The sequence below is a fragment of the Lutra lutra genome, chromosome 7 (assembly GCF_902655055.1).
Source record: "Lutra lutra chromosome 7, mLutLut1.2, whole genome shotgun sequence".
Taxonomy (NCBI): domain Eukaryota; kingdom Metazoa; phylum Chordata; class Mammalia; order Carnivora; family Mustelidae; genus Lutra; species Lutra lutra.
The window spans coordinates 115,950,922-116,009,396 of NC_062284.1; the positions used below are offsets into that span (position 1 = coordinate 115,950,922).

Below are 58,475 nucleotides of genomic sequence, written 5' to 3' on the forward strand. Positions count from 1 at the left end.
TTTTCTTTGTGTTGGAAGTTTTGGATAGGAATTTTTAAGCATCTGGTGTTATTTAGTACATTTTCAGAAAAACAGAGTCACTGACTGGGATGAGAATTTTCCCCAGTCATGTGCTTCTGTCATGTTGAGTGGAAAAACAGACACGAATTTGAATATATACTTTTGTTCATAAACATATTAGAGAAACATGAGAAATGCCCGTGATTATGTTTTATGAATTAAAACCCCTCATGAAACCAAATTCTATATATGAGGATGATTCATATTTTGGAAATGCAACTGTGCTTTTGAGAGGAACACTACAGAGAAATTATTTAAAAGGCCAAATAGGTATCCTTCAGGGTTGGGAATAAGGATAGCATTTTAACATCTTTTAAAAATCTCTATGGGGGCTCCTGGATGGCTCAGTGGGTTAAAGCCTCTGCCTTCCGCTCAGGTCATGATCCCAAAGTTTTGGGATCGATCCCTGCATCGGGCTCTCTGTTCAGCAGGGAGCCTGGTTCTGCCTGCCTCTCTGCCTACTTGTAATCTCTGTCAAATGAATAAATAAAATCTTAAAAAAAATTAATTAAAAAAAAATAAAAAATCTCTATGTTTTTTGAAAATGATGATGCATTATTTTTGAATTAGAAAATAAAATATGTATTAAACACTCAGGAAAGAAAACATAAGAAAGAAAAACAGCGAACCATAATCTGAGGTTCACTGGGTGAGCTGGCTTCACAAGTGTTCTCTTCTTTCAGTTATCTCCCCTGTTGCACATTTTTGTGATAATGAGCATATAGATATTTTTATAATTGGAAAATTATGAACTCTATTTAAAAATAAAGATCGAATTCTCTGTCCTTGTTTACAGTTTTATCTGACAAAGGGAGTTGGCTGGAGCATTCACGAAACTGTTTAAAGTTTAGGAATCAGTTAGCTCAGGGGTTGGCAAATGTTTTCTGTAAAGAGCCAGATAGTCAATATTTTAGGTATTGTGGTCCATATGGCCTCTATCGCAACTATGCAGCCCTGCTTCTGTGGCAAGACAAACAGATATAGACAGTAAGTAAATGAACAGGAGTGGCTGTGTTCAAAAAAAGCTTTATGGATACTGACCTTTGAATTTCATCTCATTTTCATTTGTCACAAAATCTTCTTTTGATCACCTTCTCTCAACTCCAACCATTAAAAATGTAAAACCATCCTCAGGCCACACAAAAACAGGTGATAGGCTGGATTAGGTCCACAGGCCATAATTTGCTGATCCCTGTGTTGGATGAAATCAGGAAGGTGATGAATGAAACATCCCACGGTTGTGTTGAAAGACCCCAACAGAAATGGCCCATAAACTGTGTTAATATTTTAATTTTATTTTATTGTGTTTATTTTAATCTGTGATTTCCCTGCATCTTTTTCCCCCCCTTTTCTAAAATTTGCAACTCACTTGGATGTCTTGGGGAAAAGATACTATGCCATTCTGTTGAAACAATATAGGAGCAGGACGACTTGGGAAAAAAAAAGATGCTAATGTGAATCCAAGTTTATAAATACCGAACCTTTTCTGTGCTAGGCATTTCGGGGTAAAAAAACATAACACATACCCATATGCAGGAATTGTAGATTAAGTCACTAGGCACACTAATGAAAAATTACCTTTGTGGAAATCAAACCTTTTTAACAGTAAACAAATCAAGGAAAACGCTTTGTGAAAACTAATGAAGAGAAAACTTACTAGAGTCTGGAGGCTCTAGTGAGAGCTCAACCACACATCTGCAGTTACAGGAATAAGTGTTAGTTAACAGACCCCAAAAGAAGAAACCTCAAGAAGAAAGAATCATCACAGTCTCCAACATCGAAAAGGTATACACTGCATTTCCTATGAGAGAATGACTACCCCTGGGGCCTCTCAGTGCATCTGACTTGGTTTTGGCTCAAGCAAGATCTCATGGGTTGTGAGACTGAATCCCTTAATGGGTGCTGGCTTCAGCAGGGAGTCTGCATGGGATTCTCCCCCACTGCCTTTGTCCCTCCCCACTAGCATGCTCTATTTCTTTCTCTTAGATAAATAAATAAATCTTTAAAGAAGAAAAAAGAAAGAAAATGACCACTCTTGTACTGAACAAATGAGAAAACATGCTTTTCTCCAACAACCTTTGGACTTTCCTTCAAAACAATCCCTCTAATTTCCTCCTTCTCCCTAACATGTTCCTTTCCTTGTTGGACTTGCCTATGGTTTTTCTGCAGCTTATATGTCTTGAATTATAGTTCTCTACTTTTCCTGAATAAACTCATTTTGCTGGTGAAATAACGGTTTTCTTTTTAAGATTAATAGGCTTTAGAAAAAAAAAAAATTAGTCCTGAAGAAAATCACAACACTGTGTGCTGAAGACAGCAACATTCTTCTTGATATACAACACGATCAGTCTTGTCTTTCACTGCCAGAAAACCTTCTTTAGATTACTTTGTTATTGCAGCAAAAATAACATTTAGAGAGTAAAATTACAAGTGATTGCTTCTATCATAGTCAATAGAAAAATGTAGAAAATAATTGGAAGGCCAATTTTTTAAAATTATGCAGAAAGCGAACAAATGTAGCTAAAAAAGTACTGGTTTGGGACAATTTGTACATTACGAGAGGCCAGTATTTATTGGGCTAGTAGCTAAAGGTATTTTCTTATAACTAACTCTTATTTTCTTTTAAATCCATCCTTCAATTTCCCACACCATAGAAGGCCTAAATTCACAATTTTCCTACATACCTACTGAGGCTCTTCTTAAAATAAACAAATGTTTAGGGGCACTTGGGTGACTTAGTCCATTCTGTCTCTGCCTTTGGCTCAGGTCCTGATCCCAGAGTCCTAGGATGGAGCCCCATGAGGGGCTCCCTACTCCGACGGTGTGGGGTGATGGTGTTGGTGGTGTCTGCTTCTCCCTCTGCTCCTCCCCCCATGCTCTCTCTTGTTCTCTCTCAAATAAATAAAATCTTTTAAAATTAAAAAAAATAAACAAATGTATAAATGGATGAACTCATCCCATAAAAACTATCAAAATTCACACCTAGAGTTTCTATAAGCTAGGAGGTCAGAGCAAGGGTCTGTACCTCTGCGGCTTCTTGAATTACTCTAGCTCTGTGTAACTTTAGTTGCAAATAGCAACCCTAGATGCCCGGCACCTCTGAAAAATGGGGTGCCTTGGGTTCCACCTAAAAGCGTTAAAGGAAAGTAACCTTTTCACATTCTCTTTATGCCTGGATTGCTAAGCCTGACAACCTTGCTGGGAAAATGTGGAGCTAAGGATGTAGAAGGCTGTTTCACCCACATTTTGAAAACATAGTCTATTGTTTCTGAAGAATAGTATACTTTTATGTGTTACGTTACAGAAACTTAAATAGGGAAGGTTAACCAAATACCATTTGGGACTTTAAAAGTAGCTTGAAACCTCTTCCAACCAGCTCAGCCCTAGTGCAGAAATCTGCATTCTGGCTTCAATTCAAGATGGCCTGCGGGCTGCAGTCCCAATTTCAATATTTCATCGTGCAAGAACCTTCCGTTAAAAAAAAAAATACTGCAGTTCCTTAGTCTTCTTAGTATAAACCACACGTCCATGGTATGACAGTATGGCTAAAATATTCACTTGTGCATTAAGGAGCATCTGCCAAAGTACACCATAAACAGCAAGAAGCAAGGGGTCATAGATGGCCAAATATTTTTGCAAAGCCTGAGTTTCTTTCACCCAGTACTTTTGGGGGTATCTTTAAAAGACTTCAGATAAAAAAGAAATGTCATTGGCTTTAGCGTATCTTCACGAGGCAGACAACGGTGAACAGCACTTCGCCGCACAGTTGGCGCAAACACCTTCCACCGCGGCCCTTTGAGCGTGCGGCACCTGACGGCCTCACCCACGCCAGTTCCCGCCCCTCGGCCCCGCCCATCCCGGGTGCAGGTGTCTGGGGCGGTCACCGTTAGGAGGCTCCGGCCCTGCGTAAACTTCCGGCTCCGCGGAAATTTCCGCCCTTAGATCCAACGGGGAGGTCCCAGGGGCGGTAACGGAAGTGACGCCAAGGCGCGCCCTCCATTTTGTGGGACGCAGGAGCAGCTAAGTGCGTCAGTTGTGGAGAGGCGTAGACGAGACTAGTCCTGGTCTGCGGGGAGGTAGACGGCTCCGTCGCAGACTACGGACCTCTCTGGTCTCAGCTGCCAAAGACCCTGTCCGGTAGGTGAGTGGCTCACTTTGAGGGAAAGGCTTCTCGGATCGAAGCTTCTTCATGGCCGTTCAGATCGTGAGTGGCCAGGGCTGCTCTCTTTGCGGAGGACGGCGTCCAATGAGTGCAGTTTATTCGAGGTGGGCGCTGGGGCACGTCTCCCTTTGGGTATTGTTTGAGGGGAACTGACGGTGGAAGGGCGGTTGTGGTTATGGTCGTTTTTACATGGGGGTCGTGTGCCCCTCCCTGCCTCCTTACCTCTTCACTACCCGGACCCTCCCCGAGTATTGGGCTGATGCCTTTGCTCGGGGCGTGGTTAGGGTTTTCTGGGACGGGCATAGTGACTCCGGAACTGTGGAGTCCGGGGAGGGGGGAGGGAGAAGGGCGTTTGGCACGCGCGGCTCACCCCACCGCTGGCTCGGCCGCCGCCATTTTATGGCTGCCAGCGTCCGCCCGCCGCCGTCTGCGCAGGCGCGGCGGTGGCGTCGCGAGATTCCGGCTTCCACCCGCTGTGACGTTCCTGGGAGGCGGCGATGTGCGCGCGGCCCGTCGCCATTGGGCTGGCCTTGCGGAGGGCGGGGTCGGCTCCGCCCGCACTTCTCGGCCTTTCCTAACTGCGGCAGATGGGAGGGGGCCAGAAGAGCCGGGGAGAGAGTGCGGCTGCGCAGTTCCAGAGGCGGCAGTGGGCGTTGCGGTTGCTGCGGTCTGGGCCCAGGGAAGGATCGTGTTGGGAGCCGAGTTTTAATTTTGTCTGCAAGGGACCTGGCCTAATAAGAGGCACTCTTGGCAATCTTGTTTATAACATCACCGGGTAAACATTTTATTTTATGCCGTTTATGTTTTTGACCCCTTGACCAGGCATTCTTCGGACATTCACTGGTATTGTCTCAATTGAATTATTTTGTAACAGGAAATACTAGCCGGACACCATGAGTGGTTGTCGAGTATTTATCGGGAGGTTAAATCCAGCGGCCAGGGAGAAGGACGTGGAAAGATTCTTCAAGGGGTATGGACGAATAAGAGATATTGATCTGAAAAGAGGCTTTGGTTTTGTGGTAAGTATTTACAACTGGTTGTTTAGAACTGCTGTTAAGTCGGTAAAGATTTTGATAAGCCGTGTTTTTTGATTTTTACTGAGCGTAGGGTATTTTTAAGGGATAAAAACCTCGCTGTTAGTTGGAGGGAAACCACTCCTGATCGCATTTCCGTTGAGCTTATGTGTATGGGACTGTCCTTAAGATACTCATTCTTGACATGGTTTTGGTGCTTTTACTGTTGTAGAATACACTTTAAAATCATGTTAAGAGCTGTTTTTCACGTTCACATTTTAGGAATTTGAGGATCCCAGGGATGCGGATGATGCCGTATATGAACTCGATGGAAAAGAACTGTGCAGTGAAAGGTGAGAACCTTAGTTTTGTAACGGTTAGCCCTGTAAGGTAGAGCAGACTAGGTCAGTTGGGATATTTCAGATTAGCTGTCGGGTAGCTTGTGTGGATAACAGAGCCTTCTTTCCTTTCCTGTAGGGTTACTATTGAACATGCTAGAGCTCGGTCTCGAGGTGGACGAGGTAGAGGACGCTATTCTGACCGTTTTAGTAGTCGCAGACCTCGAAATGATAGACGGTATGTGATGGATCATGAATGGCTGCTTTGGACAATCATTACTGCAGGAGGAGATTTTAATGTTTAAGAACAATTAGCGATAAATGGTTTTTTGCTTACTGTATAATCATTTTTGTTATTCCTGTGGTAGTCTGCTGTTCTTGATTAGTGTGTGTAATAAGTCCTGTAAGATAATTCAGAAACTCGATGGAAGTCATTTGAATGACTTGTTCTGTCTTATTGCTTGAATCTGCCCACAGTCGAACACAGTAGGTACACACTGCTGCATTTCTTCCATTGTGAGTACTCATTTTCTTCCTCAGAAATGCTCCACCTGTAAGAACAGAAAATCGGCTTATAGTTGAGAATTTATCTTCAAGAGTCAGCTGGCAGGTTTGTTGAAACACAGTTTTGAGCTATTTTAATGTGGCTTTTTAAAAGTTAATGGGTAGTTAATGTTTTATTATGTTTTTATTAAAAGTAATTTTATCTTAAATTAAATTAATGGAATTAATTGTAATTTTAAAATTTTGATTAAAAGTAATTGGGGGAATATTTGAAACTTTAATTAATTTGATCAAATGTTTAATGTTTTGAGGATATTTTCTCTTGTTTTTTAAAATCAATTTTAACCAAATATTAAACCCTTTATTTGCCAGCCTATCTGTGTCGTTGGCCTTATGACGAGGAGTGCCTGTGGGTTATCCTAATCGTTGTCTTGGTCACTCTTGGTTGGGCCTGGTTGACTTTGCCAGTCAGCTCCTACAGTGATCAGTTGGCCACCTCTAGATCTGTGTTTGCCGGTCTAGACGTAATCGGGGCACTTACTTGAAGTGCCAGGTTGCAGCGATCCCAGAGCGTTGATAACGTGATCTGATCCCTAATTGAGAGCTGTCTTCCTGTAACGCTTCCGAATAAGAGGTCCTGGTCGAAAAGAGTTGAAAGATTCGAAATTAGGTGGTCGTTGGAATCCTGATCGCAGTAAAGTGGTCCTTGGTAACTGCACAAGAGTAGAAGGTGCCTGCATCCGCCAATAGTCTGCTAATAGGGAGGGCTGTGCGATTAAAGGCTTCCACCGATTGGGTAGTGTCCTTCAAGTGGGTGGCGAAGAGCCAGTCGGGCATATGTCATGAAGGTTTCTCCGACCGATTAATGGTTTGCTGCTTGACTAGCCTAGGGAAATAATAATAAAGGTAAAGTAAACTTTTTTAATGACATATGGGGCACAAAATAACTGGTGTCTTGTAAATGTTCTGTTTCTTTTTTTTTTTTTAATATAAAAATCTCTACTTTAGTCTTTAAAAATATGTACTGTTCCTTTTTGTTTTGTTTTTTTGTTTTGTTTTGTTTTCTTCCTTTTGTATTGAGCTCAGTATAGACTAATACTACTTTAATGTTAAAATCTGAATTTTCCTCTAGCATTTTGCTTAAAAGCAATATGCTTTTTGCTTATTTCGTGCCCTGGCATAGATAATTTTTGAATTCTGATAGAATACAAGTGTGGTAAATACCATGTTTGTACTTTATCTAACATCTTCTCTTCCAGTAGTCTTGTTTTTTATACCATGTGGTTGTTTGTGTGTCAAGTTTCCTTTTCTTCGCGTGACACAATTGTCTTGTGTTAAGGATCTCAAAGATTTCATGAGACAAGCTGGGGAAGTAACCTTTGCGGATGCACATCGACCTAAATTAAATGAAGGGTGAGTGTGTTTTGAAGGTCATAAAAGCCTTTTGAAAACTGAATGTTTTCAGAAATCTTAGAATTTGGGTATGCTGGAGTGTGGTGGTTCTCATTTGAGGATGAATTTGCTCTGTAGGGGGCATTGGACCACATTTTTGGTGGTTGTAATGGGTTTAGGGTGCCACGGGCATCTTGTAGGTAGAGGCTGGGATGCTGCTAAACATGGCTACCACGCATAGGCAAAGGCCTCCACCACAAAGAACTGTCTAGCTTAAAATGTCCGTGGTTTGGAGGTGGAGAAACCTTGTAATCCTGTTTTCAAGATCTAAGATTCTTAATAGAGCAGTAGCAGAAGGTATCTAGAAAAGGTAATCTTGATACTCTGGATTGCTATATGTAGTTTGAGACCAGACTACCAGATGTATATAATTGTACAAATGGCTTTTTTCCATTGTAGGGTGGTTGAGTTCGCCTCTTATGGTGATTTAAAGAATGCTATTGAAAAACTTTCTGGAAAGGAAATAAATGGGAGAAAAATCAAATTAATCGAAGGCAGCAAAAGGCACAGGTATCTAACATATTAAAGACAAAAGTTTTAGTTGGTGGATTTGTAGGTCCTGCCACTAATATTGTATTTTTGTTTGTTTGTTCATTTTCCTCCCTAGTAGGTCACGGAGCAGGTCTCGTTCCAGGACCAGGAGTTCCTCTAGGTCTCGTAGCCGGTCTCGGTCCCGGAGTCGCAAGTCTTACAGCCGGTCCAGGAGCAGGAGCCGGAGCCGGAGCAAGTCCCGTTCTGTTAGTAGGTCTCCTGTGCCTGAGAAGAGCCAGAAACGTGGTTCTTCAAGTAGATCTAAGTCTCCAGCATCTGTGGATCGCCAGAGGTCCAGGTCCCGATCCCGGTCAAGGTCCAGATCAGTTGACAGTGGCAATTAAACTGTAAATAACTTGCCCTGGGGGCCTTTTTTTAAAAAAACAAATTCCCAAACCATACTTGCTAAAAATTCTGGTAAGTATGTGCTTTTCTGTGGGGGGGGGGGGGTGGGATTTGGAGGGGGGGGGGGGTTGGGCTGGAAATCTTTGTAGATGTGGACCACCAGGGGTTGTTGAAAACTAATTGTATTAAATGTCTTTTGATAAGCCTTCCGCTCACATTTTTGTGAATGTCTGAAGTGTATAGTTTGTGTATATCGAGAGAGCTCTTTTATAACTAAAGCAAATTTAATTTTTTTGTACTAGAAAAGATTTGAACATTTTAGTTCTTGGTTATTCAAATATGTTAATTCAGAATTAGTTTAATGCATCAATTAAACTAATTAATAGCTTTGGACATTTAAAAGAGCTCTAAATTTGCTTGTACATAAAGGCTTGAGTTTTCCTTGTTAGGGTCAAGGGTGTCCTCCCACCCACCCTTTAACAGCTGCCTGACAAAGACACGGTAAAGCAGCTGTTATTGATAATAAAACATTATAAAAACTGCTTTTGTCTGTTTGTCTGAAGGATGTATGCTATTATTTTTCCCTATCCATCTATGTTCAGCACATTTAAAATACCTTGTGGAGAATCCTGGAATTTGGTTGGTGGATTTTTAAAGGTTTTTTTGAAAATTTAAGTCTTAAAAACCCTTGTCATTTCTGGTCTAGTCAAAACAAGGGCAGAGATGTCTGCAAACTGTTAAAATGGTGATGACAGTTAAGTTCCTGTGTGTGACTGTACCAAACCTCTTTCCCTTTATCACTTTATTGTATTGGTACAGGTTATTTAGGCTTCCATAGCCAAGAGAAGAGTAATTGGAGAACGGATTTTAAAAATGTTTTATGCTTATTTCAAAGGTAATAAAATTTTGGAGGTTAGATTATTATGTAAAGCTTAAAGTCGACGCACAAGAATGCGTTAAGGGGTTTCACATGTTTTATTTTCATTGATGAGCTGTGGATGTGACTGTGTATTAAAGGGAAAACTGCTTAAGGTTCTACATCCATCTTTGTTCTGAGCGTTCCATACCTGTAGATGATGATCTTTATTGTCTCCTAGTAATCTCAGAAACTACTTAGATTTTCTTAGTCTATAGGAGTGCTCGGTTGGATAAGTGTTTGGTAATGGTGAGTGGCATATAGTACTTAGATAATGTTACAAATATCTTCCCTTTATGCTCGCTGAATCTTCACAGCTACTAGGAACATAATCATTTTACAGGAGGAAACTCGGCCAGAGAAGAGCCAAGTAAATGGTGGACTGGTATTGGAATTGAGGAAGTCTAGTTCCCCAGAACCTGAAAAGCTCATTTTCTTTCGTCTGCCCCAGCCTTGCATGGGTTTTTTGAGGAAAGAAGTACCAGAAGGATTGCTTTTCGCTTTACAAAAGTATGGGGATTAGGTGGTAGGGCTCCTATTTGGGGGTAGGTTTGAGAAGTTGTTGGTATATATTTTTTGGTTACATCTGAGACAGTAGAAGCTCATGCAACAAAAATGGGGAAGCTGCTCCCTTCTATGAAGGGCCAATTCTAGGGGGAGTTTGAGTGTTACACTTGTTAATTTGCTCGGGGGGAGGCTGATGTAAAGGAGTGAACCTAAGTGTGTGTGTTTAGTTTGGAAGGCTGGAAGTGAGCCACAGTTGCTACCAAATGGAAAGGCAATTTCTTCCCTTAAGTTTTTATATGTTGGTGGTATGATGTACATACTTTATGATGTTTTACCAGTTGACTTTATTCTATTTTAGTTTTTCACGTTTCTTTACCCCTAGATAGGTAAATGTCAGTGGCTTGCCAGTTTGTCATTACAAATAGTTGTCATACAGTGAAGCAATAAAATGAGGCCCTTTGAGCAAATGGCAGAGATGACTGGGAGTTGGTTTGAACTAATCTTAATTGCCCCATCGAGGACCTGAGAAATAGGAGTCTGAGTATAATCCTAAGCAAAGTTTTAGAACCAGCTTTTGTGTGAAGTAACGTAACTTGTTTTCTTTTGTATTCTATCTAGTTCTCTTTTGAAGGATAATTTGAGATTACTAGATCTCAAGTCTAGCTCTACCTTCCTGAGAATACCAATGCTCTTGATTCTGCTTAACTAAGTTTCCTGGCAGGTGAAATTTGCTGAATGGTAAAACTATTTGAGTAGATAGGTAAATAAGGGTATAATATGTTAATACGGTAGGCAGGTAGATCTTTTCACAGGTCTTTAACAGTATTTGTGACCCACATTGGTAATTTTTTTAAGTAGGCTCCATACTCACAGTGGAGCCCTGTGCTGGCTGTGAACTGAACCCAGATCAAGACCTGATTTGAGATCAAAAGTTGGATGGATGCTTAACTGACTGAACCACCCAGGTGCTCCCTCCTCCCCCCAGTTGGTGATTCTTAAACTTGCTCTGGTATCAGGAGTACTGGTGGTCCTGGCCATTGGGCAACTGATGCCCTAAAATTGTCTTTTAGGGTTTCAGTTGAACTTAAACATACTAAATGGTATGAAATCACAAGTAATTGGGCAGAGTCTTATTTGCAGGTATTGTTTATTAATCTGCCTAATGCTTGTCTGCATATGAGCAGTACGTAAAACATTTGTTTCATTGGAAAAAATTTGCAATTTTAGAATCCTATTTTAGAGAAACACTCATTTTCCAGTAGCTTGCAGTACTTGAGTTTTGAGAGGGATAATACAGAAACCACTGTCAGCTAATGAATTGATGGGATAGATTAGTGAATAATTCTGTGTATGTTTGTGTTTTCTTGTTTTCCTGACTTTTCTTCTCTATTGATTATATTCTCCAGAAATGTCCATTCATTTCATTATGGCTGATTTTTTAGTTCATCTTGTTTATAATTGCTCTTGCATTTTTTTTTTTTTTTAAAGATTTTATTTATTTGACAGAGAGATCACAAGCAGATGGAGAGGCAGGCAGAGAGAGAGAGAGAGAGGGAAGCAGGATCTCTGCCGAGCAGAGAACCCGATGCGGGACTCGATCCCAGGACCCTGAGATCATGACCTGAGCCGAAGGCAGCGGCTTAACCCACTGAGCCACCCAGGCGCCCCCTGCTCTTGCATTTCGTGTCTGCCTTTGTACATTTAGTGTCCTGTTGGTGTTCTCAGGAGCTTTAATCCCAGAAATAACAGAAGGGAAATTTTAAGGTTAGAAAGGACTTTGGGCGTTTGAAATTTGGCAGCGCTCTGAGCATTTTTTCCCCCATTTTCTGTCAAAAAGGTTGGAATAGGATTTGGATATTTGATTTTACGGTAAAAGGCCCCTATTTATTGCCTAGTTCAGAAGTTGAGTGTGTCTTATGTGCCTGTGGAACACTTCTGGAAATGCAGGGACAAAAGGCACTTTTGGTTTCTGCTTTCATAGGGCTGTCTTAGAACAAGTCTTTATTTCTTAAACAAGTATCCGTCTCTGAGCTGGGGATAGGTGAGTCTCTTCACGTGGACCCTCCAGGCAAGACTTGTCAATGCTGGTAGTCCTGCTGGCGGTCTCGAAAGACTCCGTCTCTGGTGTTCCTTTCATCTTTTGCTCTCTGGTTGATCACACTAAATTGCCTTCTGACCAGAATCCAGGCCACTCGGGGAAGGCTGGGCTGTGCAAGGGGAGCACTCCTCCCCTTTGTGGGTGCCATTTCCTAGAGTTGCTGGAATGGCTTCTTCAGTTGCAGCAGTTGTGTAGGTCATTTTTATTTTATCTGGAAAGTTGAAAAGGGAGTGGAGAAGGAGAGCAACTATAGTTAATACAAAGCTTGTTCGGTCAAAGAACATCCTAGGTATTAAGTTGCATTCTGTGAGGTTTTGTGAGTCCCCCCCCCCCCCCCATCACTTTACCACCTGTCCTGCTATGACTTAAATTCTGGGGGAAGGATTTGTTTTCCCTTCAACATCCCTTATGGTAATACTACAAAGTAAGTCTAATATTGACTCTTTAACACTTCCTCTCCCAACTTCTCAGTATAGGAAATGTGTTCAGAGGGTTCGACTTGCATTTGGGGAGAAATGAGGGGCAGGGAGGAAAGAGTAACTTTAGGGGGTCTTCTGAGTGGAGTTTCCATGCCCCTTCAGTGTTTTGGTCATCCCTCTTTTTGTCTGTATAGAGTTGGTGAGTTGTGATCATAGGAGTCAGGGTCCACCTGTCTTGTCCCCATTTTTGTAGAAGGGTACAGGGCTCAGAAACAAAAATCTTCACCCTGAGCACAGCTGCTTCAACCCTTACAGTGTGTAAGCTCTTAAGGCCTTCTGAGCTGCATTGTAGCCCTGCAAACTTAGGAACCTGGTTGGTTGGTTGGTTTAGAAACTTCCACCTCACACTACTTTTGTAAGGTAGTGGAGACTAAAGACTTCATGGGCAGTTGCCTTCAGGTAAGCATCAGAACAGATTCTTCTCTACAACTCCACTGTGGTTTGGTTTTGTTTTTTAAGATTTATTTTAAAGATTTGATTTGTTGGCGGGGAGAAGGAGCACACAAGCAGGGGGAGTGGCAGGCAGAGGGAAAAGCAATTTCCCCCCACTGAGCAAGGAACCCATTGGAGGACTCTAGCCCAGGATGCTGGGATCATGACCTGAACTGAAGGGAGACGCTTAATTGACTGAGCCACCCAGGTGTCCTTTAAGGTTTATTTTAGAGCATGTGCTCCTGAACAGGGGGAGCGAGAATCTCAAGCACGCACTACTGAGGCTCAGAACCTGACCTGGGCTCGATCTCCTGACCCTGAGATCATGACATGAGCTGAAGTCAAGAGATGGGTATTTGACCCAACTGAGCTGCCCAGGACCCCTTCCACTGTAGGTTTTTTGTTTTGTTTGTTTATTTATTTATTTATTTATTTATATTTGACAGACAGACAGAGACCACAAGTAGGCAGAGAGAGAGGAAGGGAAGCAGGCTCCCTGCTGAGCAGAGAGCCCGATGCGGGACTCGATCCCAGGACCCTGAGATCATGACCTGAGCCGAAGGCAGCGGCCTAACCCACTGAGCCACCCAGGCGCCCTTTTTTTTTTTTTTTTAAATTTTTTTTATTTGACAGAGATCACATGTAGGCAGAGAGGCAAGCCGGAGGGGGTAGGTAGGGGAAGCCGGCTCCCTGCTGAGCAGAGAGCCTGATTTGGGCCTTGATCCCTGGACCCTGGGATCATGACCTGAGCTGAAGGCAGAAGCTTTAACCCACTGAGCCAGCTAGGCGCCCCTCTATTGTAATTTTAAACTAACACTTGAAGTTCTGAAATAAGGCCAGCTACTTAACTGGTTTCTTTTGGGCTGCTTGATAAGATTATATCTCTTTTTTTTTTTTTTAAGATTTTATTTATTTATTTGACAGAGATCACAAGTAGACGGAGAGGCAGGCAGAGCGAGAGAGAGAGAGAGAGAGAGAGAGAGAGAGAGGGAAGCAGGCTCCCTGCTGAGCAGAGAGCCCGATGCGGGACTTGATCCCAGGACCCTGAGATCATGACCCGAGCCGAAGGCAGCGGCTTAACCCACTGAGCCACCCAGGTGCCCCTGATAAGATTATATCTTAATTGTAAATCCACATTTACTATTACACAATAATTTCAAGAAGGAGATTGTCTCCTAGCGTCTGAGTCCATCCCCAGGGTCTAGAAACATCTTGAAGGAGCCCTTCAGGTTCATGAGAAATAAGTTGCAGTTGAAGAATTTGATTATATGGATGTATAGAATTACAAAATACTGAAATAGCTTACCAAGTAAGGTTTCCTAATTTGGAAAAATGACATTTGCAGTTAAGGTCCACCTAGAGAGGGCCTTAGTGGTTTCCTTGAGGTTGATGGTTTAGAGAGAATAAAAAAGGAACATCTTAGAGGTGCCGTGCTATTGTTTAGAAAGTGATTCAATAATGATCAGACTAAGCTGTCAGACTAGGTGAACGTGATACTGTTTAATAAGCTTATACTACTTTTGTTTACTCTGTAATCAGAGTTGGAGTCTTTTGGCTCTTGGTTTATTAGTCTGTATTGCTTTAATATATTTTTTTTCATAGAAGAGTGCTAGTGGTGCTGGGGTTTAACCTGGTTCTAGGACAGGAGAACCTAGCCTGAAGAAAACTTGAGTTTTTCAGATTGTGAATAGGAGCCCATCACACAACTACCACCTCACAGCTATCTAATATCTTAGAAAAATTTGCCTTGTTCATTCTGAGTCTTCGTGGTCCCCCTAAAGTCAAAATTGCCTTACTCCCATGAGGGCAAAGTCTATGCACAGATTCTTCCAGCTAGAAGACCACTGGAGTGCAGTTTTTGGAAATAGCCCTGGCTCTTTGAAGTCCTTTCCTACTTTTGGTGCTGCCTGGTTTCTCGTTGCTTGATAAGAGTTGAAGTCACATCCAAAAGGTCCCTGCCAGAGATCTCGTTGCTGGCAAGGATCAGATCCAATATGGGAGAACAGAGAGGAGAACGATTAAATACTCACCCTTGGAAGACTTCATTTTCTCATAGCACCGAAAGAGGAGGATAAGAAGAACCCCTTCTCCAAGCTGGAAAATCATGTAGAGGAGAGGGAAGAAGAAAAGTGGTCCAATGTCTTCAGGGGGAAATGTCACATTGAGAATGGTGGAACAAAGTTGAACATTTTGACATCCAGTTTCCATACTGACAGTGCGGCTGCACCTGCATAGGTTGAAAAAAAAAAAAAAAAAAACCTCTTTATTCCCTCAGAAGGGACGTGAGAGTGCGAATTCACTTGGCCATCTTCCTCCTTCCCAAATTACTTAAGATTTCTTTATTAATAAGACTACTTCGTTGAAAGTTGAAGTGTGTGGTGACTAGTAGGTTCACCGCAGGATTACCAAATTAGAATTTGGAGAGCTGTCTGGCTGAAGAGGGAGGAAGTGTGAGCCAGCATCATTCATCGGCTTGTTCTGTGGCTTACATTTGGGACAGTTGAAGGTGAACATAAAGTAGAAGATTGAGATGCCTGGGGGACCTTGTCCTATTACCTAGTTTCTGATTTGAACATCTTTAATTCCAAACCCATAATGACTTAAAAAACTTGATGGGGTGCCTGGGTGGTTCCATTGCTTGAGAGTCTGACGCTTGGTTATGGCTCAGGTCATGATCTCAGGGTTGAGAGATTGAGCCCCACGTGGGGTCCTTTGTTCAGTGGGGAGTCTGCTTGAGATACTCTCCCTCTGTCCCTACCCCCCATGCTTGCAGACTCCCAAATCTTAAAAAAAAAAAAAAAAAAATGCAGCCCCATTTTCTATCTATGGTACATAGAACATACTCTTGCTCTTGTTTTACGGACTATAAAGAATGGGATGTTTACATTTAGTAAATACACATTTAATTCGTTGAGTTGTAGCGTTTTAAAGTAGTGATTAAAAATTCTGAAAGCCGTCTCACCACATTTATTATGGGGAACTGACGACTCTGGCCCTTGATTGGCCATTTATCACTGAAAATTGACATCTAGTGGTCTTTGACAGTTTTAACTCTACTATGTAGCCACATGCTACATCCTATAATTTGTTCTTTATTAGTGTGATTCTTAAAATGGATAACTTTTTAAGCTGTATTTTTAAAGCAATTCAGTTTGGGTGGGGGGCAGAGGGAGGGCACTAGAGTGCTACTAATGATTAGACTGTGGCAGAAATAGTTGTCTATAGCTGAAAAGAGGCAAAGTTTCTGAAACATAATGCCGTGTGTAGACGGTGTGTCTGATTATCCTACACCAGACTGTCAGGCTGACTGTCCCTGAAAAGAGCCCCTGAGTCCGAATTGAATTAAACTACAGCAGAGGTCCACAGCCACTTTGGCTCTTCTGCCACTTAGCAGAGCTGTTACCCAGTGGTGTCCTTAGTCAAGACTAAAGCCTTGGCAGCCAAGGAGGAAGCGTGGAAAAGGAAGAGGATTGTCAACACTTAGCCATGATGACTTGGAGGCACTCCAGAGTTGTTTAGCTACCAGATTTCAGCTCAGGAGGGAGCACTTTGTCATGAGCTGTTGCTCTTTGGGTAATTAGATGCTTTTGTTCCCAAACCATTTAGTAACTTACTCCAGTGTTTCTCACAGTCCAAAGTTGCTTGTTCAGTTGATGCATTTGTACATACTGCCAGGAAAATGCCTCCCCCGGGTTTTGGATCTTAGCCTTATCCTGAGAGACGAGGACAAGAATGAAGCCCATGGGACATTGAGATCTAAAGTAATACCTACCGTCCATTGAGGCGCAAGAGGGTAGAGAGGACGTAGCCCAGCAGGAAGCCGACAAAAGGCATCAGGGAGGAGGTGGCCAGCAAGTGTGGTGTCATGACAAACATGATACTCTTGCCCACGTTGATGACAGAGAGTGCTATGATGGCCACACTTAACAAGAGCATGATGATCATCCCTCCCTGTAAATGAGGACAGGAAGAAAAGGGAATTAGAAGGGTGGTAGGGGATAGGGAGGAGCAGAGTCTGAGGAAGCAACGGGTGGGTATTGAAGGTGGAAAACATGTTAATGAAAAGTTGGTACTTGAAGGGAGTGCAAAAAACTTTATCTCCCATCTTTTTGGAATTCTTACAGGTAGCTAGGAAGCATCTTGAATGACAGATCTAAAATTTTTGTTACTATTGACTGTTAACAAGATAGCCAGATAATTGCCAGCAAAATGAGTTTATCTGGAAATAGAGGAAGTACAGCTTGGGACAAGTAAGCTGTGATGAACCATAGGCAAGCGCTCAGAATAGGCAACTATGCCTTTAGAGAGGACAAACTGGGAGGTGGTGTTTTACTAAGTCCTCACTGGCAGGGCTGTTGCTGGGCAAGGAGAAATCCTTCCTCCTGCTGTGGTATGTAAGGCAAGCTGCTTTTGGCTATTGGTAGTGCAGGAGAGCTCTCCCTTCAGGGCTTCTGGACTCCCATTTTTTTTTTTTTTTTTTTAAGATTTTATTATTTGACAGTACAAGTAGAGTAGCAGGCGGAGCGGGGGGTGGGGTGGGGAGAGCAGGCTCCCCACTGAGCAGAGCGCCTAACGCGGGGCTTGATCCCAGGACCTTAAGATCATGACCCGAGCTGAAGGCAGAGGCTTAACCCACTGAGCCACCCAGGTGCCCCCTGGACTCCATTTTAAATGAGGTTTTCTTTATTTTCACATTTCTCCCTTTTGATCAAGGTCTTTCTTCAAAAGCATTACTGATCCAGAGTCAGGTTTTTTATATTTAGTGGCTCCATCCACTAAAGTGGTTTCGTTCCTCAGTGCCAGGAAGGACTTTCCCTGGTGGTCGTGTCCCATATTGGAAAGTGCATAGATTGGAAACTGTTGAGGCTACATTAGAGTAACAAGGAAGGGTATGAGGGAGAACTCTCAGGCATTTCCCATCTGAGGTCTATATCTTGCCAAGATTGTAAGCATTGGAGATCATCTTGGAAGTCTTTGAACTAACATCTCTTATTAGTGTGTTATTTCTGTAGAGATTTGATAGTAAATAAGAAGTTTGTGAATATCTAACAGAATAATGATTTGTATGTGTAATAGTCCTAAACTAGGATTCCAAACCTTAAGGCATCCAGCTAAAGAGGTCAAAGAATTGGGATGCCTGGGTGGCACAGTCAGTTGGATGCCTGCCTTCGCCTCAGGTCACGATCCCAGAGTTCTGGGATCAAGTCCACATCGGGCGCCCTCCTCAGTGGGGAGCCTGTTTCTCCCTTGGTCCCTGTTCCCCTTGCTTGTATGCTCACTCTCTCTGACAAATAAATAAAATCTTTAAAAAAAAGACAAAGGATTGATGGTTATGGTTGGAGAAAGGTTGAAACAAGGTCTGAGAACACCTGGTCGTAAGAGCCTAACCTGACAGGTCTTGCAGTTATAATTTGGGATAAAAGAGAAATTGGTTACAGGTAAGGAATCTCTGACCTCATGAACAGATTGCAATTTCTGGTGACAGATCGAGCAGTTAGAAAGTTTCTCCCCTTTTACAATAGATTGAGCCAAGAAAGGGAGGAAATAAGGTGAAGAAGCAATATTGAAAAAAAGGAATACAGGCTTAATATCTTGGGAAAACTGTCTCCTTCAAGTGTCATCGGCTTCGATCCTAGAAATCATTATTTTTAGGTCATGAATTGGTGTGTGGGTCCAGTCAGGGTTTGATGCTTTCATTAGACGATCCAAAAGTCTGTTCCTTAGTTTGGCGGCACAAGAGTGAATAGTAGCCGTTAGGGGCATTTTCAGCAGGGTTGGGGGGAATTCTGAGCTGTCTCTTCCAGTAGGTTAACTCTCTGGACTACAAGGTGTGATGGTTAAAGTCTTCATCTCCTGGGAGCACACTATGGAAAGATTACTAAAGCAAGTTGAGCAATAGATGATAGATTTCGAAGGATTAGGGGCAATGCCTTTGGCCATGGTATTTGAAAGGTCTCTACAAATTTTGCTAGTTGGGTCATAATGTGTTCAGCCAGCCCTGAAGATTGAGGGTGGTGAGCACAGTGAAAGTGCCGTAAAAGTAGCTGAACTGCGCAGACTTGTCAAAGCCCTTGACTGGTGGAGTGAATTTCCTGGTCGCTATGAAGTTCCGGGGGGCATTGATGACCTTTAGTGGGATTTTAGCTGTAGAAGTAGCAGTAGCCTATCTACAAAGGAAAGTTTTAGTCCAGTGAAGAAGCATACAAACCATTACCAAAACACATTTATATACATGAGGTGGAGGAAGCTCTAGAAAATCCATTTATCAAACTTCAAATAGTCTAGTAGGTAGTTTGAGGTGTGGGGAGCAGTGTGGACAGGTTTTCTTGAATTGTGTTTTGGGCAGGTGGGGCAAGCAAAATAGGTACTCTCTGAGACCTTGTTAATATCTCTCCACTGGTATTGGTTCATGAAGGCTTTCCAGTCGTCAGTATTGGGAACCTTGTGTCTCGAGCAGGACTAGATTATTATTTTTTTAATTTTAATTGACTATGCCATTTTAAAAAAAGATTTTATGTATATCTTTGTCAGAGAGAGAGAACACAAGCAGGGGAGCTCCAGGCAGAGGGAGAAGTAGGTAGAGGGAGAAGCAGGCTTCCCACTGAATGGGGAACCCAATGTGGTACTTGATCCTAGGACCCTGGGATCATGACCTGAGCCAAACGCAGACACTTAACCCACTGAGCCACCCAGGCTTATTATTTGGCCCAAACCAAATAGATTTTTGGCCCAAGCCAGAGTTTTGTTTTGTTTCGTTTTGTTTTAAATTGACTAGCAGTTAATCGTTTTCTAATATTTTTCCTTTTCTGGGGCCAATTGTTAAGCATCTCTGATCAGTTCTTCTAGATTATCATTTGTGGGAACATTCTTTTGGACCATGACAGAGGTTTAGTTATTGGTTCCTTTGAAAGCAGCATTCTTTGCAGAAATATCAGTGAGGTGGTCTCCATTAAGTCCCAGGGAATCAGGTTTAGGATTCCCAGGGACCTTGATAATGGCCAAGTGGCTGGCAAGAGTATGGCATCTAATAATTTCTGGACAGAAAGGCCTTTTTTTTTTTTTTTTTTTTTTTAAAGATTTTACTTATTTATTTGACAGAGAGAGATCACAAGTAGATGGAGAGGCAGGCAGAGAGAGAGAGAGGGAAGCAGGATCTCTGCCGAGCAGAGAACCCGATGCGGGACTCGATCCCAGGACCCTGAGATCATGACCTGAGCCGAAGGCAGCGGCTTAACCCACTGAGCCACCCAGGCGCCCAGAAAGGCCATTTTTAATTCTGTCCCCGCTAGAAGTGAGGAAGCCTTACTGGTTCCATACCATTCCAAAGCCACAAGCTACACAAAAGGCATACCGATTCTTAGGAGAGTGGTAGTCCCTTCAGGGCTTCCCAACTGCATTTTGAGTGAGATTTCCTTTATTTTCACATTACTAAGCCAGTACGGCTTCTAACTGACCTCTCTGGACTGCAGGTATTTCAGTGACCGCTGTGACTCGAAGGCATGAGACTATTCAGTCCTCCCACAAGTGTTTAGTTTTCTTACAAAGTCATTATCTCTGGAGCCTGTATACACATATCTACCATATTACCATCGCTTGCTCCGCATATTTAGGAACTTGGAACCTGTCCTACTTGTCTCAAATACTTCCATTACGTGTAGGGATTGCCTCTGTTTTAGGATGAATCTGATTTCTGGAAGTTGCTGAGAATCCTCTGAAGTGAAGCTGGTAAAGGTTGGTGATTGAGCCAGGTAATGTGATTTTAGACTCCCAAACTGATTTATAACCATAAAGGGGCAAGCCTACTTTCTTGAGTGACCTGCAGATTGGATATGAAGGAAGTTACCAAAAGAAGTTTCAGGAATGTTCTGGGTAATAAGGGAACATCAGAAACACTGCAGGTCTACCCTGCCCCAGGTGAGTGCCTACGAAAGCAATATTTGTTGGGAACAGTAGTATGTTTTCATTTATTTTAGAATTTGCTTTATTTTAAAATTTGTTGATTTTATAGTTGCATCTTACATACCATTTTATTTTTTATTTTTTGAAAGATTTTATTTATTTGAGAGAGACCAGAGCACAAGCTGGAGTGGGGTGGGGTTGGGGGGCAGAGGGAGAGGAAGGAGCAAACTTCCCACTGAGCAGGGAGTCTGACACAGGGCTCAATCCCCAGACCCTGAGATCATGACCCAAGCTGGAGGCAGATGCTTAATCAACTGAGCTCCCCAGGCACCCCCATCTTACTTACCATTTTAACTTTTCAATAGGTGAATTTATGATGAAATTACAATAAGACTTTTTAGCATGTAACATAAGAATGAAAGCTTTCAAACTGCACTCACATGTCTGTTCATTTTGGAGAATGACACATCAACCTGATAAAGTATATGCATAAATTTAAGGCTCTGTATCCCTTTAATCTTCTGAGTAAAGGAATGTATAATACACTTTTATTGAACTTACCATGTTATTTTCTAATATTTAGGTGTATTGCTTCCAGTTTCCAGTTCATTCATGTGACATATTTCCTAGTAATATTTAGAAAATTATGGTAAGGGGCGCCTAGGTGGTTCAGTCGATTAAGCATCTACCTTCGACTCAAGTCATGATCTTGGCGGGGTTGCGGGGGGCTTCTCAGCAGGAGGTCTGCTTCTCCCTCTCCCTTTGCCTCTCCCTCTGTGCTCTCACATACTCTCTCCTCTCTCAAATAAATAAAATCTTAAAAAAAAAAAATAGAAATTGTGGTAAAATGTATATAACACAAAAGTTGCCATTTTAACCATTTTTAAGTGTACAATCCAATGGCATTAATTACATTCACAGAGTTGTCTTGGTAACATTTTAATATTTATTTATATTGCTCAGATTTCAGCTGCACTGTTTTTGCATTTCTGTGTTTGAATCCACATTGCAACGGATGTGGCCATTTAAAGATTTTTATTTTTTATTAGAGTGAGTGCACGGGCAAGGGGGAGGGGCAGAGGGAGCGAGAGAAGCAGACTCCCTGCTGAGCAGGGAGCCTGATGCAGGGCTGGGTCTCAGGATCCTAAGATCATGACCAGAGCCGAAGTCAGATGCTTAACCCACTGAGCCACCCAAGTCCCCTTTGATGTGAAAATTTAAATGTCAACCTGTAACGACTAGTGGTCCTACCCCAAGATAGGAAGGACTTTCACAGATTTCAATGATAACCACATTTCAGGTTGTATTGGAAGATTTCACTGATGAGCTGTTAGTTTGCATTTGGATTGACTTCTCCTTTTGGACTTTTTCCTCTATTCAATGACCAAATAGATTTTGTCCCCATCAAAAGAGTGTAATGGGTAATATAGGGGTTACTGGGCTACTGAATTTGTCCATGAATGAACCCAGATATCCTGTTCTCTGTGGGCATCTGCTCTCATTCTCTCACTCTGGTTCTCCTGGGGTTGTAGAGTGGTTTGGAGCATGGACGTTGGTGCAACCCTGGTGTGAAGGCTGACTGCCAGTCTCCAGGAGCGTAAACATTGCTCAGCCACTCCACCTTTCTGAGTCCGTGGACAGCGCAGCACTAGGCAAGTAAGAACTGACTCACTGAATTGTAGCCCCTCTTCTTATTCACGGGTTAAGGAGAGGAATTGAACATCCCAGAGCTTCCTGTCATCTTGGTCCTGCCACTTGTCCACAACCTCCTGCTGAGACAGGCCAGAGGTGGGTGCTGCTCCATGTTTTCTGTACCACCTGACTTCACTGTTCTGTTCGAGCTGACGGAAGCTGTGAGCAGCCTCCATTCAAGTGATGCAGGAGATAATTTGGCTCCCTCTTCCCACAAAGGTGCCATACACGGGTTGCTGAATGACCAAACTAAGAAGATCCTCTCGTTTAGAGGATTTGCAGAACTACAGAGACGGAAGCAGGAGCAGAGACAGGCCTTGAAAGACAGCAGTGTAAGCTACACGTTGGCAAACACTATCACACAGAGGTGGGGCCCATCTCCCGTAGCAGCGGGTGGGGGAAAGCTTGGGGGAGTGGCCGAGGCACTGTAACAGCAGGACCCTTATTTAAGGGTGGTGGGTGGCTTGTGGTACAAGCGGACCAGGTCATGCTGGGGTTCATCAAACTGACCACATAGACTTGCATGGGTAAGTTAGAGTGTTTTACTTGAATTGCCATTCTAAATAGAGCATCCTTGAACTTGTATCTTGGCCTGTCTAGATGTGACCTTCCACGAGATAATGCAGGTGATGGAACAGAATTTGAGCGGATACCTTCTGCCAGAGCTAGTTATCAGAAGTTGGGTAATTGTGATTTGAAAGTCTCTAGAAGGGTTACATGTGGAAAAGGGCAGGGACGGGTATTTGCTCAATTTTCAGCTTACCACTCACTCACTCTTACGCAAGAGGGAGATCTCACTGGACTCCGTTTCTGCTGTTGAATTGAGTGGTGGGTATGCGTCAACCAGCAACAGGAGACAGGTTAATAATCCTGGCTCTGCCAAGTGGGTTCTGGGGCCTAAGTTATTCCATCGGAATAAGGCAGGAGACTGAACTTTATCTTGAAAGCCTTGCCAGCTCTAAGATCTGAGATCGTTTCTGCATCTTCAGGTGAATATTTTTAATTAAAGTTATTCTGAGTTAAAAAGACCTACATTCTTGTATTAGTTGTGACTGGCACTATAGTCCTTGGCTTTGTCACTTACAAAATGGGGAAGAACAGAGTTGCATTAAATGATATCAGGGTCACTTCCCTTTTTTTTTTTTTTGGGGGTCACTTCCCATTTTAAATTTATTATTTTTTGCATTCCTATACTTCTACAAACTATCTGGAATAACATTAAATGATAGATGCAAACATGTCTGGGGTTTTTGCCTCTGCACATGTGGGAAGTGTCCCAAGTGGAGGGGAGGACCTTTGCAAAGAGAAAAGAGCTGGGACTGGGGAGGTTGGGGATAGCAAGTCGAGAAGGGCCTAGAAAGCCCCATTAGGGAGTTCAAAGTTTATCCTCGAGAATGTACAGAACCGACGAGGTGTGTTTTAAGCAGTGGAGAGACACGGGAAGTGTTCGTACTGTCCATCTCCACCCTCGGGTTAAAACCGATCAGGAAGCCAGGGTAGAAGGCTGTTTCAGTTGTCTTGTGAGAGAGGACAGTGGCCCGAGTAGATGATAGTGTTCTCAGAGATGGGGCAGAGTGGATGGATCCAAGCGACACAAGGCAGAATAGACAACAGGTGGGTGGGAGAGGAGATGGAGAGAGGACAATGAGAATGATTTGACGATTTTGTGGCTCTGGCAGCTAGGCACATGGAATGCCATGGCTTGAGATAATCACATGGGGGAAGAGCAGACTTGGGGAGGAGATAGTTTGAGTTTAATGCTTAATGAGTTTTAAATGCCTGACGTATATTCAGGTGAAAATATTTGGCAGTTAATAAATGAATCCTGGAGTCAGGAGATAGTTGAGGGCTGGAGGTGGTGGTCTGGAAGTCATCAGCTTGTGGATGGTCATTAAGATGGACCAGATCTCATGGTGGGGAGATCTGGTCCATCTCAATGACCAATGATTTGTTTAGGGAAATTTGGCAAGAAAAGCAGAAAGCCTGGGCTGAAGGCAGAGAAGTAACTTTTACCAGGGACACTCACTAGGGAGTCCAAAAAGAAGTGCCCGAGAGGTGAGAGGAAAGCAGGAGTGCCCGGTCACCACAGCTGAGGGGAAGGCTTCTGAGAGAGAAGCATGGTCAGTCATACCAAAGGTTGCTAAAAAGTTAAGGATGAACCAAGAAATGTCTGTTGGATTTGGCAAAGAAAGTAGATCATCATGCTGAATGGATGGGAGACCAAGGAGGAGAGAAGTGAGAGATCCAAGTAGCTGAGACTAATTAGCTGAGACTAATTGTTGAGGGCCTGTCACTTGTGAGAGCTGCCCTCGTGGGTGTGGTGGGAGTGGAAGGTGGTGGGGGACACAGGTGCAGGGAGGGGTGTTTCTTGAAGCATGGGTAGGGGAGGAAAGGCAGCTGCTGGAGCCCAGGAGGGATGGCTTTTGTTTTTGTGTGTGTGTTTTTTTGTTTTGTTTTGTTTTAAATTTTGTTTATTTATTTGACAGAGATCACAAGTAGGCAGAGAGGCAGGCAGAGAGCGAGAGGAGGAAGCAGGCTTCCCGCTGAGCAGGGAGCCCAATGCCGGGCTCGATCCCAGGACCCTGGGATCATGACCTGAGCTGAAGGCGGAGGCTTTAACCCACTGAGCCACCCAGGTGCCCCTGTTTTTGTGTTTTAAAGAGAGGAGAGAAGTGAACCTGTATTAGTACTGATTGTAAAGAACCAACCGGCACAGAGACTTGAGAAATGAGAGCAGAGCTGCGGGAGGCTAGGGAACTTGGGGCCATAATCACTAAAAGCAGATCTCTGAGAAGCAAGAGTGGAGAGAATGGGTGAAGCCACCCAGAGCTGAGGTGGGGAAACTGAACATGGACTGAGGAGAAACGACTTTTCCAGGTCTGTCAACGGAGTGGGAAGGACAGCTGAAGCCACTGCGTTAGGACTGGGCCAGGACAAGGGCAAACCTACCCCGGGCGATGGTAGTGCGAAAACTGAAAAGTCCTGACGACTTGCAACTCCTTTGTCTTAGGCCAAAGCTGCCGCCAAGGCTTGAGCTTCTAAGCAGCAGGCCCCGCAGGCTGGTCTGAGGCAGAGTCCTTCCTGAGGACGAGCACGGAGTCCCAGCGTTGGGGGGTGAGCAGTGAGCTGGAGGGGGAGACTTACAGGGACTGAGCTCCAGGGTTACGAAGTTGGTAGGGGTCCATCGTAGCACTCCCAAGAGTCTATGTTTCTTCTGAGGGCAGGGCAGTGGCATGATGGCCTGTGTGTGACCACAGTGCTCCTCCAAGCCCCCTGGGGCTAGTCATCTCTCCTTCCCATCCCACACCTGAAATGCTGGGAGTGCGCACGCTACCTCTTCCCCTGTTCTCTTCTCCTCTGGCTTCTTGTAAGGTCAGCCAAGTTTGCTGTCATTCCCCCTGAGTTCCTCTATTCAGGCTCCCCACGACCCAGGCTGACCCAAATCCTACCCTTCATGGTCTACCCCCTCCCGATCTTGCATTCAGCCAATACCTAGTTGTGCACTGAATTTGGTCTTATTTCTCATGTGTTCCTTCACTGTCTGCTAATATCAGACTCACGACAACGAAGCCTCCAAGTATTAGCATAAAACTTAGCATCTAGTAGGTATATAAGACAAATTTTTATTATGAAAATAATGAAAATAAAAATTATGAGAAATAATCATCATATGATTGTGCATGTGTTCTACTTTTTTCTCCTTTTCAAAAGTATTCTCACATACATTACAACCCCATGAGGTAGGTGTACCAATAGTCGATCCTTTTACTTCTTCCAATAAGGAAAGAAACAGACACAGAGAAAGCCATGACTCTCCTCAAGCAATACACTGAGATGATCTTGGCATTCTTGCTCCCTGTACAGGTCCCCAGGTTCTTACCTTGGTGACATAACGTACATATTGTGGCCGTTTGGCATTGAGGAAGATCCCAATGGTGCAAGGAATGAGAACCAAGATTAGTGATATCACGATGCCTTTGTAGGGTACCTTGTCCTTCAGATCCCCATCATAGATCCCCCTGGAGTAGACAAACAGGAGGAGGGGCATCATTCCCAGAGCAAAGAAGGTGGAGCAGGTGGTCATCACGATGCTGGGAGGGAGAAGCAGAGAGAGTACAGAGTGAGCCCATTAACATAGACTGTTCTGTTGATTTCCTGCTATGAGCCAGGCATTGTGCTAAGCATTTTACATTAATTTCTTTTTTTCCAGTACGCTTAGGAGATACAGGTTACAAGTTGATATTCTCAAGTTCTTTACTTTCTGGTTTATCTTTACGTTATTTTTGATAAGTAGAGTGTGAGTCCCAGAGCCTGAATAATATATCTCTGCTCTAATCTGTATCCTAATTGTACTATTACCGTTTCCATTTGGACTCCACTACCTGTTAGTCCTGTATAGGGAGAGGCCTTCTGGAAAGGCTGGTTGAAAGAATAAAGAAGCTAGAAAATATTGTTGGATTTGTGGATATTCATGTGACCATATATGGCTCTAGCTTCCATTCTTGTAGGAGGGTTGGGCATGAAGGGTTGGCAAGACCCCAGGAAAGCCCCACTAAGTGTGTGTTTCTCCTCCCCACAGCCCTATTATCTATCTACACTGGTTGTTTCCATAGAAGTGAAATATAGCTTCAGTGCACATCAAGCATGGCCTAAGTCAAAGGGTCCAGAGTGTAGCCATCAAGGACAGCAACAGGTAGAGGTCACTGGGAATAAGTAGCTGCCAGAGGTGAGGAGAGACCCTCAAAGAATACTGTGAACTAAATAATGGGAAAATCCTTCTTCCAGGAATATCTAAAGCACTGAACACATATTTGAGCTTGTAGAAAAGTTAGGGAGTTTTCCAGTTACCAGCAACAGAATGCAAAGGAGTTCGTGGGTGAGCTTATGCTGAAGCGGCATGGTGTGGAGTGGGTAGGGGGTAGAGTGTTAGTCTTGGTAATCTGAAGGCTTTGGTTTTCATGATAAAGGGAGGGACCAGAACTGAGGTCTATACTTGTGAAAAGAGGAGAGTTGAAACCAAGAAATCAATAATAAAAGAACTATTGGAGAAATAAAGTAATAATCCCATGTGTCAAATATAAAATCATAATGGAAAAAAATTGGGGACAGAATAATAATGAGACACATATTTGAAAACACATGGGATATGACCTTGGATTGCACAACAGTTTCCTAGAAATGACATCTAGAGCACCCCCCCCCCCACACACAAAATAAATCAGAATTATTTATCAGAATTAAAAATGTTTGTGCTTCAAAGGACACTATCCAAAAAGATAAACCAGTGGCCAATAAGCATACGAAAAGATGCTTGACATCATTAGTCATTAGAGAGATACAAATCAAAACCATAATGAGATCAGCACACTCACCAGTATAGCTACAATAAAGGTGACAGCTAATCAGTCTTGGAGAGGATGTGGAGAGATAGGAGTCTAACTGTGCTGTTGATGGGACAGTAACCATTAGGACCCGGCACTTCTACCAGATACATAGTCAAGAGAATTGAACACGTAAGTTGACACAAAAACTTGTATACTAATGTTCAGAGCAGCATTATTCATAATAGCCAAGATGTGGAAAGCAATAAAAATATCAACTGATGAATGGATAGGTAAAATACGGTGTACCCAAACAAGTAAATATTATTCAGCCACAAAAAGCAATGTATTAAGTACCGGCACATGTTATTAGATGGGTGAACCTTGAAGACAAAATGCTATGTGAAAGAAGGAGAAACATAAAGGGCCACATATTATGTGATTCCACTTCTATAAATTCTATGGAGACATGATAAAGATTATTGGCTGCCAGGGGCTTGGGTGAGCGAGAAAAATTCAGTGACTGCTAACTGGTTTCTTTTTAGGATGATTAAAATGTTCTGGAATTAGATAGTGGTGATAGTTATACAACCCTGTCAATATACTGAAAACTAATGAATTATACACTTTAAAATGGTGAAACTTATGGTGTGTGAATTATATCTGGATAAAAATAATTAAATCTGGGGAGCAGCTAAAATAATTCAGAGAAGAAAATCTTTATAGCCTCAAATATTTATATAGGAAAAGTGAAAGACTTGGGGCACCTGGGTGGCTCAGTCGGTTGAGTGTCTGCTTTCAGCTCAGGTCATGATTCCAGGGTCCTGGGATCAAGCCCCTGCACCCTTCTGCACCCTTGCTCAGTGGGGAGCCTACTTCTCCCTTTGCCTGCTGCGTCCCCACTGCTCCCCCTGCTTGGGCTCGCTCGCACTCTCTCTCTGATAAATAAAATCTTAAAAAGGAAAAGCAGAAGACTAAAAATTAACTGAGGATCTTACTCAGAAAATTAGAACAAAGTAAACTCAATGAAAATGGAAGAAAACATTAAAGTTGAGAGAAATCAGGAGCACCTGGGTGGCTCAGTGGGTTAAAACCTCTGCCTTTGCCTCAGGTCATGATCCCAGGGTCCTGGGATCAAGCCCCGCATCAGGCTCTCTGTTCAGCGGGGAGCCTGCTTCCTCCTCTCTCTCTCTGCCTGATGCTCTGCCTACTTGTGATCTCTGTCTGTCAAATAAGTAAAATTAAAAATTTAAAAATGTTTTAAAAAATAAAATTTATATAAATCAAGAGGATCAATTAAACCAAGAGCAGCTTGTTTTTTTTTTTTTTTTTAAGATTTTTATTTATTTATTTGTCAGAGAGAGAGAGAGAGAGAGAGAGAGAGAGAGAGTGAGCACAGGCAGACAGAATGGCAGGCAGAGGCAGAGGGAGAAGCAGGCTTCCTGAAGAGCAAGGAGCCCGATGTGGGACTCAATCCCGGGACGCTGGGATCATGACCTGAGCTGAAGGCAGCTGCTTAACCAACTGAGCCACCCAGGCATCCCAGCTGCTTGTTTTTTGTTTTGTTTTGCCAAGTCCAAGAAAAGACACCTCTGGCATGACTAATCAAGGAAAAAGAAGGCACCAATTGATTATTTTGGGAATGAAAAAGGGTACATAATTAAAGACACATTAAAGATTTTAGGGAGTTATAGAAAAAAAAAAAACGAGGACCGTTTTGTACTTTCATTTTTCAATTTGGATTGAATGAACAATTTCCTGGGAAATGTAATCTATAGGAACGAGCTCAAAATGAAGCTGAAAACCGAAATCAACTTAGAATCACTGAGGACATGAAGTAGGTAGTGAAAGTCTATCCTTCAAACCCCACATGACATCCATAGTTTCACAGCAGAGTTCGATTCGACAAAGTATAGATAGTCTCAATGTTATATAGAGAATACAAAAAGGAGAAACATGCCCCAATTTATTGTTTGTGAATAGTATGATTTTATTTTTTTAAGGTTAATTTTGAGAATTTAAATTCAATTAATTGACATATAATATATTATTAGTTTCAAAGTTAGAGGTCAGTGATTCATCAGTCTTACATAATACTCTGTGCTTAATACATCACATGTCCTCCTTAATGTCCATCACCCAGTTACCCCAACCCCTAACCCCTCCCCTCCAGAATAGTATAATTTTAGAATCAAAGCTGCAAAAGGACATTATGAGGAAGGAAAGTTAGGGGCCATTCTCACCCATGAACAAAGAAGGGAAAAAAAAATAGAGTATTAGCAAATAAATCTAACAATGCCTTTACAAAATAATACACAGAAAAAGATGAGTTTATCCCAGCAATGTAAAAATGGGTTAACATTAGACAATCTACTGACATATATCACTGTATTATCACATTAGAAAAAAACACGGTGTGATCCTTTCATAGCTAAGAAAATTGTCGTTCAACAAAATTCAGCGTTTGTGCATTAAAAAATTAGCACACTAACAACAGAATGGAATTCCTTAACATAAAAAGGGTATCTATCAAAAATCCACAGCAAATAGTAAACTTTGTGGTGAAAAATAAGAAAGTTTCCTCCAAGAAGAAAAATAAAGCAAGGATACGTGTTACCATCACTTCTATTGTAAATCATATATGTATTTATATGCACTTGCTAGCACAGGAAAACAAGAAATAGAAACTATACGAATGGGAAAAAAGGAAATTAAACTTTCATTACATGCCAATGATTGGACTGTCCACAGAGGAAATGTAAGTGAATTTCCATATAACTAGAAAGTAAAAGAATCCATGAGTTTTTTTTCACTCTATCAGCAATATGAAAAAATCAGTTGTGTCCTGTTACTCTAGAAAAAATAACTGGGACATAGTTTTTTTTTCCCACACCCCACTCCACCACATGCCAGGACATGGATTTCTTTTTTTTTTTTTTTTTTTTTTTTTTTTTAGGACATGGATTTCTTAAGAAGAGATACCATTTAGCAGACTTACTGGTGGTGAGCATTTTGTCATATATGTAACTGTCGAATACTATGCTGTATAGCTAAAAACCAATATTGTCAACTATACTGCAATTAAAAAAGTGCCATTTATAATATTCACAAAATCTATAAAGTATTTAGAAATAAATCTAATGGAGACATGCAGGATCTTTACAGAAGAAATTATAAAAGTCCACAGAAAGGCATAAAATAAAGTCCTTCTCCCCAAAAGAAAAGCTATTATCATTTTCATGGATGGGAAGCCTCTAAATTTGTAATCTATTAATTTAATGAGGGGCGCCTGGGTGGCTCAGTGGGTTAAAGCCTCCGCCTTGGGCTCAGGTCATGATCTCAGGGTCTTGGGATGGAGACCCACATCGAGCTCTCTGCTCAGCGGGGAGCCTGCTTCCCCATCTCTCTCTCTCTGCCTGCCTCTCTGCCTACTTGTGATCTCTGTCTGTCAAATAAATAAATAATCTAAAAAAAAAATTTTCCAGAAATGTTTTTTGTAGACTTCAGACCTAATCCCCCAAACCAAATGAAGAGTTAAGGGCAAAGAATAGCGAACCTAATTTTCTTTCTTTCCATTTCCTTTTTCCCTTTCTTTCTTTCTTTCTTCTTCTTCTTTTTTTTTTTTAACAATTTTTAATTTATTTATTTGAGAGGCAGAGAGAGCCTGGGTAGGAGCAGAGGGAGAGGGACAAGCAGGTTTCACGCTCAGTGTGGAGCCTGATGCAGATCTCCACCCCAGGACCCTGAGATCATGACCTGAGCCAAAACCAAGAGTTGGATACTTCACTGACTGGGCCACCCAGGCACCAGGTGCGGAGACTTACCTTTCAGATATCAAGACTTACAAAGTCATGGTAATTAAGAAAACGTGGTGTAAGGTGGCCACACAGACCAAGAGAAGAGAGATTCCTAGAAACAAACCCACACATACTGGTGAATTTTATCCACATGAGAGATGGCATTACCAATTACTGGAGAAAAATTCACTCAGTGGTACTGGGAATTCTCTCTATTCATTTGGAAAAAATAAAATTAGATCGCACTATACATAAAAATGAGCAATTGAAAATCTCCATGTGAAAAAGCATAACTTAAAAACTTTTCAGGGGCACCTGAAATAACTCAGTGGGTTAAGCCTCTCTCTGCCTTCGGCTCAGGTCATGATCCCAGGGATCGAGCCCCGCATTGGGCTCTCTGCTCGGTAGCGAGCCTGCTTCTCCCTCTCTCTGCCTGACTCTGTGCCTACTTGTGATCTCTGTGAAATAAATAAATAAAATCTTAAAAAAAAAAAAAACTTTTCAAAGAAAATGTAGGGGAATATCTTCATGACCTTGAGCATAGTCGATGATTTCTTAAAGGAACCCTCCCCAGACACAAACTGCCAAGGAAAAAGATTGGTGAATTTGAGTCCATTAAAATAAGCACTCTGTATTATAAGACATCAACATCAACCTATGAAGACCAGTCCCAAACCGAGTTGATCATTGCAACACACAAAAACAACAAATACCTACAATTCAGTGAGAAAAAACGTCCAAGAGGACAGTCCAAGAGAAAAAACAGCAAAGGACATATTTCTAGCGGAGGACTGATGGCGACCCGGTTATTGGCCAAATGGCCAACAAACATATGAAAAGGTGCTAAACCTCCCTTGAAATCACATTTAAAACCGCTGCGACCCATTCCATGTTCACCAGATGGCGCCAATGACAAAGTCTGACAATTCTAAGGACAGATGACTGCAAGGAGAAAGAAGGATCTTCATTACTCCGCTGGGGAAAGTGTGAAGGGCGAGGACTACTCTGGAGACTCATTTGTAGGCATGCGAACCCCACGACCTGGCAGTCCTGCTTTGATGTTATGCACTTTCGCCCCGGGAGCAGGGGGCACAGGTACAAGACTGTTCACAGAGCAGAATGTGAAATCCACGTAAATAAATGTCTGTCAGTAGAACAGATGCATTCCAGCAAACTACACTGCGGGTCAAGGGCCCCGGAGAAGCTGTTCTGCACATATGCCCATATCTCAGAGAGGCAAGGAGGTAGGTAGTAAGAGTGTAAAAGGGTGTGTGCTCCCTTGGGGAGGGACACGGGGCTCCGGTGCTAGCTATGGATCTTGTTTTGGGAGAAAAGCCACACACAACTTGTGTGCCTGTTTTTGATGCCCTTGGGCAGAGGAGTCATGCTTACTCTGGCTTGGTATATCAGAAGTTCTGGAATTTGCTCTGGACGTGGTGTGCCTTGCGAACTCTGGTGGATGGAAACCATGCCCCAAGACCTCCGGGTACCTCCTATATCACCAGTATCTCTAACTGTCATGATCCTCCCTTTATCCTGAAGGACGGGGGAGGACTTGTCCAGCCTCTAGCTCTGAGATGGGGGATGGGGGCTTGTTTCGGCAGAGCAGTGTGGACCTGGCTGCCTCTGGGGGAGGATGGGGAGCAGAGGGCCAGAGGGAAAGAAGTCCATGCCGTTTTTTATTTCTCTTTCTTGCCTCTCAGAACACTGCACATGCCCTGCTCTTGGACATCTGTACACCCTGGTTGGGGGGACAGGTTTGGAGCCCTTGTCAGTAAAGGCACTGGAGGCTGAAGCTGAGGGAGCGTGGGGGGACCTGACAGCTTCTGGGGGAGTGTGAAATTCCTGGACCGCCTTCTGTCTCAGCCTGGTTAGGCTTCCTACCTCTCGCGTGGGGAGGGGAAGGCCTGCGGGCTGGTTGAAGGTGTGGGGCAGCAAAGGTGGTCAGAGGGGCTCACGGCCCGGAATAGCTGAGCTCGCTTCAACTTTGAGGGCTGCTTCCCTTGCCTGTGGTCACCTGCATTCTGGGGAGCGTGTGTGCGGTGGCACCCTCAAGGAAGGAGCTGCCATGCCTGCCCTACCTGGTGGCTCAGCCTCCTAGAACGTGGCCTCTGGCCTGTGATGGCGGTGACCCCAGACTCACTCCAGCCGTGAGGAGCAGTACGGGTGGGAGAGGCTGGGACTGGCTCCAGGTGTGACTTTCACGCAAATTCTGGGAAACCTCTGGCAAGTGTGTGGACTTCAGTTCCTCATCTTTAAAGCAGAATCAGGGCCTTAAAAGTCACCACAGCTCCGCGTGGGGAATCGTCCAGTGCTGGGCTTAAAGAGAGGTCCCGCCTGATAGCCTCCCAGCTGCAGTGGCTGGCTCCAAACAGGCTCCATTGGGCTTGCACAGGGTTTTAAAAAAGATGTTAATGAGTTGTCAATATGGAAAACTTTGGAGCTTTCAGGTAAAAAAGGGAGATTCGACCTTTTCAGGAAAAGCAGGAAATGGTCGGCAGCGGCTTCATGCTCCGATGGAACACCCATGGCAGGGACACATGGGATCCGCGCTGTTCAGGGGACCCGCACCTCACGGCTGGCAGGTCACTGCTGGTCACTGTGTTCCTTTCTATTCATGCCTGGCCCTGAAGGTATCTGAGTGAAAGGACAGCATTTGGAGCCTCCCAGACCTCAGACACATGTATTAGCCTCTCTGTGCCTCAGTTTCCTTATCTTTAAAATGGGACTCCACCCAGCACCTCCTCCCAGGATGCTGTATGCAGGTTTCCTGCGAAGTGCTTGCCGCAGTGCCTGGCTGTTTTGTATTACCAGAGTCATTTCTCTGTGATACATGGAAGGAGTTGTCCCAGATGAACTCCGACTGTGATTTAAAGTCTGGCAGCCCGTGAAGGTAGGTGATGTGGGATCCATGTCCGGCTGCGGGGCTCTGAGGCATGGTTCAATGCGCAGGGAGGTCTGTCTGTGGGAATGCGCTTTATGGCAGAAGGTGGGCATCCCAGCATTTTCTTTGTGGGGTCTTGGGAGAGGTGAGGGTCCTCAGAAGCCCAGACCAAGAGGCCAAGCAGGAGAGCACAAGGGCTCATGCTCCTGCGTCGCTGGAGGCTGGGCTGGAGGGGGGCTCGAACCTCACAGAGACTTCACGGCACCCCTTGGCCACTGAGGCTGGGACATCTGGTCACTCACACTTACGACACCCCTGCAACACTGGAATGAAGCTATAGTCCAGGTTTCTCGGGACACAGAGGCTGCAACACGCCTTGTCCACAGGGAAGACTGAAGACGGAGGGCTTGCTTTGTGGCAGGAAGGGTTTGGATCGGATAGAGGGAAGAATTTCCTCACAGGGAATTGAACATTGAACGTGTTCCCATGGGAGACTGTGCAAGCCAACCCCCAACTTTGTGCCTGTCTTCCCATCAACTGCCTCAGTGAGTGCTGAGTCACGTGGGTAGAGAGTCCAGAGCTCAGAAGGTAGGTCCCAGTAAAGACCCGCTCACTATTGGTTTTTCATTTAAAGTTCGGTGGCGTTCTTCTGCACCAGCTTTCTTGGCTGGTGTGCTTAGTAATGTTCAGCCGGGGGCTGGCCAGCACGAGCAGCTGGACCGTCTGAGCCCACTGCCCTACCTGGCATGGAAGAGGAAGAGGGTCTCCACCAGGCACTGAACCTCAGAGGGGGCAGGCTGGACACGGAGGCTCACAGAGAGGCCGGGGCTTTTGCTGGTGATTTTCCCTCAGCCAGCGCGGGCTGCTAGGGCTGGAGCAGGTCTGAAATGGCCTCACTCTGGCAGGCGTTCTAGATCAGAGTCCCGCCTGGTTAGAAGGACAGGTGTTCAGCTGGCCCCTGCAGAAGCGAGCCCTGATTTCTGCTGCGATGCTTTGGGTGAGGGGGTATGGCTGCTCTGCCCCCTCCCAGTGTGGCTCACGGGCATGCAGCCCAGCACGACCTGGGAAACTCTGGGATCTGCCTGGTTGTGTCTTTGCACGGATATGTTCCTGTGCCTGACAGGCCCAGGGGGATTAGGAGAGGCCATCCCATAGGCCTGGATAGCTGGAAGGATCTTTGAAAAGTCTTGTCTGTTCTACAGGATTGGAAGGGCTCTTTGGTTCTAAGCCACCTTGATCTCCCTGGAGAAGTCTGGAACCTCTGTGCACTCCCTTTCAGATCTCTGGCCTCAAGGCAAACAACTTGCCCACCATGGTAAGGGGGCAGAGCTCCCCAGAGGCCTCTCGGGTTTAAATAGTACTCCTATAAGTCGGTTTCTGTGGCCCATCTGAGACACCTCTGGCCATAAGGGGTCTTCAGGAGGACTCAGGACCAGCTGGTCCCCTTTGACTTGATGCTTAAACCAAGATGTATCCCAACTCCTGTCTGCAGTCCAGCTTAAGCCCTGACAGCAGTCCCACCAACCCCTACCCTAGCCTCAACCTGGCCCCCACTCACTGCCTATCCTGACTTTGACCTTGACTGGGACATCTCCCATGTAGCTTCCATTCCCCAGGCAGCTCCCTCCTCACCTCCAGTCCTACCTGAGGTTCATGTCCCCCTTCATGGCCAGACTGAAGATATTGGACAGGGTCCCTCCAGGGGAGCAGCCGCAGACGAGGATGGCCAGGGCCTCGATGTTGTTTAGCTGGAAGACCTTGCCCAGAGTAAAGGCAGTGAGAGGCATGATACCGTACTGGGCCATCAGGGCGATGGCCAGTCCCTTGGGCTTCCAGAAGTGAGCCTTGATCTTGCTGAATTCCATGGTGCAGCCCAGCGAGAGCATGATAATGAGCAGCAAGAACACCAGAATGACACTCAGGGCCTTGTCGGTGGGGCGCTTGCCGAAGTTGGGTGGGAGGGTGAAGTTGAGCGGGGCCGTCCCGTTGTGAGCCTCCATCCTCCTGTGTAGCTGCAGAAGGCCTCGGGACCCAGCACAGCCCTTGTTCGCGGCGGACTCCTTCCCTGTCCAGTCTTTGCTAGGTGCCTTCTTCAGGCCCCTCTAGGGCAGAACTGTGGCTCCAGGCAAATAGAAGGATTATGCAACTGGCAGAGCTGTTTCTCTGGAGGCGGTCCAAAGGGGAGAGAACCCAGAGCCTTCTCTGCCTGCTCCAACTCTGCCTCTGCAGCCTTCCCAGGGGGCCCTTATGCTTCCCTCTCAGCACTTGGCTACCACTGGGACAAGAGAGGCGTGTCTCTCCTTCGAGGCCCACTGAGTGCGCCCCACGGGCATTCTGCCCCTGGGGACCTGTCCAGGGCCTGCACCGATCCAGGTCTGGTCCTCCCTGTTCTCTGTTCGGTCCCTGATACCTCCGCTCTCATTCAGGGGAAGACGCCCTCCCCATTCCCCCTAATCTGGGTGGTAAAACAGCTGAGTGTCCCGTTTCCTTGCACGACCGAGGTAGCAGGTCTCAAGGGGCTGTGGGACAGCGGAGGGACAGGCGTGTGGCTGGCTTCCAGGAAGCGATTTGTCCGTGGCTCTTCTCCTGCAAGATGACAGGGCCCCATGTCCTTCTCGCCTTATCTTATTCCCACCTGGACAGAGCAGGTCCTGAGAGGGGACTATGCTTCACAGAGGGTAAAGCCTGCTGGGATGGTGAGGGGCTCTCCGGAAGGTTGGGAGGCTTTTTCCTTGAAAGGCAGCTCTCAGGGAAACCCTGAAGCAGAGATGGTTGTGCCCCGATTTCCCAGCCAGCAGCAGCCGGAGTGGCCCCATCGCTTGGGAAACTTGCAGAGAAGGAATCAGGAGCGCACAGGCTTTCCTCTCTGATTTCCTGACTGTTCTACTTGCTCTCTGCCCGTGTGTCTGAGGCTGGGAGCCAGGTTCTGCACGGCAGCAGAAGGGCGGAAGGAGAAAGAGGTGGGGACGTGGGGCAGGGCACACCGTGTGTGGGGGGTGGTCAGGGAAAGCCAGTCCTGAGCCTCCCCGTAATGAGGGAGCAGAAGGCTGGCTGAAGCCGGAAAACAAGCTGACACCCCGCATCCTCCCCCCCTCCCCCGCCCCCCACTCCTGGGTGGGACCCCTGTGATGTTCTTCTCCCAACTATCTTAATGTTAATACCTTGCTAGAGGGGAAAACAACTTCAACAATGGCAAAGCCTCATTATCTTGCATGTCCTCTTTAGCATATGAAAATTCTTTTGAAACCTCCCTTTTCCTTACCTCCCCCAACTCCCCAGTATATAATCAGCCACTCCTCAGGCCCCCCAGTGCCTCAGCTCTTTCTGCCCTTGTGCCCTGTCCCCGAGCTGTAATAAGACCACCATTTTGCACCAAAGATGTCTCAAGAATTCTTTCTTGGACGTTGGCTCTGGACCTTACCCCATCAAACCTCACCTGTATTCCAAAACCACATCACCTCTGTCCCAGTGGCAGGGGTAGGACAGGACAGAACAGACCTCTTCACTGGGTTGGAGCCCACGAGGCTTGGGTGGTGTCTCACAGTTTCGTATGTGCCGAAATGGGAAGTTAGGCTTTGTTGGGGGAGGGACTCGAGAGGAGGACAGGGACAGGTTGTGAACCCCTGCGGGTTGGGGGTGGGAACAGATTTTGGTTCAGAATGAGGAACCATTTAAAAATGGTCCCCGGGGAAGGGGGCCCCTGATAAAGGCTGGGGGATAGGATCCATGCCTTTCCCACCACACAGGAAGGTGCTGCTCCCTGGAGCAGTCTGTAGGCTGAATACCGTGACCTTGGGACAGGAACTTGTAACCTTGGGACAGGAGCTCACCGTCACTTTGACCTCAAATTTTCTAACTGATTAAGATCTTCCTTCCGCCTAACGATTCACACACCTGTACCCCTGGGGCTAATAATACATTATATGTTAAAAAAAAAAAAAAAGATCTTCCTTCCAGCTCATCTCAGGCGAAAGACCCTGGAGTCAAGGCATCCCCAGAGGGAACAAAAGTACCCCTCAAGCAGTAAGGGCTGCTCTCTGAGCCCCCAAGATCCCACCCGTGACGCTGACGACCTGACCTTTCCTGCGCTCCTGAACGTACCCACCAACTTGGCCCCACCTTTTCCTTGTATAAACCTGGACATATCTTCGGCACTTCGGAGACCATCGTTAAGATGCTAGTCCGTGGTCTAGCCTGGTGTTGCCTCACTGAAATGAACTCCTTTCTTGTTCCACCACCACTACTCTCTCTGCCTTTGGATTTTGTCAAGGGTAGGTGGCCAAACCTGGTCTCTTCGGGACCCCTCTCGTGCCCCTGTGCCCTGGGCAGGATGTGGAGAACAAAGGCAAAGTAAATGTAGATAAAATTAAATTTCCTTATAACCTGCAGTCCGTTGACAAATATTTGAGACAGGCAGAGTATGACATTCCTCCAGAAACTCCCAACTGTCTCAGTCTTAACGCCTTGCTGGAGGGAAAAACAACCTCAAGATGACAATAGCTAGGCCTCCCAGATCCTGTAAGTCTTCTTTAGCATATGAAAATCCTTCTGGAAACTTCCCAGGTCTTTACATCCCCCCAACTCCAAAGTATGTAATCAACCCTCATGTCCCTGTGCTTTAATAAAACCACCTTTTTGTACCAAAAACGTTTAAAGAATTCTTTCTTGGCTCAGGAACCCTACTTGCAAAGCACATCAGCTACAGAGCTCCTTTCCCTCTCAATGTAGGAAAAATATTAGGGTTTGAAGCTGAGAGCCAAGAAGGAATTCTTTTTTTTTTCCCCCCCAGGAAAGACATCTTTGGTGCAAAAAGGTAGTTTTATTAAAGAACGGGGACCTGTGGGCAGAAAGAACTGTACAGAGGTGGTGAGGAGTGAGCGGTTATATTCCAACTTTGAGACTGGGAGGGGGTTAAGGACAGTGTTAAATCTCCAAGGAATTTTGGAAACAAGGTTTCTAGGACCTCGAGGGGGCTAGCTGTTGTTGGGAAAAAGTCATTTATTACCATCTAATAAAACCTCAGTTGTGAGACCCTTCAGATATGTATCGGTGGGCCATATGCTTGGGGGGATGATTGCCAATATGTACCTTGGGGGGTTTAGAGACAAAGGAAGTTTCCAAAGGAATTTTTACATGTTAAAGTAGGCTTAGGATCCTGGGGTTCAGGCCAAGATGGCCTTTTGCCCTTGGCAAAGTATTAACACTGAGGCAGCTGAGTCCCTAGAGGAATGTCACTGTGCCTGTTTCAGGGACTTGTCAGTGGGCTGTGGGTAGTAAGGAAATTTAATCATTTTTCTTCTGCCTTTGTTTCCCACGTGACTTGGATTGAGTGTACCTGGAGGGTCAGAAACAGGCCAAGAGAAGGCTGCTTCCTCTCGTGGGAGCAGGTCAGAAGAGGCCCCTAACAGAGTACTAGGGCAGAATGATCACAGTCACTCTGGGAATATAAAATACTCTAATACATGTTTTTGCCCTCAGGGACTTTATAGTCCATAGAAGACCATACGTGACCAGATGATTACAATGCAAAGCAGAAAGCAAAAAATGTCCCAGGCCCAAAATGTCACTTGGGGCCAGCCAAGTCAGGAAAATGGGGCTTCCTACCTAATCTAACTGCAGTTCCAAACTCCCCTCCAAATGTAGCCTTAACTGGTCAGTCAGGAATTTTCTGATAAGCATGAGTGAGGTCATCCGTCACACCGGCCTTCTCCATCCCTCCGCTGCCGCAAAGGAAGATGACGTAATCTTCATAAAAAGCCGCTCCATCGCCCGCCCCCCACCCCTGCATCAAGGAAAGGTCATCTTGCATCTTGTAGGAACCAGTCTTTTGCTGATAACTCTCTTGTCTCGCTTTCCATCCTATATAAACCTTCCATTCTGTACAACTTTTCGAAGTCACCCCCTACTTGCTCCACAGGGTGGTGCCTGATTCATGAATCACTTAATAATGCCAGTTAGATCTTCAAATTCACGTGGTTGAATTTTGTTTTGTTTCATTTTTAACATGTGCAGTCATACCTGGGACCCTGATGCCAAAACATTACTTTTTACACATCTGTCTGATGCCCAAGGCCGTGAGAGGTCATCAGTCAGGACCTGTTAGAAGATTGGTTAAAAGCTCCCCAGGGTGTGGGGAGTCATCTACTGATGGATTACACACAGAGAAAGGGCAGAGCTCCCACGAGTGCTGTAAACAGGATACTAATTCAGCTACTCCACATCTCTCAGGAACCCGAACTTCTGCCTCCCACTGTGGACTCTTCCCTTTGGGAGAACACACTTTCTTGCCCTCCCCTCCCCCCAGCCCCATTCCATTCTGTTTGTTCTTAGTTATGTGCCTTTGCGCCGAAAGGAAAAAATCTAGGAAGCCGACAACCTCCATCCTTTTATACATGTCTTCTCAGTACTTCCTCTGATGCCGTAACATTTGGGGGATGGAAGGGTCTTCTGTGTTACATTAATGACATCGGACAGTCGCCTCGCATGTGCTCTGCAACAGACACTGTGATTGAAATCACGTTTCTTCTTCGGTTCTCACAATAACCTTGGACCTGTTAGGTACTGTTGCTATCCTCTCCCAGATGAGGAAAGCCTGGCTCAGAGAGGTTAAGCAATCTGCCCAGTTTGTGTTGCTGTGGGTGGGATTCCTGGGCAGACCCCCGTCTGAGAAGCTCATCTTCCCAGCAGCCTGGCTCTAGGCCCCTAAGTGCTCTCCCGTGTTGCTTTGTGCTGCTCCTTTCTTCCGCCTCTGCCTTCTGAGATCTCCAATGTTTGAATGGAAAAACTCATTGATGACATAGTTTTTCCAAACTGAACTGGACCACTTCTTTCACAGGCTGGTTAGAGCCGGCAACGCAGCACCAGAACGATTTATGAGGGGTAGTGGAAGCCAGGAGAATCTGCTTAAGGGGCAATGTTGCTTCAGTTCCAGCAAAATGGAGCTGTTGTCCCATATTCTGCTGTGGCATAAAAAACCCTCCATCAACCATTGCCCTTGCCCTCCAAATCCTGCTTGCAGAAAATTCTCTTACAGAAATACTTGTTCAGGTGCACAAAGGATCTAGGTAAAGGGATCCTCACTGCAGCATCGCTTGAAACAGCGAACTGTTGGAAGCAACCGGAGTGTTAGCAGGTGAGAGGTGATGGTGATGGGCACCTGGGTAGCTCAGTCAAGTTAAGTGTCTGACCTCGGCTCAGGTCATGATCCTGGGGTCCTGGGATAGAGCCCCATATCGGGCTCCCTGCTCAGTAGGAAACCTGCTTTCCCTTTCCCACTCCCCCTGCTTGTGTTCCTGCTCTCGTTGTCTCTCTGACAAATAAATAAAATCTTAAAAAATATATATATAGGCATTGAAAATCTAGTAGGGACTCATGAAAGTGTTTGTGGAATATGGTGCCTAACTGGGATGTCTTTCGATTGGATGGGGGCCCCCAAATGTGGGGTAATGATGGGATGGAGGCTAGTGGCACTAGAGGTGAAAGAATTCACCTGAGGCAGAACAAAGGAGATAGAAGTTGATTCAATCCACCAGGGAGTGTGGGCAGGACAGCGAGGCAGTGGGTGGGGGCTGTTCTTAAAGGGGGAAGATAAGGCGCCCTATGGAATCTTCCTTGTTCGGGACCCAGCCCATTGGTCATTTAGGGTCTGTGGCTATTTTGAGGTATGTGGCCTGCTGGCCCCTGTGTATTCAGCCGGGGGGTGGGGGGGAGGTCACTGTGGCCCTTTCTATATTCCATTGCTCAAGCCTATTTGCCTAAAAGCTGCCTCTACACAGAAACCTGTGTTTTCCTCTCTTTTCTTGGAAATCATTCAAAAGCAACCAGAAAAATGGAGGGAAAATCCCACAGACTATATATATACTTAAAGTTTTCATACATTCACTTATTTTTAAGTAATCTCAACACCCAACATGGGGCTTGAACTTATGACCCTGAGATCGAGCGTCTCATGCTATCCTGACTGAACCAGCCCGGCGTTCCCCCTCCAGACAATAGTTTTTTCATTTTTGGGGTTTTTTTTTTTTAGATTTTATTCATTTATTTGAGAGGGAGAGAGAGAGCGTGAGCAGGGTGGGGTGCGGCTGAGAAACAGTAGAGAGAGAAGGAGGGAGAAGCAGACTCCCCTCTGAACAGGGAGTCCGATGCGGGACTCAATCCCAGGACCCCGGGATCATGACCTGAGCAGAAGGCAGACACTTAATCCATGTGCCCTCAGACAATAGTTTTTAATGAAAGTAGGGGATAAATACAATTTGCAGACTCCAAAATATGGGAAAAGGCTGCCCAAGTGCCTGACAGCAGGCAGAAGTCACAAAAGAAAACGTGACAGGAAGAGGAATGAAGAGGAACAGACAGGAAGGCTCAAAGAAGATAGATGTGAGAAAGTTCCAGAAATATATGTGCCCCCTGAAAGAAAAGAAGGCAATTTCAAGGGATATCCCTTCTTTGTAACAGCAGTTCTGGGGACCGAGTGAGCAAGTCTGACAGCAGAAGACATTTTAGAGACCAGTGAGGTCCAAGCAACCAGTAGAATGTTTCTGTTATCCATTGCTGTGTAACAAACCCCCTCCGAACTTCATGCCTTAAAACACCAGCTTAGAATCTTTCACAATTCTGAGATGTGGCAGTCTCAGCTGGTTGGGGTTCCTTATTATAATTGCTGTCAGAGGGGGCTAAGGTGAGCCACGGGTGCCTCCTTCGCTCACGTGTCTGCTGACTCCACTTGTCACACTCCTCTCTCTCTGTGAAGCCTCTCCATGTGGCCAGGATGGGTCTCCTCAGAGCTTTGTGGTCTCAGGATAGTCCGACTTCTTATGTGGTCGCTGACTTCCATCAGAGCAATTGCTCCAAGGGGCCTGAGCCAAAGCAACAAGGTATCTGTGACCCTGTTTGGGGAAACCCCATGCTGTCACTTTCACCACATCCTATCTGTGGTAGAGTAGCAAAGGATCTGCGGCCATCTTGAATCCTTCACATAAAGGTATATAAAGCAACAGACGGAAGAGCAGTAATTGTAGGCAGCAGCCCGTGTCTCTAGTTGACGATGGTGGGGAAAACCAGGTAGCCTGGAAGGCTCCCCTGGCCTCTTCTGCAGGAGCCTCAAGCAAATTACGAGCCCATTCAAAGATAAGTACTACCCAGCAGCAAATTAAACCCACCATAAAATGAAAGAGGAAGAGAGTAGGAAAAATTCCCAACAACTGAAGAATACTCATCAGGAAAACATGGCCATAGAGCAGAAGAAAGCAGACCAAACATTACGCTGTTGAATTCTAAAAAGTGAATCCAGGGGCACCTGGGTGGCTCAGTGGTTTAAAGCCTTTGCTTTCGGCTCAGGTCGTGGTCCCAGGGTCCTGGGATCGAGCCCTGCATCGGGCTCTCTGCTCAGCAGGAGGCCTGCTTCTCTTCCTCTCTCTCTCTCTCTGCCTGCCTCTCTGCCTACTTGTGATCTCTCTCTGTCAAATAAATAAATAAAATCTTAAAAAAAAAAAAAGTGAATCGTTGCTATGAAGGAAAACCACAAAATAGAAATATGAGAACAAAGTTTTTTTGAGTCCCCATTCTGGAACACTTAATGTAATAAGTTGATTCAGGTAAGAATTCTCAAGAGATGCGGCGCCTGGGTAGCTCAGTGGGTTAAGCCTCTGCCTCCGGCTCAGGTCATGATCTCAGGGTCCTGGGATCGAGTCCTACACCGGACTCCCTGCTCAGTGGGGAGTCTGCTTCCCCCGTTCTCTCTGCCTGCCTCTCTGCCTACTTGTGATCTCTCTCTGTCAGGTAAATAAATAAAAATCTTAAAAAAAAAAAAAATTCTCAAGAGGTGCCAAACCCTTTGGGTAAGAGGTAACTGGGGAATAAGATATTCATATGGTGATAAAGTATCATCATACAGATTAATTAATAATTATAGAGAGAAGATATGTCCTTTTACCTTGGTGAAACTTGGCAGTTACCTGCCTTAACCAAGTGATCAAACTGTGAATTACTAATAATGAGACAAGCTGATGTCATATGTCTCCTGACAGAATGCAGTATGAAATGCACATTGTAATTACAGCAAATATGTTTAATATGAATCTAATTAAATCTTTAGACCTAGCTCATAGCTCATTGAAAATATAAGTGCTACAAAACAAATGAAATATAAAGAGCTAACAAGACAAATCTAGAATATGGGACACTAGAATATGGGTGTATGTTTAAAAAAGTAAATGTAATGGAAGTGGGGGCCTGTTCTACATTAAAAGAGAATGAAGAGACAGAACAACCAAATGCAATGTATGATTGGATACTGCTTAAAAAATATCTAACATGGGGCACCTGGGTGGCTCATTGGGTTAAAGCCTCTGCTTTCAGCTCAGGTCATGATCCCAGGGTCCTGGGATCGAGCCCCACATTGGGCTCTCAGCTTGGTGGGGAGCCTGCTTCCCCCTCTCTCTCTCTGCCTGCCTCTCTGCCTACTTGTGATCTCTGTCTGTCAAATAAATAAATAAAATCTTTAAAAAAAATCTAACATTTGGAGGGTGATTGAGGAAATTTTAATATGGATTACATATTAGATGATACTATGGGATTGTTATTTTTTAAAAAGATTTTATTTATTTTTTTGTCAGAGAGAGAGAGAGAGAAAGCACAAGCAGGGGGAGCAGCAAGGCAGAGGGAGAAGCAGGCTCCCTGCTGAGCAAGGAGCCAGACACAGGACTCCTTCCCAGGACCCTGACCATGACCCAAGCTGAAGGCAAATGCTTAACCGAATGAGCCACCCAGACGCCCTTATTGTTAAATTTGTATTGCAGTTATGTTTGCAGGCTGATTTTTTATGGATAGAGTGTCATGATGTCTGCAGTTTATTTTGAGATGGTTTGGAAAAATGTGTTTGTGTACTGTGTGTGTGTAAAGAGAGGGCAAAAGTTCAGAAAGATATGGGGCAACGCTCATAGCCAGTGAATCTATGGGAGGGATCTATGGATGCTCATTGTAGTATTTTTCTAACACGTTGTCAGTTTGCAATTTTTCTTTTTATTTTTTTATTTTTTTATTTTTTTTATTTTTTTTTTATTTTTATTTATTTGACAGAGAGAAATCACAAGTAGGCAGAGAGGCAGGCAGAGAGAGAGGAGGAAGCAGGCTCCCTGCTGAGCAGAAAGCCCGACGTGGGGCTCGAACCCAGGACCTGGGATCATGACCTGAGCCGAAGGCAGCGGCTTAACCCACTGAGCCACCCAGGCGCCCCAATTTGCAATTTTTCAAAATAAAAAGTTGAAGAGAGAAAGAACACAGAAATGTTGAGATAACAGGAGGAGAGGAAGCATGGGCAGGTAGAACCCGCAAAAAACAAAGTATCAGAGAAATAGTGATGAAATGGAAGGAGGTACAGGGCACCTGGGTGGCCCAGTCAGTGAAGCATCTGCCTTTGGCTCAGGTCATGATTCTGGGGTCCTGGGATCGAGCCCCACATCGGGCTCCCTGCTAAGCCGGGAGTCTGCTTCTCCCTCTCCTGCTACCCCTCCAACCTGCTCATTCTCTCTCTCTCTCAAATAAATAAAATATTTTTAAAAATTTGTTTAGAAATGGAAGGAGGTACAAATAAGGGGCAATTAAAAAAACCATAGTAAGGGATGTGAAGGAGAGACACCAGAAAGGCAATAAAATTGAGTGGAAATAGAGGATTTAAAAAAGATGAGAGAAAAATTTTAAAAAGAGAGAAGATGATAGATCTAGAATACAGGCAAACAAGAATCAAGACTCATAATCACAGCCTCCAAAGAAGAACACCAGAATAGTGGAACAGATTGAGTAGAACTATGATTTTCTGAAGTAAAGGAGACTTTAGTTTTTACCATCTGAAAGGGAAAATTAGCCCAGGAGAGTCACCCTAGAGATATAAGGTTGTAAAGGTGTTAGACCTTTAAAGACATTAAACAAAACCATCAAGATGCTTAGAGGGAAAAAAATCGGGCTGGCCTCCAGTCCTCTCCAGCAATGTTCAAGGCCAGAAATGGTGTCGCAATACTTACAAGGGGAAAGAAAAGTGTTACCTAGGGATTTTATATCCAGCCAAATTACCCTTCAACCATAAAGCCTACAGATAGTCTTGAACATGAAAAAAATCAGAAAATATTGATTCTGTGGACCTGTCTTGAGAAAACTCCCAGAGGATGAATGTCAGCCAAGTCAGAGATAATCAGGGAAAATATGGAAGGAAGATTGGCAACAAGCCTTGGACACATTTACTGGGGACCAAGCTAACATAATCCTACACATTACAATGATTGAAAAGGGTGTAAGAATTATGCGTCCTGACAATATCAAATCATGTAACAAATGTTGGCAGAGGAAGGGGGAAAGTAGGTGAGAGGTCAACTCTGTTTCCCTGGTTGCTAGGTCTCTAATAACTGGGAGCCCAAGAACATTCCTCAAAGCTGAAAAAAAAACCACCCAACCTCTGAGAAAGATATTATGGACTAAAATTGGATAGAAGAGGAGAAAAGGGGAGGAAGAGAAACGTGCTCATTTTTTTCATTGTTTATAGAAAGGTAATTGTTAGATAATAGAAAACAAGAGGTATTATTAAAATTGTCATTATAAAAGTAAAAGCTAGAGGGCGCCTGGGTGGCTCAGTTGGTTAAGTGTCTGTCTTTGGCCCCCAGGTCGTGTTCCGGGAGTCCTGGGATGGAGGCCAGCATGACAGGCTCCCTGCTCAGCATCTCCCTCTCCCTCTGTTCAACAACTCCCACCCCCCTCCACCATTTGTGCTCTCTCTCTCTCAAATAAATAAATAAAATCTTTAAAAACTAATAAAAGTAAAAGCTAGAGCAAAAATGAAAACCTGGAATTTGAGAGGAATTAGTCATAGCAACAAAGGCGACAGATTAGTTAGTGAAAGCTTTTTAAAAAACTATGAGGTATAATATTTTAATATGATAGAACTAAGGCTAACATGTGGCATATCAGTTAAATGTTGAAACAGGCTTAACTCACCTACAAAAAAAGAAAAAAAGATTCAGACTGTTCTTTAGGCAAAATCCACTTTTTTTTTTTGAAGTTTCTTTTATTTATTCGAGAGAGAGAGAGAGAGGGAGAGAGAGATAGCATAAGCAGCAGGGAGGGTCAGAGGCAGAGGGAGAAGCAGGCTCCCTGCTGAGCAGGGATTCCTAATGCAGGGCTTGAACCCTGAGACCATGACCTGAGCCAAAGGCAGATGCTTAACCGACTGAGCCATCCAGGCACCCCAAGACCCACCTTTATACTGTAAGTAAAACAAATGACCCATCTAGGACACAGTGTCTTCTGAAAGGTCGAAAAGGAAAGTATGTAAAAGGCACATGAGGCAAATACAAAGAAAACAGAGCACAGGTCACAATCATTTATTTTTTTTAAGATTTTACTTATTTATTAGAGAGAGAGCGAGCATGAGAGGGGAGCAGGCAGAGGGAGAGGGAGAAGCAGACTCTCCACTGAGCAGGGAGCCTGACTCAGGACTCAATCCTAGGACCCTGAGATCATGATCTGAGCAGAAGGCAGGTGCTTAACTGATTGAGTCACTGAGGTCCTATAGGTCATAATCTGAATACCAAGTAAAGTGAAGATGAAGAAAGATACTTTATATGCTCAAAGATGCAATTCACAGTGACTACAGGGATTGTAGATATGTACCAAATAACAAAGCACAATATGCATAAAGCTACAATTACAGGAGACACAAGTCAGAAATGAAGAAGCAGACAAGTAGCAGGGGACTTGAACTCATCCCTCTCAATCATTTCTAAATCATCTAGAAAAAATTAATTGGGCTATAGGAGACCAAATATTATATTTAGAGAAGCAGATTCAGGTTCATAATTTCTTATGAAATTTCCCACGACTTCTCAAAGTTTGCAAAGATGAGGTAGGACATTGAGTGCAGCTATGTGACATCCCGGCTGGGGTCTGGGGCAGTATCATAACCCAACACATCAATAGTCCTGATATTCTATTATTTCTGCCATGAATCATACAGTGGGACAACCAAAGGTCATAAACAGCTTCACAGCAGTTCAGAATAGGGTTTGCTGTTAAATGAATCACAAAACGAGCTTCTAGGTGGCAGAGCATTTTGGATTTGGAAACTGCAGCTTTGGAAGGGTGAATCTGTATTTGATACTAACCTATAACTGTCATCTAAAAAAGGATCGAAGGACATTGAAAGTGCCTGTCACTGGGGCTGCGGTGGGTGGGAAAGTTTCAAGCAGAGAGGGCTTTTTTTAGGGGACTCACATATCAAGCATCAATCTGACCTGAGACTCCAGGGTTAAGACCAGTTGGGAGGAGACAGACAGGTTAGCAGGAGCGGGGAATGAATGAAAGGTGTTCATACAGTCCTCAGCATGGTCTGTTACACATCTACTGAGATTAAACCAAAATGGTACTGTCCTATGTTCTAGCCTCTGGTTGGGAAATGTGTGTACAAGCTACTAAATCAGCAAAGATGGCAAACACCCTCTTTCCCACACTTTTAAAGAACTGAACCCAGTCCAAAATAAATATAAAATGGGGGATAGCAAAGCGGGCATTGACACATCACCTGGCTTGTCCTGGAGCTTCCCGTGCCCAGAGATGCTGACCCACCCCTGGAGTTTTTTGGAACTCTTTCTGTTCCATGAGACACTTTTGTCAATGTCCGAATTGGATACTGCGAAGCTGGAGGCCTCAGCAGGTTGGCAAGTGGTCCTGGGGAGACCAGTAAGGGAGAACTTGGCCCACCTCTAAGAGCTGAGAGTTCAGGTGGATGCTGAGCGGACATGGCGTGGGCAGAGAGCATTAGCATGGTCCGCTGACCTGATAATGGTGAGTTGATGCTGGGGGCTGGGGAGACGCATCCCAGGGTGTTAACCCTTTCCTGAAGAAGTTCTTCCATCATCCTCCAGAATCACTCTGGCTGTGATTACTGCCACGCTCCCTATTGTCTCTATACCGCTCAGCCTGGAAAATGGCGAGACTGGCTGAGAGGTAAGCCTCACCCCTGAAGCATTTCTTAACTGCCTGTAGATGTGAGCAAATACACTCATTCCGTGGCTGGGAGAGAGCGAGATGCATGGGAGGCTAAAGTCCCAGGGGCAGACAGCTGCAGGACCCACAGGGTCAGGGGTCCTTTATAACATTGATTTCTTTTTGGCTTAAACAAAATTACACAAGCCACCTGGGCGTATTTTAGAGGAGGGAGAAAATAAAGATAAGCAAAAAGGACAAAACAAAAATCTCACCACCCAGAGATAAGCGTGGTTAATTTTTTAGCAGCTTCCATCTGGGTTCCTAGAGGACCTGAGACTCTGTGGAGGTGCTTCTAAGACTCTACAAACACTGGTTGGAATGTGATCAAGAAAGTGTACACCATCTGGGCCACAGAAAAACTGTAGGGAGCAAGTGGGCTGATGAGCTTGGATGAGCCGTCCCCTGGTGGTGACAGCCAGCACAGGACCTTGCCTCTCAGGCCAGCTTCGCACACAGCCTCACCCGCTGTCCCTGGGCGCTTACTTGTGCCTGTCCTCCCTGTACCTCGTGGACAGGCTGGAGCCCTGCAGCCCTGTAGGCAGACCGATGGGAAATCCTATAGGAGCCACACAAAGGCAGCCTCCAGTGCAGTTTTGCATTAAAGGCCCAGAAGGCTCACGGCCTTCCCTTATGTACCCCTCACAGGGGAGTCACGGGCTGTGCTAACAAGAGGGACGTCCATAACACACGGGGGTGGTGTTACATCACCCAGCGGGTCAGTTTAGCACTGGTCTTTTACTACTAGGTACAGCAAGGATCTTTCCATTGAAATACCTTTTTTATTTTTTTAAAGATTTTATTTATTTGACAGAGAGAGAGAAAGAGAGAGAAGCAGACAGAGGGAGAGGGAGAAGCAGGCTCCCTACTAAGCAGAGAGCCCCATGTAGGGATGTAGGGCTTGATCCCAGAGCCCTGGGATCATGACCTGAGCCAAAGGCAGACACTTAACCGACTTGCCACTCAGGCGCCCCTAGAAATACCTTTTAATAAGTGGCAAGATGATAATGCTGAATATTAACCTCCCCCATTCCTAAACACGACCGGCTGGCCCCTGCTTTGCCTGGCTGGTGAGTTCTCAGGCTTTTAGAGGAGGAGTTCAGAAATGCAGAGAGAAACAAGCATGTGGATACTCAGCTGTTTATTTGAAACTCAAAACAGAGAGAAGAGTCTTGATCACTTTTAAGACCAGGTCTAAGCCGTAGTTTCAGAAGACCTAGGGCAGGGAGAGAGGAGAACTGGGGGGAGGGGGGCAGTGTACCCAATGTCCTTCCTTGGTGGCAGGCCAGCCCCTGGTCTAGATGGTTCCTGCAAGTTCAAGTCTGATCTGATCTCCAGTCCCCTATGACTTCTGTGAGAACCCGTAACTTCTTTCAGCAATTCCTGTTTTTGTTTAAGATGATCAAAGTTGATTTCTATGGTTTTCAACCATACGCTCAGGCCCAACCCACGTAAGATGCAAAAACATTATTAAAGTCCCTTTTGTTGGGGGAGAGAGATATAAAGAGTCACTATCAGTGCTCTCTTTCTTGATCTGGGTGATCTGTGCTTAGGTATATACGTTTTTATTTTTGGTGACATATATATATATGTACATAGGCACATGTAGGTGTTATTTATAGAAGATATGTCATAATAAATATAAGCATTAAAATGATCATGGAATGAATTGGAAATCGATGCTAGCTAACTCGGGTTTCCACCTGCAACTCTATTCATATCTGGGGAAAAGTAAACAGGTCCTGCTTTCATTGATTTAGTGTTCTAGGTCAGGAATAAAACACAGTTGTTGGCATGTTTGTACCCTGGAAGTGCAATCTGTTGAGGGCAGCGCTGGGTCAGACCATCAGCCCAAGAGCCACGGGAAGTCAGCTGGAATACTGAAATAAATCAGTAGCAGTGTTATCGATGAGGGGCGATTCATTATCTACATTTTAGAGCCTTAAATTTGCCTTTCAGAAAGTAGCCCCAGTAGGAAAACAGTGAAAGAAAACAAAAAAGAGAAGAAGAAACACAGGAAAGTTGAAAACATTTTGCTGATAGAGTCAGAAAAATAATTTTTAAGCACTTTTGGATGTTGTTTTCTATCTATATCATTACAAATGATCTCTTTTAGTTAAGTGTGAATGGTTAAAGCTTTATATGATCACATGTAGGAAATTCCTTATTTGAGCATGAGAAATTATATAATTTCTATATAATAGTTTCTATATATAATAATAATTTCTATATATAATTTCTATTAGGTAATAGTTTTTTAATAACTAGAGCATCCCTACTCCAACTAAACATGTTAAAACAGATTTGAAGGGGTCCCAAGTTATCATCAGCTGCCCCCAAACCCAAATGTCTCCATCTAATTCTGGGAAGAGGTGAAAATTTGTCCTTCTTTACATTCCCCACAGCTCCTGGGTGCTGTTAAATAAATGGTTGCTTTGTGTGTGGTAAAATCACATCCTGGGTTTAGTGGCCGAATCTGCGGACAAAATCCTAGCCGCCCTTACTAATTCTACCACCAGATGGCAGCAAGTCACCTCTGATGGGATTGCCCTACATCTAGGGACTGCTGCTGGGGTGGGTGCCAGGGGAATAAATAGGGATGGAGAGGCCAGGGAAGGTGTAGGGATGGTGTCTTGACATGGAGAATCCTTTGCAGAAAAGGGAAAATCCTGCCAGAAGTATAACTCAGTTTTTCCTGCCCACAGCTTCAAAAAACATTTTGTATGTACAATGTTCTCATTGATTAACACAATTTAAGAATATCTTTCTATATATCTGTATTTCCTCTTGACTTTTTATCCACAGTCATTCTGAAATAATATAAGCAGCTTTTGCTTTTATGGCCGGACTCCTCTTCCAAACTTAGAGACTTCTAGTTGGTTCACAAAAGGCATGTAAGACTATGACGTCGGCTTCCCTCCTCATTGAAGAAACACAACATTTATTGGGGACCTACTTTGTACCAAGCATTTTACATGGCAAATTCCTTTTCTTTCTCACAGTAGCCTTGGGAAATTGTTTCCATTAACCCCATTTTACAGGTGAGAAAACTGAGGTACCGAGAGAAAAATAACTGGTCCCCTAATGAGTCAGCAGCAGACTATGGGTCTGAACCCTTAGACTGTTTGGGGTCCACACTCATGCATGTGTCATAGGGGTTCTCAACATTGGCACTACTAACATTTTGGGCCAGTTAATTTTTTGTTCGCAGGGGTGGGAAGGCTGTGGTTATCCTGTATATTGCTGGATGTTTAACAGCCAGCTGGCCTCTATCCACTAGATGCCAGAAGCACCCCCTCTACCCTACTTGTGGGAACCAAAAATGTCTCCAGACTTTGCCAAATGACCCCCGGGAGGCAAATGCATCACCACTGAGAGCCACTGATACATCGAAGCTTTGGCCATAGACCAGTGCTTCCTTAGAGCAGGGAGATGGGGCTCTGCCCGGCATGGGCTTTTGAGAGTCCTGCTTTGCCTTCTTCCATCTGCTGTCTTCTCTACAGGGTGAGGGGTCCCCAGAGTCATGAAATGCCCACCCAGAACAACCCCAGCCTTCCGAAACATATTCCATTTTTCCAGAGCCTGTGTGGGTTTCCCGCCAGTTCCCCCCAGCTGATGGGATGAACATGTGCATGTTCAAGGTGTCTGCTGAGGTGGGAGGGAGGTGGGCGGGGCTGGCAAAGCCAGCTAAATTGTTTGGACTAAATCTGTGTATGGGGAACTTTGGTGAAGGGTGATGGTGTTGGAGATGGGAAGAGAAGGGTGGTGGGCTGTGGGGCAGGCACCCCATTTTTAATTTTTTTAAAGATTTTATTTCTTTTTTTGACAGAGAGAGAGACCAGCAGAGGGAGAGGGAAAAGCAGACACCTGCTGAGTGGAGACCCTGATATGGGACTTGATCTCAGGACCCTGGGATCATGGCTTGAACCAAAGCAGACACTTAACAGACTGAGCCACCCAGGCGTCCCTCCATTTGTATCTTGACTCAGTTTGCAGATCAGGACAGTCCTGCTCCAGACCCCAGCTGCTGGCATAGCTGGTGGGAGATGTGGTTGTAGGTCACACATTCTGATGTGTCTGTTTGAAGATTTTAGACTTGCCATATTAGGCAACATAGAGAGGCTCTTGGGGTTCCAGACTTTCTCCGGAATCACATTTTCTGGGGGGAAATGTTTACTTTATTTACATTTCACTTGGTGGTCATTTCCCACAAAGAAACAGTTGTTACCATATTTCTCCTGGAAAAGCAGCAAGAAGTCAGACCAATAGAGGCACTTGGAGAAGTGGGTGTATTCAGCTCTGCAGAGGAATAGTCAAAATCCTGGGTCCTCCCACCCCCCAAATGGAACAATCTTCACTATCTTCACATTGAAATGACTTCTCGGTATACATGGTCTCAGGTGATGTAGGTGCGGAAATGTTTTAATTCATTTGCAATTACTTAAAGCACAAAGTCTATCCATAATCTCTATCAATGGATATTTTAATGTTGTTTTCAGGGTTTTTTTTTAAAGATTTTATTTATTTATTTGTCAGATAGAAAGAGGGAGATCCGACACAAGCAGTGGTAGCAGCAGGCAGAGGGAGAAGCAGACTCCCCGCCTAGCAGGGAGCCCAAAGCAGGACTCCATCCCAGGACCCTGGGATCAGGACCTGAGCCAAAGGCAGATGCTTAACGGGCTGAACCACCCAGGCGTCCCTGTTTTCAGTTTTTTGAGCATTACGGGTAATCCATGTCAGTCGGCAGAGGACCCCTTATTCATTTACAGTGCCTCTACATGCTGGAATCCAGAGCAAACATTACAATCAGGAGCAAGTTTAAAAAAATGAGCCAAGATTAATTTCCTTATTTATTCATGTAACAAATATATTCTGAGCACACAGTAGGTGTTGGTGCTGGGTTAGGCACTGGGTAATAAAAATACATGTTTTGACCTGTGAAGATGTCCCTTATGGAACATCAAGCTTAAAAAAAAAACCATTTTACAGTGTACAATACAATCGTAGACATGCTGTCGTGTATTTATGTAAGTGTAACAGGAACCATTTCCTGAATGCTGGGACTCACTATGCCTGAAAAATGAGGCTAAGCAGTCATACATGAGAATTTCACTTAATTTGTATGACGAGTGAGATTTAGGGAGGTTACGTCATACACACACCCTTAAGCTGCACAGTTGGGATCGACTCTAACTACAGAGTCCGAGATCGCTGTCATCGTGTTTTATAGCTTTTCCAAAAACATAGACACACAAGGAAGAAGGGATCTGTGCTGTCAGGACTATGGGTAAATCGCACAGATCATTTTTCCTATTTTCTGAATTTTGAATGAACTTTGTAGTCAATTTGTCAACTTCCAGAAAAAAATTGGTGGTTTTGATTAAGATTGCATTTAATTTACAGAAGACTGGGGGCAGAATTACCTTCTCTACAATTTTCAGAATTCCTGTCTAGCAATGTGGCAAATCTTTCCATATACATTCAAGTTATTTCTGCCCTGCCCTTAAATTAAGTGTGGCGATTTCAAATGCATAGATTTCCACACCTTTCTTGTTAAGTTTAATTTCAGGTCTGGTGGCTCTTTTAAAAAAAATGGACTTTCTCTCCAGTTTCTTTTTCTAACTGAATATTTCTGTTCTAAGTCCAGGTAATTGATTCTTGGGTGTTAATTTTTATTCAGCTACTGCATCGAGTCATCTCATTTGTTTTTAAATTGAGGTAACATTCATATAACACTCAGTGAACCGTTTAAAAGTTCAACAATTCGGTGCCATGCAGCACGTTTATAATGCTGGGCAAGCACCGTACCCGGGTCCAAAACACTGAATCTCCTGAAGTAAAACCCCTGTCGGTTAAGCTATTGTTCCCCACAAACTTTTTTTTTTTTTTTTTTTTTTTTTAATTGAATTTTAGAAGCCAAGGCCTTGAAGCCCATGCGTATCTTCGGGTCAGGTGGCATTGCCACCGGCTGGAAGGGGTTGGGATGGCGCTGAGAGGAAACGGGCTCCTCCCTCGTGGGAAATCCCACAGATCCGGGATTTTTCCACTGCAGGTTCTCCCTCGGATTCCGCCCTTCCTTCTTTGCAGCTCACCTTCCCCACGTCCACGATCAAGAGGAGGCGTCTCGCTCAGCCGGGTTAGCTCAGTCAGTTAGGACTAACTCCTCAAATTCAACGGATTTTGCCTGGAAAGCCCTGGATGTGTGTTTTGGGATGACCCAGGTGGGGAGATGAAATGATCTGAGGCTCCTGCGAAGGCTCGGACACCCTCTGCCCGGTCCCCAGCCTGCTTGAAAATAAATAGTCTGAGATATTGCTGCTGAAGTGACCCTCAGACCTCCGTTGGCCGGGCACAAGCCTGGCTCAGGCTGCCAAGGATAATTGGTGCTTCTGCACGGCTGGCGCCGAGCTACGTGCTGCCAGGGTGGCCAAGAAGCCCCGGGGCGTGGGGAGGGGGCGGAGCGGGAGGGCAGCACGGGGGTTGCGATCCTCCACTCGCGGGGACATTTGCATAATATATGCGTACTACGTGTATAAGCTGAAATATAGTCCCAATTCCATGTAGGTAAACTTCCCTGTTCTTAAAAAAAAAACAAAAACAAACAAACAAAAAAACCCAAACCTTGTCTTAATAACACAGGTAACGTATGAACACCCTTGCGATGTTTTCACTGTTATTTTACATTTGTCTTTTGTTTTGTCTTGTTTTTAAAGATTTTATTTATTTATTTGGCAGACGGAGATCACTAGTAGGCAGAGAGACAGGCAGAGAGAGAGGAGGAAGCAGGCTCCCCGCTGAGCAGAGAGCCCAATGGGGGGCTTGATCCCAAGGCCCTTGAGACCATGACCTGAGCTGAAGGAAGAGGCTTAACCCACTGAGCCACCCAGGCGCCCTTACATTTGTTTCTTAATTTTATTTCTGTCTATCTCTGGGCCTGGGAATGCTGTGTGTGTGTGTGTGTGTGTGTGTGTGTGTGTATCTGGGTGCCACGACCTGTGCTCGGCACTGGAGACATTAGAACAATGTCTTTCATGTCTTCAATGAGCTCCCAGTAGGGACGTTGAGAAACTCCATTGGTCTCCCACCTCCACGCCCTGTGGCTCCTCTCTCTTTGCTCACAGACCGCCGCAGTGGAGTTGTAGCCCTGGGTTAGCCAGGGCGGGCGGAATGAAGTGTGGGGTGAAGTGGTCTTGGGGATGGAGAGCCGGCTCCCCCTGGGTCGCAGCAGGCGGGAGATTTGGGACTTCTGCTGAGTGTGTGGTAACCCTGTGCCCTCTGAGCCTCTGCCTTGGGCTTTGGTATCTGTTGTACACTGGATGTTTGTGCCCGCCCCCCGGAATTCCCATGTTGAAGCCCTACCCCCAGTGCGCTGGTAATTCAGAGGTCCATAAACATGTCATGATCTTCTGTTGCTATGTTCATATTTTTCCTTGCAAAACCCACAGTTTCTCCTTCCTGAAAGTGGTTGCTGGTGAATTATACCAGCATGATAAAATGCCCTTCTTTGTTTCTTTTAACATCACTTTGGGAGGTGATTAGGATTAGATGAGGTCAAGAGGGTGGAGACCCTAGCATGGAATTAGTGCCCTGCAGTAGGCGTCACTAGTCTGGAGAGAGGCTGCTTCCCTCTCTGCTCTCTAGCATGTGAGGAAGTCCATACTCGCACCAGAACTCCCTCGATCTTTGTCTTCCAGCCTTCAGAGCTGTGAGAAATAAATTTCTGTGGTTTGTAAATGACCTATTGCTGTGATACTAGCCCAAGTGAATTGAGTTAGGATCTAAGGTTGGTGGTACTATGGGCTTGCATCTAAGCAGCAGTGGGTGAGGGCAGGAGACTGATCTAGAAGACATTCTAGATGACACCTGGACCGGCTTATTCAGTTCTCCTTTTCATCCCCTCCCCAAGCAACCTCGGAGTCCATGCTAATGGCTCCTGCTGGTTGAACTCTCCCACCCTACCTCTGCCATCCCCTTACTTGCTCTCTTTTTCTGTTTCATGTTCTTCAGTGATCATTTAAATGAAAATTTCTGAAAGATTTAATGCGTTAAGTATTCAACAATTTGCCAAAGATCTTACTGTATTGTGGACGTAGCCATTAACAGCAACGGTGCTGCTCATAGAAAACAGAGCGTGACAAAGTTTAAAGTGGGATCAAGCTACAGGGAGATGCAACACAGGTAAGATGGTCCCTCAAGGGGAGGACTGGAACCCAGGACCCAGGTCATGAGATCTTAGACATGTTACCTCATCTTCATGTGAAGGCTAGAGCTCTACCTACATGTAAGCCAACAGAAAAATTCTGGGAACTTTTTTTTTTTTTTAAGATTTTATTTATTTATTTGACAGAGAAAGAGCATGAGCAGGGGGAGCAGCAGAGGGAGAGGGAGAAGCAGATCCCCATGCCGGGTTTGATCCCAGGACCCCAGGATCATGACCAGAGTCGAAGGCAGGCGCTTAACCAACTGAACCACCCAGGTGCACTCTCCTGGGAACCTTTTTGACCATGATTTTAACTGGAATAGGTTAACCTTGTATGATAGAAGTGTGGTTGTCAAGAGATGTTGGCAGATCAATATTCTGTCCTTCCCCTGCATTTGTCTTCCTTTTTAAACTTTTATAATATATTTTTAAAAGATTTTATTTATTTATTTGACAGAGATCATGAGTACAGAGAGGCAGGCAGAGAGAGAGGGAGAAGCAGGCTCCTCGCTGAGCAGAGAGCCCGATGCGGGGCTCGATCCCAGGACCCCAGGATCATGACCTGAGCTGAAGGTAGAGGCCCAACCCACTGAGCCACCCAGGCGCCCCTCTTTTTAAACTTTTAAAATGAATTCTCACTCACACTTCCCTGTAGCCTCACCAACAGAGTAGGTGGTTGTGGCAGAGTGCAGGTGTCAAAGGTGGCTACAACATTGACTAGTCACCATCCCACATGTTCTTCTGAAACCGGCTCCTCCAGCAGGAGGTGAAACCTGTCTCTTTGCTAGAAACTGTGTCGGCCTTTGTCATTACCGTGG

The 58,475-nt window shown here is 44.7% G+C and overlaps 2 protein-coding genes across 6 annotated transcripts; one reads left to right on the top strand and one right to left on the bottom strand.

The window, feature by feature from the left end:
* Window positions 1-4,063: 4,063 nt before the first annotated feature.
* Window positions 4,064-8,947, top strand: SRSF5 (serine and arginine rich splicing factor 5). 5 transcript variants are annotated; one of them, XM_047737712.1, is made up of 8 exons: window positions 4,064-4,197; window positions 5,097-5,241; window positions 5,518-5,588; window positions 5,713-5,811; window positions 6,114-6,183; window positions 7,417-7,490; window positions 7,929-8,039; window positions 8,137-8,947. In XM_047737712.1, the coding sequence occupies exons 2-8, from the start codon at window positions 5,116-5,118 to the stop codon at window positions 8,402-8,404; spliced, it is 819 nt and encodes a 272-aa protein (XP_047593668.1). In that variant the 5' UTR covers window positions 4,064-4,197; window positions 5,097-5,115; the 3' UTR covers window positions 8,405-8,947. The 5 variants fall into 5 exon arrangements, with proteins under 5 accessions (XP_047593668.1, XP_047593667.1, XP_047593670.1 ...); XM_047737711.1 differs by having other exon boundaries at window positions 4,066-4,201; XM_047737714.1 differs by having other exon boundaries at window positions 4,098-4,326; window positions 8,140-8,947.
* A 2,561-nt stretch (window positions 8,948-11,508) lies between these two features.
* SLC10A1 (solute carrier family 10 member 1) lies at window positions 11,509-36,621 on the bottom strand. The gene is made up of 5 exons (XM_047737708.1): window positions 36,075-36,621; window positions 26,309-26,519; window positions 16,610-16,788; window positions 14,868-15,064; window positions 11,509-12,137 (listed from the first exon to the last, which is right to left on the bottom strand). The coding sequence occupies exons 1-5, from the start codon at window positions 36,428-36,430 to the stop codon at window positions 11,989-11,991; spliced, it is 1,092 nt and encodes a 363-aa protein (XP_047593664.1). The 5' UTR covers window positions 36,431-36,621; the 3' UTR covers window positions 11,509-11,988.
* Window positions 36,622-58,475: the final 21,854 nt, after the last annotated feature.

What these genes read in the sequence shown, in the direction of transcription:
- SRSF5 (XM_047737712.1), top strand. Translation starts at nt 5,116, where the DNA reads ATGAGTGGTTGTCGAGTATTTATCGGGAGGTTAAATCCAGCGGCCAGG. An exon ending in AAAGAGGCTTTGGTTTTGTG is followed by an intron (nt 5,242 to 5,517) that starts GTAAGTATTTAC and finishes TTCACATTTTAG; the next exon opens with GAATTTGAGGATCCCAGGGA. An exon ending in CGACCTAAATTAAATGAAGG is followed by an intron (nt 7,491 to 7,928) that starts GTGAGTGTGTTT and finishes TTTCCATTGTAG; the next exon opens with GGTGGTTGAGTTCGCCTCTT.
- SLC10A1 (XM_047737708.1), bottom strand. Translation starts at nt 36,430, where the DNA reads ATGGAGGCTCACAACGGGACGGCCCCGCTCAACTTCACCCTCCCACCC. An exon ending in ATGTACGTTATGTCACCAAG is followed by an intron (nt 16,789 to 26,308) that starts GTAAGAACCTGG and finishes CCTCATTTACAG; the next exon opens with GGAGGGATGATCATCATGCT. An exon ending in GAAAATGAAGTCTTCCAAGG is followed by an intron (nt 12,138 to 14,867) that starts GTGAGTATTTAA and finishes TCAACTTTCCAG; the next exon opens with ATAAAATAAAAATGACCTAC.